Source organism: Quercus robur, chromosome 4 (assembly GCF_932294415.1).
Source record: "Quercus robur chromosome 4, dhQueRobu3.1, whole genome shotgun sequence".
Lineage (NCBI taxonomy): Eukaryota > Viridiplantae > Streptophyta > Magnoliopsida > Fagales > Fagaceae > Quercus > Quercus robur.
Genome location: NC_065537.1, coordinates 81,724,521 through 81,796,609, shown reverse-complemented (window position 1 = coordinate 81,796,609; position 72,089 = coordinate 81,724,521). Strand labels below are relative to the sequence as shown.

The 72,089-nt window shown below is 35.9% G+C and overlaps 2 protein-coding genes and 1 long non-coding RNA gene across 9 annotated transcripts; 2 read left to right on the top strand and 1 right to left on the bottom strand.

Annotated features, from left to right (window-relative positions):
- Positions 1-19,850: 19,850 nt before the first annotated feature.
- Positions 19,851-28,590, top strand: LOC126722749 (3'-5' exonuclease-like). The gene is made up of 3 exons (XM_050425900.1): positions 19,851-20,246; positions 27,954-28,025; positions 28,498-28,590. Exons 1-3 carry the CDS (start codon positions 19,851-19,853, stop codon positions 28,588-28,590), a joined length of 561 nt encoding a protein of 186 aa, XP_050281857.1.
- A 781-nt stretch (positions 28,591-29,371) lies between these two features.
- On the top strand, positions 29,372-33,433 carry LOC126723947 (uncharacterized). 7 transcript variants are annotated; one of them, XR_007654530.1, is made up of 6 exons: positions 29,372-29,718; positions 29,848-30,014; positions 30,114-30,316; positions 30,673-30,743; positions 32,859-32,964; positions 33,186-33,433. It is a non-coding gene; the product is annotated as an uncharacterized LOC126723947 (long non-coding RNA). The 7 variants fall into 7 exon arrangements; XR_007654527.1 differs by lacking the exon at positions 30,673-30,743 and having other exon boundaries at positions 29,372-29,502; positions 29,642-29,718; positions 32,859-33,433; XR_007654526.1 differs by lacking the exon at positions 30,673-30,743.
- A 2,023-nt stretch (positions 33,434-35,456) lies between these two features.
- On the bottom strand, positions 35,457-37,539 carry LOC126722748 (uncharacterized). The gene is made up of 5 exons (XM_050425899.1): positions 37,411-37,539; positions 37,186-37,310; positions 37,003-37,066; positions 36,392-36,910; positions 35,457-36,206 (listed from the first exon to the last, which is right to left on the bottom strand). The coding sequence occupies exons 1-5, from the start codon at positions 37,537-37,539 to the stop codon at positions 35,457-35,459; spliced, it is 1,587 nt and encodes a 528-aa protein (XP_050281856.1).
- Positions 37,540-72,089: the final 34,550 nt, after the last annotated feature.

Genomic DNA, 72,089 nt, shown 5'->3' with positions numbered 1-72,089 from the left:
AAATATATTCTACACTTATATGATTTTGGAGATCATTCACCTAACAATCTTCACCCAAGCATCCTCCTCCTAGAGTCCCATCTCTTTTCTTTAAACCTGCATATGAACAATTTTAAGTGAAATAGTTTAAACCAATGATTTCAAGTAAGCAAAAGTCACTTTTGCCCAAATCTAAGTGCCCTTTTTCTCCTTTTGGAGTGTGGGTGGGTTTTGCATTTTGTAATTGCATGCTCTTACTATGCAAAACCAAAAACAAAAGATCCTATAGTTGCTTATGTTTCAACATCTTACACATCATCAAACACCATCAGCATGAGATGTTGATTCTGTGAAGCAATGTGAAAAAGAGTTGGAAGACATTATCTAGCAAACTGACTAAAGCCATCTTGTTCATATATTCATTGCATGCATGTGTGCAAAATAAAAACTAAGTTTTGTTTTCTTTGCTCACCATGACCAATATATATCAATCCTAATTGAGCAAAATAAAGATAGTAGTTTCAATTTTTGTCTGCAGTGATTTTTCACTTTCATCAACCAAGACCATTCGTTATAATGAAGAGCTACATCATTGTAGAGTTTATATATGGTATAGAATACGAGTAATGGCAATTGACAACTCAGCCACATGCATCTTATTTCATTCATATATACTTTAGTTCATCTTATTCGTTCAAGTCAAAATTTACTTCTCAAAGCAATGGACACTACAATGATGCAATCATTTACTGTAAACTTAATCCAAAAGTTCAAACTCTGAATCTGAGTATCATGAATAACCTAAACCTGAAACAATAGATTATCCATGAAAACTGAACAAATTGTGGATAGAATCCGAAGCATTCAAAAGCATCAATCATTGCTTGGTATAATAGATATAAAGAATCGAAGTTAAAATATTATTTTGGTCTCTAAACTTTTTCAAAAGTTTTTTTTTCATCCCTGAACTTTAAGGAGTTCATTTTTCGTCTCTAAATTATTGAAAAGTTCATTTTTCATCCCTAAATTATTGAAAATGTTTTATTTATGTCCTTAAACTTTACTTTTCATCCCTAAATTATTGAAATCAGTTCCTTTTTCATCCCTATTTTTGTCTCTAAACTATTAAAAAAACTCTTTACAAAGTTTAGAGATGAAAAAAGAAAATTTTAAAGTTTAGGGACGAATTTTTTTTTTTTTTTTTTTTGTCAAAATTTAGGGACCAAAATAGTATTTTACCCAATCAAAATACATGGCTATGTATAGCAGATTGCTTTATAGTTCCTATGCTACAATAAATTCCATGATAATTGTTATGCCAATTCTTTGAAGATAAAAAATCTCACCAAAGTGTACTTATAGGAACTTGTTTGGACTCATCAAACTTCATAAGGTCAGAGATGTGAAACACAATTTGTACATTATAAATAAATTGAAACTAAATAAAACTCATTAACATGCTACCTTTTCATATTGGAAAACCTATCAGCATCAATCACTGCAATTGGCTTTGATGCTCCAACAACCACTATATAGTCCTAGGACATCATTCCAAATTTAGAGGTTAGAGCAAATGGCTAATAATTTACAAAGGGGTATAACAATCTCATAAAATCATAACAATACATTAAAAATATAAATAAAAAAATAAAAAGCCTACCTATTATGACCCACAACCTCAATTCTCCCTTTCTCTTTTTTTCTTTATTTTGCTGGTAATACTGCTCTTTGATGAAATCAACAATAAGAAAAATTAGTCAAAGCAAGTAATGAATTTTTTTTTTTTTAAACCATTCGTAGAAAGTGCAAAGCAAGCAAGAAAGAAAATTAAACCTATAAACAATATGTACAATTTTTTTTTTTTTTTTGATAAGTAAAGGAAAATATATATTAAAGAAGAACACAGCTCCGTACATAACAAATGTACTAGAAAGGCAAAAACATCAAGAAACCAAATTACAATGATCAAACAAAACAGGAAGAGAAAAACAAGAAAAAGATGGTATAACTAAACACCATTCAAGAAGAGTAAAAAAGAAAAAAGACTTAAACTCAAGAATGGACCGTTCATGACCCTCAAAGCTTCTAGCATTTTGTTCCTGCCAGATACACCACATCAAACAGTGCGGCACCATCCTCCATATAACAATATTACCATGACGCCTGAAGTTGCATGACCAACAATCCAACAAATCCACTACCCTTTGCGGCATCACCCAACAAATACCAAACAAGCAAAAGACCATACTCCACATCTCATAAGCCAAAGGACAGTGAAGGAGGAGATGATCTACAGATTCCCCACACCTTTTGCACATAAAGCACCACTTAAGGACAACAAAATGCCTTTTTTGAAGGTTATCAATAGTTAGAATCTTGCCTAAAGCTGCAGTCCAAGAGAAAAAAGCTACCTGGGGGGGGAACCTTCGATTGCCACATCATTTTCCACGGGAAAGACGTGGCCGTAGAGGGGGATAGGGAGTGATAATACCTGCTCACCGCGAAACCCCGACTGCTGGACGGCTTCCAACAAAGTTTATCAGAACCAACACCTCGCACCTTAGTGGAATAGATCAAAACCATACACGAATCCAAAGATTGTGACTCTTGATCATTCACTAACCGACGAAAATGTAAGTCCCAAAAAATACTCCCATTAGCATAGCACATAACCTCAGAGACCGAAGCATCCCTTGTCCTACTAATATTATATAGATCTGGAAACGCCTCCTTAAGAGGACGATCCCTACACCACACATCCTCCCAAAACTTCACACGAGTACCATCACTCACATCATACCGAAGGAACTTAGAAAAATTCAGCCAGCCTCTTCTAATGGACTTCCACAAAAATACACCATATGCACCAGACACGGATTTTGTACACCAACCACCCCACTCGTTCCCATACTTCGCCCCATTGACCCTTCTCCAAAGGGCATCATTCTCCACACCATACCGCCACAACCATTTTGCTAATAAGGCAGAATTAAACCTTCTCAAGCACTGAATGCCTAGCCCTCCATTCTTCACTGGCCTACAAACCTTCGACCAATTAACTAAATGAAGTTTACGTTTGTCACCGATACCATTCCAAAGAAAGTTTCTATGTAATTCCTCCATCCGCTTGGCCACCTTAACTGGAATAGGGAAAAGAGAAAGAAAATAAGTAGGCAGGCTAGAAAGAGTACTCTTAATAAGGGTAACTTTGCCCCCCTTAGATAAATACAGTCTCTTCCATCCAGCTAGCCTTCGCTCCATCTTTTCCAAAATAGGATTCCAAACCGTCTTATCTTTAAAGGAAGCACCCAACGGAAGACCAAGATATTTCAACAGAAGAGCAGACTCTCTACAGCCTAAAATCTCCACTAGCTCATGCAGATTAGGCACATCCCCAACAGGAACCAATTCAGACTTACCTAGATTAATTTTTAGCCCTGACACCTCCTCAAATCTAGAGAGAATCCCACGCAGAGCTGTTAAATGATTGCTATCAGCATCACAGAAAACAAGAGTATTGTTCGCAAACAACAAATGGGACACCGTCAATAAGGAACCAGATGCATTCTCCACTGAGAAGCCCGAAAACTGACCTGCCACAGTAGCTGCGTCCAACATATGGCTCAAAGCCTCCATAACAATATCAAAGAGAAAGGGAGATAATGGATCATCTTGCCTCAGTCCTCTAGAACTCCCAAAAAAGTCAAAAGGACAACCATTGATCAAAATGGAGAATTTAACAGTTGATATACAGCACCTGATCCATCTTCTCCACTTGTCGGAAAAACCACACTGCTGTAACAAAAACAAGAGAAACTCCCAATTCACATGGTCATAAGCTTTCTTAATATCCAGTTTGCACAACACCCCGAAACCCTTGCCTTCAGTCTACTGTCTAAACACTCAGAAGCAATAAGGACAGAGTCCAAAATCTGACGACCTTTCAAAAAGGCGTTCTAAGATTCTGAAATAAGACCGTGCACCACACTTCGCATTCGATTGGCTAACACCTTAGCAATAATCTTGTACAACCCTCCCACTAAACTAATAGGCCGAAAATCTTTGACATCCTCATCATCATTTTTCTTAGGAATGAGAGCAAGGAAAGTAGCATTGAGACTCTTTTCAAACACCGCATGGGCATTAAAATTATGAAACACGTTCATAATATCAGTTTTCATCAAGCTCCAACAAGACTGAAAAAATGCCATAGTAAAACCATCTGGACCTGGCGCTTTATCACCATTGAAATCATGAACCACTCTCAAACTTCATCCTCATCAAAGGGTCTGTCCAGCCAATTGGCATCTTTCTCAGAAATGCTTGGAAAAAACAACCTCATCCAAAAGAGGTATGTGGACCTCAATTTCCAAGTATAACTACCTATAAAATTGAGAAATGCACCCCAAAATGATCCCCGGATCTGTGGATAACTCTCCATCCACCATAAGCCTATTGATGGTATTGCTTCTTCTATGAGAATTAGCAATACGGTGAAAAAATTGTGTTCCTGTCTCTCTTTTTAAGAAAAAGAGCCCTAGATTTTTGCCTCCAGCAAATTTCTTCCAACAAGGTTGTTTTTTCTAGCTCTCTACGAATTCGATCCTTTTCCAAACATTCCTCCGCTGAAAGAACACGATCTTCCTCGATAACTTCCAACACATTGAGATCCTTCCACAAATTCTGCACCCTGAGACCTATATTACCAAACTCCTCTACATTCCATCTCTTCAAATCCAATTTCAACATCTTCAATTTGTTTGCCAAGATAAAACTAGGAGAACCTTGGAAAAGATAGGACTCCCACTAAGAACACACCCTTTCCAAAAAGCCCTCATCCTTTAACCACATGTTCTCAAACCTAAAAGGTTTCTTACCTCCTAGAAGATTCCCACCCTCCAGAAGAATAGGAAAATGATCTGAAAGCAACCTAGATAGACCGTTGACAAACAGATGGAAATTTCTCCTCCCAGTCAGCTGACAGAAGGAATCTATCCAATTTAGAACTTGAAGCAACCTCTCTAGAATTAGAACAACTGAAGTTCCCCTCAACTAGAGGTAGATCAATAAGGCTTAGCTCTAAAATATAAATTGAAAACCTATGCATAGTTGAAGTGAAATTTGCGGAACTAGAACGTTCAGGAGGAAAATGCACTACATTAAAATCACCTCCCACACACCAAGGCACCTCCCACCAACTACAAACGCCAGACAACTCCTCCCATAAGAGACATCTGTCTCTATCACAATTGGGTCCATAAACACCAAAAAAAGCCCAAACAAACTAATCCACCAGATTTTTGAATTTACACGAGACTGAGAAGCGACCCACCGCTTCCTCCAACTTCTCCACAACCCTATTGTCCCACATCAATAACGCCCTACCTGAAGCACCCACAGAGCCTAAATAGAGCGAATCCACATGTTGACCTCCCCACAAACTGCAAATGACACCCTTATTAATTAACTCCATCTTAGTTTCTTGCAGACAAACAATATCTGCTTTCCACTTACGGATCAAATTACTAACCTGAAGCCGCTTCTCCTGCATATTCAACCCTTTCACATTCCAAGAAACAATTCTTAAATTCATTGCTGCACTACAACATCCCAATCCCCAACTAAACTCCTGCTCCTTTTTGACTCATTCTCCTCACCCCAAGAACTCAATAAATTCTTTAATTCACAATGCCCTTTATGCCCAGCCTTAACCATCTTCCTCTGCGAGGCTACATCCAACATCGTCTTTTTTCTTCGAGCTTCTAAAGCTAAGAGCAAACCTGTAACTTGTTCTTCGAACCCCTCCAACGAGGTCCCAACAGATTTCTGGAAAGTTTTAATTTTATTAGTTACCCAAAGTGACAACTTGGAGTTGTCGACATCCACCGTACACTCTCTCCTCAATCGTAGGGATCTCCATAACCACTGAGTTATCCACTGCCAGGGGTGCCACATTAAGTGGTTCACCTAAATGTTCCCAATTCAACAAACCCTCCTTAGAGTCCCAAGCCTTATCCTCTGACCCAAACTCAGAGGCAACAAAACCCACAACACCATCATGCTTAGAAACACAACTAGTAATTTGTCCCTCGTTAACAAGAGAGTCCTTACCTAAATTAACTACACCCTCCGAAACAAGCTGATCTGACACGGAATTAGGAGAATGATATGCTGAGTGTTAAATATTAGCATTGATACACCATGTTGAACATGCTAGTATAGATGCGGAAGCGAAAGCATAAAGTATAAAACACAATAACACACAAGGGTTACGTGGTTCAGCCTAATGGCCTACATCCACGGAGGAAACCCTAAAGGGCTACATCAATAATATATTAGAGTGTAGTACAAATCCTGTGTTACAATGAATCATAATATGTGTATATATAGTAGACTAAACCCTAGACTAATAGACTTCTAGTACAAGTAGGAGACTTGACTTGCACACAAAGTAGAATTAGATTTGGGCCTATGCTAATGGGCTAATATATCTCTAACACCCCCTCTCAAACTCAAGATGGAAGCTTGATGAAATCTTGAGATTTGATAAGGTTGAGAAGATCCCTTGAATAAAGTTTGGCTCTGTGACGGTAATTTGAGGAAGGCAATGGTCTTGCAGTGTTGATGCGACTTCTAACGGTAGCTTGACTATACCGGAGAGTTTTGACGGCAGCAGTAGGAAGCCAAAGAAGATGAACGCAGCGAAAAAAAACACCGAGGAAGACAAAGATTGCTCTTAAATATACCGTAAGGACAGAAAACCATGTCCACAAGAAGGTGGCTCTGATACCATGTAAAATATTAGCATTGATACACCATGTTGAACATGCTAGTATAGATGTGGAAGGGAAAGCATAAAGTATAAAACACAATAATACACAAGGGTTACGTGGTTCAGCCTAATGACCTATATCCACGGAGGAAACCCTAAAGGGCTACATCCACCTTGAGTTTGAGGGGGGCTGTTAACGTATATTATGTTATGGGCTTTAGGCCCAATTAGGTTACTTGTATAGCACACTTGTACTTGTACTACATTCTACTTGTACTGCACACATATGCCTCCTATATAAAGGCAGTGATGTATATTCTTTCATTCATGAAATACAATACAATCTTCCTGTATTTCTAACATGGTATCAGAGCCACTGCTCTGACCTTTTCTTAGCAGTCTTGTCTTCATTAGTGTGACTTCCTTTCTTTTACTAACGCTTCCGCCATCACAACTGCCGCCGCAGCCTCTCGCCGTTGAACCTCCGACGTCATCCAGCCGTCGTCCTTGGCTTCCGAACCTGCAGCCGCCGTCGTTAAGGAGTTTCACACTGCACAGACCACTGCTCTTTGCATCACCGCTGCGAATATTGCTCCGATTTCATTTTTGAAGGTACCACTGAGATCGTCCTGCGTCGTTCTACACATCTGCGGAAGCCTCGCCGCCATCGGAGACCGCACACGCCCCCACGCGCCTCTCAAAGCTGCTGCAACACTGAACACGCGCCACACGCGCAACCACGCGCCGCAGTTTCCTTCCACGTGCCTTCCACGCGTCGCCACGCGCCTCCACGCGCTCTCACGCGCCGGATCCTGGTCTGCTGACGTCATCCCCTCTGCCACGTCAGCCCTAGTGCGTCAGCATCCACTGTTCTGATGACGTCATCGACACGTCATCCTGTGACGTCATCTGCTGGCTGTTGACCGTTGACCTTCCGTTGACCGTTGACCAGCCATTGACCGTTGACTTTTCAGGGTTGACTTTTTCTGTCCAGGTTCTCCTTACCCAGTTTTTCGCGTAGATTTCATTTGTGCAGTCTATTTTTGCATATTTTGCTTCAAAATGAAGAATAAAGACAAGTCTTCTTCCTCTTGCAACAATCGTCGCCGACAATCCAACAAACGTTTTTGCAATTTTTGCAAACGTTTTGGCCATAATATTGAGACTTGCTATCAACGCAACAAATCAGCTTTTTCCATTTTTGCTGCTACTGTTGCTAACACTGAGAGTGTCCAACCTATGGCTCCCGTCTCTGCAAAGTCTCAGTCTTCTGGATCCACTTTCACCATTTCCAAAGATGACCTTATAAATATCATCGCCAATGTCATTCGTACGGTTGGTAATGCATCTTATTCCTCTTCTCTCTCAGCTTTATCTGGTATGTCTCCTACCTCTTGGCTTATGGATTCTGCTTGTTGCAATCACATGACACCTCACTCGTCCTTATTTTCTGACCTTAAACCTGCACCGCACCCTCTTAATATTCGCATAGCAAATGGTTCCACAATGTTTGGTCATAATATAGGTTCCGTTGCGACCTCCAATCTCTCTGTTCCTGGAGTCTTTAATGTTCCTGACCTTTCTTATAATTTATTTTCTGTTGGACAATTAGCTGAGTTGGGTTATTGCATTATCTTTGATTATTCTGGGTGTATTGTGCAGGATCCGAGGACGGGACAGGAGCTTGGAACTGGTCCCAGAGTTGGGCGTATGTTTCCCGTGGACAACCTTCGTCTTTCACTTGTTGCTCTTGTTTTTGTTGCTGCAGCTGCTACAGCTTCTTCAATTCCTTCCCTTGCACTTTGGCATGCTCGACTTGGTCATGCATCTTCCTCTCGGGTACAACAATTAGCTTCTAGAGGTTTGTTAGGTTCTGTGTCTACAAGAAATTTTGATTGTGTTTCGTGCCAATTAGGAAAACAACCAGCTTTGCCTTTCAATACTAGTGAATCAATATCCACTGATATCTTTGACCTTATTCATTCTGATGTTTGGGGCCCTTCTTCTGTCTCTAGTATTGGTGGGTCTCGATATTTTGTTGTCTTTGTTGATGATTACTCTCGCTATAGCTGGATTTTTAATATGAAACATCGTTCTGAATTATTGCAAGTATATTCTAATTTTGCAAAAATGGTTGAAACTCAGTTTTCCAAACGCATCAAAATTTTTCAATCTGATAATGCTCTTGAATATACTCAATATGCTTTCCAAGCTGTTTTGCATTCCTATGGCACTGTTCATCAACTAACTTGTCCAGGTACCTCTCAGCAAAATGGTAGAGCCGAACGGAAACTTCGTCATATTCTTGACACTGTTCGTGCTCTTCTTCTCTCTGACAAAGTTCCTGCTCCTTTTTGGGGCGAAGCTGCTCTTCATGCTGTTCATACTATTAATCGCATTCCGAGTCCGGTTATCCAAAATCAAACTCCATATGAGCGCCTTTTTGGGTCATCTCCAGACTATCACCACCTTCGCTCCTTTGGTTCTGCTTGTTTCGTTCTTCTTCAGCCACATGAGCATAACAAACTTGAGCCTCGGTCAAGGCTTTGTTGTTTTCTTGGCTATGGCGAAACTCAAAAGGGGTATCGGTGTTATGACCCTGTCTCTCATCGTCTTCGTGTTTCCCGCAATGTTGTCTTTTGGGAACATCACCTCTTTGTCGAGCTCTCTCACTTTCCTGCCTCCCTATCTTCCTCCTCTGTTTTAGATCTTTTTCCAGATGAGGCACATATTCCTTCTGTAGCTGCTCCTAATCCTCCTGTAGTTGCTCCTGATTCTCTTGTAGACTTCTCTGTCCAACCACCAGATACCACTGATCCCTTTCCTAGTTCACCCTTTAATGAACAGGTGGAAGATGAACAGGTTGAAGACGAGCTACCCAACCCCAACCCTGAGCTTGGGTCCCCTGCTCCTGCTCCGCCTGAAGATCTTGCACAAGACATTCCACCTCGTCACTCAACTCGAGTAAGATCTATTCCTACACATTTACTTGACTATCATTGTTACACTGCTCTTGCTACATTACATGAGCCTCACACCTATCGTGAGGCTTCCACTGACCCTTTATGGCAGATTGCAATGAAAGAGGAACTTGATGCATTATCTAAAAACCATACTTGGGATTTGGTGACACTCCCTCCCGGGAAATCTGTGGTTGGTTATAAGTGGATCTACAAGATTAAGACTCGCTCTGATGGGTCCATTGAGCGCTACAAAGCTCGTCTTGTTGCAAAAGGTTTTACACAAGAGTATGAGATTGATTATGAAGAGACCTTTGCTCCAGTTGCTCGTATCTCATCTGTCCGTGCCCTCTTAGCTGTTGCTGCTGCCCGTAAATGGGATCTTTTTCAGATGGATGTCAAAAATGCATTCCTTAATGGGGATTTACATGAAGAAGTTTATATGCAACCTCCTCCTGGTCTCTCTGTTGACTCAAACAAGGTTTATTACCTTCGACGTGCACTTTATGGCCTTAAACAAGCTCCACGAGCTTGGTTTGCCAAATTCAGCTCTACCATCTCTCATTTGGGTTACATGGCCAGTCATTATGATTCTGCCTTATTTCTTCGTCGCACTGACAAAGGCACTATTTTACTTCTCCTGTATGTGGATGATATGATCATAACTAGTGATGACCTCAGTGGCATTCAAGAACTCAAGGATTTTCTCAGTCAGCAATTTGAGATGAAAGATCTTGGACATCTCAGCTACTTCTTGGGTCTTGAAATCACTCATTTTACTGATGGACTTTATCTTACTCAAGCTAAGTATGCTTCTGAACTCTTGTCTCGAGCTGGACTCACTGATAGCAAGACTGTTGACACTCCAGTTGAGCTTAATGCGCATCTGACTCCCTCAGGGGGGAAACCATTGTCTAATCCCTCTCTTTACAGACGATTGGTTGGCAGCCTAGTTTATCTCACAGTTACTCGTCCAGACATCTCCTATGCTGTTCATCAGGTGAGCCAGTATCTGTCTGCTCCACGATCAACTCACTATGCTGCTGTTTTGCGCATTCTTCGATACTTGAAGGGCACCCTCTTTCATGGCCTTTTCTACTTAGCTCAGTCTCCTCTTGTACTTCGTGCATTCTCTGATGCTGATTGGGCAGGAGATCCTACTGATCGCAGGTCTACTACAGGTTACTGTTTTCTCCTTGGTTCTTCTTTGATTTCTTGGCGAAGCAAGAAACAAACTTTTGTGGCCCGCTCCAGTACTGAAGCAGAATATCGTGCTCTTGCTGATACCACATCTGAGCTCCTTTGACTACGATGGCTCCTTAAGGATTTGGGTGTGTCCACCTCCTCTGCTACTCCCCTTTATTGTGACAACCAGAGTGTCATTCATATTGCTCATAATGATGTCTTTCATGAACGGACTAAACGCATCGAGATTGATTGTCATTTTATCCGTTATCATCTTATCCATGGTGCTCTTAAGCTTTTCTCCGTCTCCTCCAAAAATCAACTTGCAGATATCTTCACCAAGTCACTTCCTAAAGGACGCACTCGTGATTTGGTTGACAACCTCAAGTTGGTCTCACATCCACCTTGAGTTTGAGGGGGGCTGTTAACGTATATTATGTTATGGGCTTTAGGCCCAATTAGGTTACTTGTATAGCACACTTGTACTTGTAGTACACTCTACTTGTACTGCACACATATGCCTCCTATATAAAGACAGTGATGTATATTCTTTCATTCATGAAATACAATACAATCTTCCTGTATTTCTAACACTGAGAGTGGGATAACTATTTTCCTCCCATCCGGAAATTCAATCATCCAATCATTGGAATTACCCCATGTTCTGCTCAAATCACCAACAAAGTCACTAAGAGTAGGACCAAAATCCTGTGGTGCTTTGGTGAAAATCTTATCAGACTTCTCCGATCCCTCTGCTTGCTGAGTAGGACTTGCCGAATCAGTCTCAAAATTCCCCTCCTTCGTCCCCATTCCTACGTCGTCACTCGTCGGTAAGCTACTACCCACCTTTTGTTTGTAGAGTGGCGACAAAACTGGCTGCTTGCTTGAGAGCATCGGCAGAAGCCCAAAAACTGAGTCACATGCAGAGAAAGTGGGAGCCGCCGAAGACCCCAAGCTAGGAGCCACCTGGAGAGGCACCGAGAGAGGAGAATCACATGTAATGGCAGTGTTCGCACAAGCAGAAATCGAAGACCCGATCCCTGAAACATGGTAATCCGATATGCTAGGCTGAGGTGAAGACTCACACAACTGGGCATCGGTGATACAAGCAGGAGAGGACAGCGTAAACGAAGCCACTCTTGGCTGAGTTTCACCAGATTTAAAGAAGGTGGGTTTAGAGCTAAAGCGTTGTAACTTAGGCTTATGAGACAAAGCATTATGAAGCCCAGCTTGGGCTTTGGGTTTCCAAGCAGCGTGGGGCCTTGGCCCACTTCCTTTTGTTAACACAGTTTTAAAACTGTGCAGCTTAAAGTTACCACTGGGCTTCGCAGCAACCGGGCCCACCTCAGTGACCTTAGAAGAAATCACTTGCCATTGCCCATCATTCCCATGTTCCACGCGCAAGGAAATATCCAAGGTCGGCGAAATATAACCACTGCTACACGCAGCGCCCTTAATGACTGACGTGACAACCGCCCCATCACCATCCTTTACAATCTCGGAATTGCCTCCCCAAGAAAAATCTGGATTCAAATTTTGAAAACTTGACATCAACACCTTCCCTTTGCTTACAACTCCTTCTAGGTTTTGCCGGAAATTCTCCATCTCCCCTACAGGCTTCATGGTGGTCCTCCTATACTGAACACTGAAATTCTGGCTAACCGAAAAGATAATCTTCCTCAAGTGGAAACCAAATCTTTTCCAGCCACTCCCTAAGCTCCCTTCCGGAATGACAATGGAACCCCTCCGGCAGCCTTTGTCTAATTCAGAGAACAATAAAAAAGAGCCATGGGCATTGGAGCCCAACTGTAGGATAAGAATTCTATCTCCCTCCCGAACCGTTCTCGCAAACTGACCCGGCTTTTGCTTAGATGCCAACTCCTCAACGTGAAAAAAAATTCTCTTTGCACTCTCCTTACCCATACAGACAGAACGTGTGGTGTGCCTACCTCTTTCATAGATACATAAAGAGAAAAACGAACCCCCTTCCTCAATAGCAAACTCAAAAGTTTTAGATTCTATAAAAACAAAAGTAGAACCACCCATAACTTACATTTAACTATCCTTCCTGATGGAATTTTATGAGAAAATTCTGCTATTACAAGAGGAAAGTCGTAAAAAGAGCATGAAAAGAGAAAAAAATATGATGGGAGAGGGAAAGAAGAGCTTGCTATTTCAAATTTGTAAGGTCTCTCTTCTAATCCATGTGAGCTAAAATTTATGCACAAAATTTGTTGTATATCATAGCAAATGACATATTAGTCAATTCTTGGAGTCATAAAAGTAAAGTTGTCTACAATCAAATTAATTTTTTATTTAAATAAATATATTTGGGATATTTATGTTATAACCAAATTAATCATTTGGATAGAAAAATTAATTTTTTACAACCATAGTATAGCTACTCAGATTTATCACAATATGAGGAGGGGAAAAAACTTTGAATGGAAAGATTTCACATCAAATTTAAAAGAGATTTCATAGAGCATATGTTATGCAACACCAAAAGAACACCTATAGAATATATTAATTCAAAGCAACCCAAAAAGACGATTCAAGAAAAACATTTATCATTTCATCTCATCAAGTAATTAAGTTCCCAATAGATAGGCCCATGAGTACAAGATATTGGCCAACAGCTTTGATGATCTTGAATTAAACTGAATTTCTGCATTTTGATTCAACAATGAGAAAAATAGTATGAGACCCAAGATAAATAAAAATAAAATAAAATAAATTTTAAATTTAAATTAAAAAAATAATTTCATTGAATAGTAGAGAGAGAAACCACCCCTTTAGAACCAAACACAATCTAGAACATCTGCTAGGTTAATGAATGACTTTAATTACCAACCTTAAAACTATTAAAGGTGGCTTCTGCTTGCTTGCCAATTAAAGATCTGTCAACCAAACCAAAACTTACAATTGGAGAATGTATATGTTTTCTAAAAGAATAGAATCAAAAGAAACCTAAAATCAAGTTCAAAGAATAGGTGCCATCCATAGAAGCCAGTAATTCATTTTAAGTTGGAGAAACATAATCCAAATAAAAAAAATTTGTTGGCAACTTTTGTTATATTGTATGAAAAATGCCATTTTTAAAAAAGGCCAATGAAACATCACTTAAGAATTTTAAAACTATTTGTGCACATGTAACACTATGAAATTTATCCAAGTTTAAAGTAGGGGTTTAAATAGTAGCACAAAAATTATGAATTGATGCATAATTCAAATGTAACAACAAAACTCTAAATAATCACTATCTAACTAAGCTAGTTTGCTTCAAAATAAAGGATACCATTTAACCACATATTAAAATAACTTTAAATATAACAACTTGCTAAGCATGGCCTCCAAATTATTTGCAAATTAAAGATCTATCAACTAACTAATTATCGCCATAGTCTCCATATATATTCACACTTCCATTTCTTGATAAAAAAAAAAAAAAAAAAAAAAAAAAAAAAAAAAAAAAAAAACTACTTTCTATTCTTCCCATATGTTTCGATTTGCATTTCCACAAATTGGGCTTTATGTGATACTAGAAAATAAGTAAAAATTCTTCAAATCCCGCTTTCCGAAATAAAACATTTCATTCATATAGTAAATTTCAACGAAACCCACCAAACAAAAAAGAAAAAAAAAAGTTTTGATCTTTGGAGTTATAAACCTGTTAGGAAGCCTTTAAATCATTGTGTAGGACGACTCAGTCTTCTGGGTTGGAGAAACGAGCAGCCTAGGAGGCGATCATCAAGGCCACTCTCACCTTCAACAACACTGTTGTCAATAGCTCCAATTTAAACAGTTTGGATTCAACCATCATGCTTATGCATCGTTGTTATTAGATTCAAAGAAAGGTGAGAGGTAAGAAGAAGGAAGGGTTGTAGAATGAGAGAAGGTTGCTTTGGCGTTTAAGATAAAGGGACATAAAGAAGAACGTAGAGAGAGATAAAAGAAAGAAGTTGAGGGGGAAGGAATATGAAAGGTACAAATTTGTAACTTCCTAAAGCCGAAATGTTGTGTTTGTTGGTTTTTAAGGGAAAATGCTGGTGAGAATTAGATTTAGAGTTTGAAACTGTAGGTTGTAGCAAAGATGAAGAGAGAAACTGATATAGATAAAGATATAGATATATAAATATAGTGGTGGGAATTAATAAATGGACTTTATGGTGGAGATAGTGGTGGGAATTAATAAATGGGCTTTATGGAAGATAGAGGTGAGATTTATTTTATCATCTTAAAATTGATAAAATCTATTTTAAAATTGTTGAGAAAATACAAAAAAATATTATGGAAATGATATGGCTACTGACGTGGCTCAACGTGAGTATAGCAACATTAAATATTATGCTTTAGCTTTTAGTAATATATAGATATAGATATAGATATAGATTTTTTTAAAATTGATAAAATCTATTTTTACATTGTTGGGAAAATACAAAAAAAATTATGGAAATGACATGACTGTTGACGTGGCTCAACGTGAGTGTGGCAACATTAAATACTTCGTTTCAATTTTTAGTAATATATAGATATAGATTATGTAAGAAAATTGTTGTGATGAGCTTACTAGGTACTGTCCAACTTTTTGGCATGTTCTTTTTAGAAAAGTGGCATGTATGACCCGCTCATTTTCCTGCTCAAGTTGAGAAGAAAAATGTTTGTTTTTGTTCATAAAGAAAGAGAGCAGATTGGTTAACGACTACAACTTTGATAATTTTTTTTCTGATAAGTGACTACAACTTTGATATATAGACTATTATTCAACCTTAACAAGTGTCGTGGCTTAAGTTACAATAATGCAGAGGAACCAGGTCACGTGGTTTTCTTTTGTTGCATGGGCGCCCTAAGGCCCAATATTCACTTTCATTCTTCCTTTTCAGTTCTGGATGTTGAGTTCCTTTGTTATTGGATCTGTATGCGGGAGAGTTCATCAACCAGAGGAATGTTGATTATTAAAAGTCTAAAACAGACGAGTTTAAGAGTGCATGTTTCTTCTAACCATGTTGGAATCTGAATATGCGTCAACTAGCAAAAAGATGTAAAATATGTCTTTCCTGCCATCATCAAGTATTACCTTGTATTTAATTTTTTTCTGAATTTTTGATTGCAAGATGGTTGAAATATTACTGCTTCCTATGTTTTTATTTTTTATTTTAGTAATTTCAAGGTGATTGATTCTTTGACATTTCAATGACTCCTTGTGATGCATTAGCTTTCTGCTAATGTCAATATATTTCAAACGTTTTTGTAGTAAAACAAGTTTGTGATGGTTGCTATTTTTTATGGTTTTCAAATTGTAGCTTATATGTGTAAAAAAAAAAAAAAAAAAAAAAAAAAAAAACCATGGTTTCAAATTGTAACCTTTTCACCTTTGTGCATATCAGAATTCAAAATTCATTCTTTTGAAATTACAGAATGCAAGAACTATCAAGAGAAATATCTTACGTGATTAAAGAAAAAATTTGTCAAGTAGAATAGGGATGTGAGGTCCTTAGAGCATTTGCACCTGCCTTACCATGTGCTATTTTTACCAAAAGAATTTACCTAATCAACTTGAAAACAACCCACATTAGTCTCAACACTGCATTGTGCAGTAATAACAAATACTGTTCATCGCGTATACTAATTTTTTTTTAATTCACTCTCTCTTGGTTTGACTATCTCTCTCTCTCTCTTTGTTCGTTTGACTCTCTCTACCTCCCGATCTAGTGTCGGTGGTCCCGTGGTGGTGAGAGGTGCTTTGATTTGGTGGTCCAAGGTGCTTCGCAGTGGTGGTTATCACACCCCAAACCCAAAAGGGTCCAAGGCATGAAAAAAACATCTTAAAGATACTTGTAGATTTTTCCTTTTTGACAATTTAACCCAAATAAATCATATCAAGTACGAACATCAAGAATTATCATAATAATTTCTTTAAAGATACTCTTAAAGTAAGTTAGGGCTCTAAGCAATAATTACAAAGATCATTGGCCACAAAAGAATAGAGGTTTGAATAAATATAATTACATATCATTAGCTTGTCCCACTAGTGGGAGTAAGAGTCATCATCACTATTAGATACCAAAGAATGAGTCAAACCTATTCTAGGTTGTACATCATCTAAATATCTCTATTACAAAAGTTCAGCCTCTATCAGTAGTTAGTCTAACTACTGCTAGCCACAAAAACCTGTCTCAAAATGATCGTTGTTTACTCTGAAAAAGTTGGTAAAAGAATGGAATGAGACACAGCCCAGTAAGTTGCATAATTAATGGGGGTGGGGGAAATGCAGGTTTCATGATGATGAATAATTTACAAATCATGTTTTAGTTTGGAAAATTTCTAACTGAAAACTACAAGATCATTTTCAATAATAATACAGCAAGAATGATCACGTAATGAAACATAAAGCTTCTCAGAATAAATACCATGAAACTATATACTATAATTTGTGAGCACTAACAGTATATTTCCAAAGCCATAAAATCTAACATAAGGCAAATTATCACAAATATACTACACTACCACATAGACCGGTCAGGGGATCCACCCATTCACAATTGGCATGATATTGTCTTCTCTGGTATGCAATCTCTTGGCCCCATGGGCAGCAGTCTTATCCATACCCTTAAGGTTTTGTCTCTCCCTCCATGGGTAGCAGGGAAAATGTGTCAAATAGGACCTCTTTTGCATGTGATCTTTTGGCCTCATGGGTAGTAGCCTCACCCACATACAATCAAGGAACCTCTTCCCTCCATGGGCAGTAGAGAAGAATGCGTCATCCAAAGTGAAAAGATATTGACCTAGATTTGATTCCGTTGTCACAAAGACTATAGAAACCAAATCGGGTGATCACCGGGAAATCACACATGGCATAGATTTAAAACAACATAAAGCTTATAGGTTCCATGTACTTTCAAATACATAATTTATATCTAGGTAATTTCAATAAAACCTTAAATAACCAAAACTTCCACAAAATTTGTAAGGTTTCCAAATTCATTATTTTTCAACCAAATTTTCTATCAATTCCCAAATAATACAAGACAAGATAAACACCTTTAAAATTTCTAATATACCATAAAATCCATGAATTCCTTATCATGCATTTCCTCATAAAATCAAAGATCTTCATATTTTCCATGTCAAAAATTCATGCATTTCCTCATATGCATTACCAAATATGATGCAGTTTTATATATAATCATATATAATAAGGTCACAGCACTTTATCTTTTAAGAAAACATAGTTCCACAAATAATTTTTCAAAATGTGTTTGACCAAAAAACAAAGTTTATGCAACATGATTATTTTCCGAAAATCTCATTAAAAAGATACTTAACCTTGCAACCTGCAAAAGCCTAATTCTTCAAGCCCCAAAGGAGATTAGCTAGAACCTAAACAATATTAAGCAAACCTATCACTATAAGTATAAAGCTTGAAATTGTATCTAGTTACAAATTAGGAATTGCCAAATAAGCACTTAATTAGGCAAGCCTAGTATTCAATCTCACAAATAATGTATTCCACTTCCAAAATTTCTCAGCAATTTAAATTATAAGGTATAAACTCTAATTTATACACATAAGTCATTCAAGGTGTTCTCCCTAACATTAAAACCTCAACACCTTATGGGTGTGTTTGGTTGGGGTGAAAACAGGGAGGATGAAAAATAGAGTAGAAAATGCTGTTTTTTACTGTTTGGTTGGAGAAGGAAAATAGGAAAGATAGAAAACCCGGGAGAAAGCTTTCCCTTCTGGGCCCACTGTTTTGATCCTCCCAAATTGGGAGGAAAATCTGGAGAGAAAAATGCTGTGAAAGCACTTTTACACAAATATCCTCTCAACTACCTCTCATTCATGACCCTCTGACCCTCTGACCCACCCCTGATGACTTTTGCCCACAAATCATCCTTATCACTTTTGCCTTTTCTCATCCTTACCTTCACAGCACACCAACGTCTAGGTTCTCTTCTCTCTCTCTTTTTTTTTTTTTTTTTTTTTTTTTTTCCTTTCAATGTGATCACGAAGTGAAGTGGAAGAATATATATATATATGGGATAATTACAGCAAACCCACCTGAGGTTTGGCCCGTTTGCACGTTACCTACCCGTGGTTCAAAACTTATCACTTTGCCCACTTGAAGTTAGTTCTGTTAGCCTTCCGTAACCCACTTCTCCATTTGCCGTTAGAAAAACACCCTTTTATTAAAAATAGAACATAACACGGATCAAACACGAACCATCAAATCTTTTCCTCACAAACACAAGAACACAACATTTGTAAATATAGTTCAAAATTTTCAGTTACACACATCCAAAACCAATTAAATCCTCTGAATCCATACCAAAATCCCTCACATTTTTCAAACCCAAACTGTAATAAAAAAAGTTTTAGAACCCAATCATAGATTAAACAGAAAATAGAAACAAACCAAAGAGAGAAAAACAGCACCATTGTTCATCTCCCCTCTAAAAACAATAAATAACAGAGAAAACTCAAACAGACAAGATCAAAGAGGGGGTTTTGTAGCTTGGGTTCAAGAACACACTTGCTCTTGGTATGAACAGTCTTGAGCTAATCAATCCAAATAAAATTTTCATATTCGCACAAATCTTAAAAAATATTTACAAAAATCCTACACTTGAAAGTGTTGTACTCTAATTTCACAAAAAACCTTTCAGTCATTCACAAAAATCATACACAACTTCGTTCTCTCTCAAATCTCAAACCAAAACCAAAGCAAACCCCTCTTCAAAACCCAGACCCACTACACCCACAGCAAAGAAAATAAGATAGCAGAGAGAGAGAGGCGGATCGAAGTCATAGTCGCTGGAGATGGAACCGTCTGAGCCGATGCAGTCGCTGGAGATGTAGTCGCTGGAGATGATGTGAACCAAGACACCCATGACCTCTTCGAAGTCACTCTCGAGTCCAACCATATCTAGAACCTCGTCACCCATACTTCCCAAATGGTCGACTCCTGGCTCTCCGACATCTACCGCATCCACCGCCGCCGTCTCCACCGCCTCATCGTCGGCCTCGACGTCGAGTGGCGACCCAGTTTCAACCACAACATCGAAAACCCAGTTGCCACTCTCCAACTTTGCGTGGGTCGACGCTGCCTCATCTTCCAACTCATCTACGCCACTCACTTCCCCAACTCGCTCATCGAGTTTCTCAGCGACGAGGATTTCACTTTTGTTAGAGTTGGGGTTGAGAGTGATGTGGAGAAACTGTTGGATGATTATGATTTGAAAGTTGGGAATGTGGTTGACCTTTGTGGACTCGCTGTGGACTGGTTGGGGAACAGGGATTTGAAGAACGCTGGGTTGAACGGTTTGGCTCGAGCTGTGCTGGGACTCAAGGTACATAAGCCGAGGCATGTAACTTTGAGTAGCTGGAGGTCCACGGAGGTTGAGAGATGAGAGAGAGAGAGAGATGACACAGTTGTTGTTGCATAGAGACACAAAACCCCATATTTCAAGCTCTTTAGAAAAAATTCAAACCCTAACTATTTGATTCATGTTATGTTGTGTTTTGGTTGTAAAAGTTGTTTTCTAACGGAAAAGCCAAAGGTGGGTAACGGATGGGTAACGAATTGAAGTACAGGTGGGTAAAGTGATAAGTTTTGAACCACGAGTAGGTAAAGCGCAAACGGGCCAAATCTCAGGTGGGTTTGCTGTAATTATCCCTATATATATTGTAATTTTTACATTATAATAAGAAAATAATAATATAAATTTATATATATGTTGTCGTAAATTTTATATTATTTAATGAGTACAAATAAATCTATTTCTTACTTATTATGTAATAAGAGTATAATAGTCAATTTATATAAATTATATTTTCCTTCTTTTCTTTTTTCTCTCCAATCAAACAAAAGAGTTTTCTACCTTTTCACTTTTACACCCCTCCAACTAAACACACAAGAGAGAAAACCAAATATTTTCTATTCTCTCATTTTTCCATCCTCCCACAATTTTCCATTCTTCCACTTTTCCACTCCTTTACCAAACGGACCTTATAAGTGCTTCCCTCAAGAATTATACAATATCATAAACAGATCCATGACACCAAAGTCATAATATGCTCCAAGACAAGCAATTTAGAATTTCAACTAACTCCAAATAAACCCAATAGCAATAGAAAGATTAGATTTACCAAATATTACATATTATAACTCAAAACTCCTAAATTTTCACCATAACAAGCCTTAGATAGCCACCATTGTAAAAACTATAAACCCACTCATCAAATAATTCCACCAATACAAAACTCATACATATAAACACATAAATATCATTTCCAAAGCTCATAAATCACATGAATATTATTATCAAACCTTAGATAAAAGAACCTAAAGTAAAAGTATAAAACCCACCAAAAATTAGGATTTTTTTACCTCAAATAAAAGATGTGAAGATGCAAAGGCTCCTAAGAAGTTTTTTTGGTGATCTTGTTGGAAAATGATGGTGGTGTGGAGTGGTACCGGTGGGCAAGTGTGAGGGAGTGATAGAGAGGAGTGTTTGTTGTGTTGAGAGAAAATGAAAATGAAAAGAAGACTAAGAATGAGTGATGGCCGGCCAAGAGAGAGATATTTGTGAGATGTGTGGTGGGGGATAGTGTGGTAGGTGGGGCACGCGTGGGCCTAAAAAATCTGACTTCCCTTTTTTTTTTTTTTGGGGGGGGGGGGGGGGCGTTACATTGGTGGTGCTTTGGTCTGGCTTCTTTGTTGACGTTGGCCATACTCTCTCCCTTAAAGTCACTAGTACCAACTGTTGGAAAACACATTTTTGCATCTCATACAAAAACACACAGCGGAAATAAACATATCAACTTCATTCATGTGAGATAACATGGAACATCTATATTTTAGAAACAAAAGATAGGGAGGCGTACCTTGATGCAGTAAAATTAAAAAACAAACGAAGATTGAACTTGGGAAGACTTTCAATCTTCACCCTAATTCCACATATGCCTAAGATGTGTGGTCTCTCAGTCAGTTCTATACGTACTTGTTCAAGAGAATAAAAGAGTGTCTCGAGAAATGTGTATATTTCTCTTTAATTCATACGTATATCCCAAGTTCAATCTTCACCCTAATTCCACATATGTCTAAGATGTGTGATCTCTCAGTCAGTTCTATACGTACTTGTTCAAGAGAATAATAGAGTGTCGCGAGAAATGTGTATATTTCTCTTTAATTCATACGTATATCTCTTTAGCTGCACTTGGCAGTTATTTTATTTAATAAAAGTAACTCTTGTTAAATAAACAACTGATTATCTAATTGGGTTAACCTTTTGGGCTGGTCCAATTGGGCTTTAGTGTGTGGCTTGGAGTGGGACCAAAAGGGACAAATAAAGACCTTGCTCCAATGGGCTTTGGGCTTTGCACTCTAGACCTTATTAATAAATTATATACGAAGACTTTATTATCTAAACATTTAACTCCTCCATGAAAATATTTGTAGTAATACAAAGTCATAATATGTAATTGTCACTTTAAAGATTACTACCTGTTGACCCTTGGGTACCTGGTTTAATCATTTAAGTTATTTATATATGTTTATGAAATCCAATTTCATAAAATCTAAACTTTAGTAACTCTTTACTAAAGTGGTTAGGCCTAACACTCTGAATAACCAAACCCATTAAATTTATCTCAAAGAAATATCTTATATCTCTATAAAGAGATTATGAATTCCATCTTAAGAATATGTGTTCCTTCAACACTACGTGTGGTTGTCCAACATACTGAGGTTTTGACCGTTAGATTAGATATCACTCTTGATATATTAAAGCAACCAACATTTCATGATTGGGTTCGCTATTCTCTTAGTACTGAAAGTATATGTAAATAAAAATCGTGAGACTTATTATTCATTTGACAGTCGTTAATAGAATAATAAATCTCATAGCGGTCCAGTTCAATATGTCTTATACACTTAAAATATATTAACATATCAACTAGAAATCTCAAATTCTATGATTGAGACAAATCATTTTAGTTGACATGTTATAGTCTTGGCAAATGAAATGTCCAATGGCGGAGCCATGTGAGGACTGAGGGGGGCCTTGGCCCCCCCAAAATTTTTCCGCTTCCCTCCCCCCCCCCCCTCAAATTTTTTTTTTTTTTAAATATCTTAAATAATTTGAAGATTCTTAAATAATTGTCATTTTGGCCGCCATCCTGATAATATACCTATATAAAGTCTAAAAATAAATACAATTTTCATTTCAATAAAATATAATCCACAAATACATGTAAACAAATTACAATAATTACACATTTAATATCTTTAAAATGAATACAGGTATTTTAACAATCACCTCAACAAATTAGACCAAAAAAACAATTATCTCACCAAATAAAAGAGAAAAAAAATTCTAATTTTCAGCCCAATGTATCTAGGGCTTACTTGTACACAGCAAAAAAAATTGAAAAGTCTGAAACTTTGTCTCTCCCACACGCCGCCACACAGTTGCGGCAGTCTTGTAGTTGCAGAACAGAAAAAATCTTTCAACAGGTGACTCTCTCTCTCTCTCTCTCTCTCTGTCTTCGTTGAGGACTTGGGCTTTGCATTCTTCTTCTTTTTCTTCTTTTAGTTCTTTCTCTTTGCCTTCAGCCTCCTTCAGTTCTCACCACAACCACTGCACTGCCTTTGCCCTCTTCTTCTTTCTTTTTTTAATCTTTTCAGATTTTAGTTCTTTGCTCTTCATCCCTTTCTTTAAAGGTAAAGGTTTTGTCTCTTTGTTCTGCACTTTCCAGAATTGCAATAGTTAAATATATGTACTGTGTTCAATTTTTCTTGGGTAAACGTGATATGTGTTGAATTTAGACCATAAAAAGTGACTAATTTTGTCCCTTTCTCATTACAATTGTCAGTAAGCTCCTGCTGTGGGCCCCTCAATTTGACTCAATTTTGTGAAGCTTCTATGCTTGTGCTTGTGCTTGACCTTGACAGCTTGTGCTTGTGCTGTGTCACTGTGTGCTCCAGGTATTTGTTTGTTTGTTTGTTTTTTTTTTTTTTTTTCCATTGCTTTCTTTTTTAAATTTCTTATAATATATTGTTTATTATTATAATAATCAATATATTATAGACAATATATATATATATATATATATTCATGTATTTAGTTGTTGTTTATTCTATATATATATTCATAATTGTTTAATTTTAATTAAATATACTTTGGTTTATACATACTCAGTTATGAAATATTGTATATTACTATTTTACATTTCATACACACAAAAAAAAAAAAAAAATTATACATGGGCCCCCCCAAATATAAATTCCTGGTTCCGCCACTGGAAATGTCCAATTTCATCATCGACTACGAACTAAGATTTTGAGTTTATAAAGAACTTGTGATTTACATCTTTTGTGACTAAATCATATAAACCACATACTATACATCTCAAAGACTATATGATAATGTCCAAATATTTATGTTGCCATTATTTTAGATAATAAAACAATTTTATTACTTATAACATAATGTCATAAATAACATTATACATAGGATTTTAGGGCACTAATTCTAACACTGGTACCATTGGCTCCTAGATTGGAGATTTGTGGGTTAATTGGTTTGAATTGATTTTTGGAAAGAGGAAAAATTATATTTAAATGGAGTTAAAGTTTAGCATTGAGGTTGATGTAGTGGTTTTTGAATAGTAGATTAAAGTAACAAAAGTGGAGTTTTTGGGGTCAATTTGGCTAAAAGTGCATTGAGTTTGATGCTAATGTTCTTAATATTTGTAACTTTCTCTACTTCATAAAGTTCATAAATGGATGCTCTTAATTTGGTGAGAAAACCATCATTTTGTGTGCTAACAGTATGAGTGGTTGGTACTAACTAAAGAGTAAGTGATTACCAATCTCCTGATTCATATTAGAGTCACTCATTGTTGGTGCAGGCCAAAAAAAGGTGATTTTCCGAAGAGATGGCTCTTAAGACTTCCATGATAAAGGTTTGTCTCCTCAATGCTTTCATCTCAGAAGGAACTGATCTTGCAATATATATGTGTGTGCGTGTATATATTGTTAAATTGCCGATTGTCCTAAAAGTTTAAACTATTAAGAAATGATGAGTTTAATCACTTAACCATAATTCTAACACTCCCCTTCACTTGTGGGCCTAAACTTCCCCTTAGTAAGTGGAGGCCTAACAAGTGGGAATTTAACATTTTAAATGGGAGGTAGAGTGAAGACAGGGATCGAACTCAGGATCTCTTACTCTGATACCATGTTAAATTACCGATTGTTCTAAAAGTTTAAATTATTAGGAAATGGTGAGTTTAATCACTTAACCATAATTCTAACATATATATATATATATATATATTTTGTTGGTTTTTGCAATTCATAGGATGTTCAATGTTGCTGTAAGTTAGATCATGGGTATTTCATAGGTTGCTTTTGTCTTCTTACTCATTCATAAATTCAGTATCAATGCATCTTGGTAAAGCCATCTATAAGTATGTCTTAGTACTAGATTCAATCTTGAAGAGAATAAGGAAGCTCTATGTACAATGATGCCAAATTCTGTATTTCAAGTTTCACTGCAAGGGAGCCTATTTTTTTTTTTTCTTTAATGAAATAATAATTAGATTTCTGCTAATTAAAAATTCCTTTGCAAGTAATTATTCATACTCATTTTATTACTGCATGTGAATATTTTTTAATTCAACAATCCTCGCTTACCTTTTCCCCCTTTTTTTTTGTTTGATAAGAAGAAAAGATTTCATTTCAGGAATTAAATGTTACAGAAACTTCTCTCTACTTATCAGTACACTAATAAAAGGAGGCTCCTCAATCCAAACTAACTCATGAGTGATGTTTCTAGCATAGCAGGCCAGTTGATGAGTTACAAGGTTCCCTTCTCTCCTGGTACGTCTCACTGTAACTGATCTGAATTTCTTCCTTATATTTTTTGTGTCTTGAATAATGTCCAAAACTAGCTTCCTCATAATCCTCTTTCTGTAATTCCTGCGAATTAAGGGTATTTTGGTAATTTGGTTGAGTCTAGAGTCTTCTAGGAGATCCTAAGTATCTTAGGTTTTATTTCTTTTAGGTCCAAATTTGTATTTTATTAGGTTTTAGTTTATTATTACCATTATAAGAAAGAGTCTTTATCTAAATTTTGCTCAATGTATTTGAAGGAGATGAAGTTGATTAATAAAAGCACGAGTGTTTTGAGTTGTTCACGTAGTTACTGTTCACATCCACTATTCACGTCACTATTCCCAGGTTTCAGAAATTTTATTTTCCTTTCTTTTTCATCCCATTTCAACCATAAACTAAATATTCTCTGTTTTGAAGCCTAACCCTTCTTCCTCATGCGGTTCTAAACCGAAAATCCATAAATCTTCTTAAACCTAAACCCACCCAACCACAACCACACTTAGACAAATTCTTTGTCCTAGGTCAATTGCCCCAAAAGTTTAATGCCTCTTTATGATTTGAATTTCAATATCAGCCTTTCACTTTTGAAGAATATTAAAATGTTTAGTTGATATGTGTTTCTCTTTTTACAGGGATGTTGCCTCCAATGTGATGAACATGGATCTTTGTATTATCAACAATCACGTTGATATTTGTGGCTAATATACAACACATTCCTGATCTGATGATTTGCTCAAGTCATCAGTTCATATGATGTGAGTTCTGTTTGCAGTATGTGTATGGGTGGGTGGGGGTTAGGGTAGTCTTTGTTGCTCTGAGGAGGATGTTTTGCGTTTTCTTACCAAAAAATTGTCTTCTATGAGTTCAGGTTGATTTGTATCTGGGTATTAGTGATGAACTTCAAGTATATGTAAAGCATTAGGTGGATCTAAGAGAATATAGATCTGTTACTGATAATTAGACATGGCAAAACGGGTCAGAATTTTCTGACCCGACCTGACCCGAACCCGATTTTTTTGACTTGAAGCAAAAACGGGTTGACCCGTGACCCGACCCGTGTTTTTTGCAGGTCAACCCGACCCGAACCCGAACCATTTTTTTAAAACTTTTTTTTTTTGTAAAAAAAAAAATAGTGAAATTAAGACAATATTGATTTAATTGTTTATTATGAGCTTTAAGGAAATAATTGATACATTTACATAACTGCATGCAAATTAATTGAAAAATAAATGGTTGAGCATTCTGTAATGAGTAAAGAGTTTTAGATATCAAATAGTAAAGTATATGTCAAGATAATATGATTACAGTAAAGTTAAAAACAGATTTAAAATTGTAAATATGTGTGAGACACATTCACAAGTGTGAAAATAGTAAAGCCAAAGTATCAAATTAGCATAAATTATGAATGCTTAGATCTATTTTTTAACAATTTATGTTCAAAATAAACGGCTTTTCAAAATAAATTATGATATTTCCTAGAGTGTGTGCTGCTTAACAATGATATGATCTTCATAAAAGAGACTAGGTATAAATAAGTAAGCAATCAAACTTTAATGTATATCTCAAATCGAAATAGAGTGTCAACCACAATTGATAATAGATTATAAAATTAATTTTTAAAATTGTAACTTTCTTATATGTTTTTATTCTTTATCAAATGAGTTATCCAATAAGTCATTTGTAATTTTTTTTTTTTTGGAATGTTGATATTATGTAAAAATAAAACTTATATATTTGTTTTACTTATCTTTGTGTTGTTTTGTTTTAGATAGCAATGTTAGGATTTGTATAATTTTAAAATTATTGAATAAGTATTAATAAGTTTAACTGAGTTTATTCTTAATATAAGTAGTGAATTCAAAATAATGCATTTTACATCAAGTAATATGTTGCATAACTATCCAAATGGCAAATACATATTGTTTTCTTTATAAAAAAATAAAAAAATAAAAAGTAAAAAATTTCATGTAAAAAATACGGGTCAACCCGACCCGACCCACAACCCGATTGACCCGAACCTGTTTTCAACCCACTTAAAATGACCCGTGACCCGTTTGACCCGTGACCCGATTAACCCGACCCAAACCCGACCCGCCCCGCCCGTTTTACCATGTCAGTGATAATTGAATCATTAAATCATTGTACTTTGAGTCAGTGGAGCAAGATATGTGAATCTGATAATGTCATAATGGACTTTTTAGCTCATAATCCATCTAGCATTACTGAGGTATGACATTTTATCAATGAATTAGAGTTTCTGCTGCCCCTAGTATGTTCTCTCTCTCCCTCTGATTTGTCTGTTTTTGCTAGTTAAGCTAGTGACAGGGGACTTGAATAAGCAATTGTATGAATCATTCACGCCAGATGATGCTGTTATGTTTGGTCCATGATCAATACTTGAATTCGACCAAAATGAAATCATTTCCCATCCCAAGAAATCAATGTTCTTTTGATGGGGTATTCTCTTTATCATCATTTTTTCATGCTGTTTTTGCCAAGCAGGGAAAAAAAATGATGGGTGGGATGTTCTTGTTTAAATTTGTTAGAGGAAATTATTTCTGAAATTATCTCATCTTTGGAGATGAAATTAATCAATGATGTAGATTTGCACCAGCCCAACCTACCACTACTCACAACAGCAACATATATATTCTTCATGACTATAACACAATTGTCTTAGCTTGTTACTGATGTTGCAGGAATTTCCAAGGAATTCATTAGTTGAGGATGATGCAACAAGTGAAACATCCATTGCTTCTCTATCTGTGCCCCATGTTATCAGCAATATATAGCTTTTGGAATCGGTAATCTCTCACTCTGTTATGTCAAGAATATATGTACGCTAATGGTGAACCAAGAGTATAGTAACTTCCTGAATTATGAGCAAAAATAAAACTTCCTGAATTTCTGTATTATTATTATTTTTTTTTATTATCCAAGATGATGATAGTCTGGAAAAAAGGGGTGATCTTATAACAAAGACTAAAAGTTGTTTGTGAATCTGTATTAACCTAAAGCAATGTAGTGAAAATTTGGAAATATTAAGAATGACTATCTTGGCTTATTAGGAAATACGTAAAATTGGAGTCAATATTTTAACTTTTTTTTTTTTTTTTTTTCAATTCAAACTTCAAAGATATACATGCTATGTGAAAAGAAGCCCCTTCTTATAATGCAAGCTATGGTTTCCTTTCTTTCTTGGAGCTTCCTTGTGAAAATGAAGGTTGTTTAATTATCTAAAGATCTCTTTTACATATATATATATTTTTTTTATAAGTAACGTAAAAATAGCTATATCTATATATATATATATATATATATATATATAAAATAGCAGAAACTGAGAGAAAGTGAATTCCTATAATTAAGAAGATGTTGACAAATAGGATAAGTGACTATCTAAAATGCTACCACATTTAAGTTAAAAAGCGATAAATTACATTGTTTGATAACGCTACCACACCGTATAAATCCACTCATTATAAATAACAAAAAATAGCCGATTAAAATTTGATAGATACTCGGTGTATATATATAAAAAATACTAACCGGTTAAAATACGATGGATATGGAGATAGAAATAGAGAGGCGATGAGATTGGAGAAAGAAATAGAGAAAAAGGCAGAGTTAGAGACATATCAGGCCAGTACCGCCGTCGGGCTTTGACCACCAAAATTCTTGCTTCCCTAAACCGGCGATGCACTGTTACTGAGTTTTCTTTTTTTTGCTTTCTTTGTATTTTGATTTGTTTATTTATTTATTTATATAAATTTTTATAAGTAAAAACCTAAATCTAGCGATTGATTTATGTTTACTGCAATTTGGGTCGCTCTCCAAACTTAGACCGCCGGAACTGCAAGCACACAGAAAGAAACCTTTATGCCATACATCCGCCACCCAGATTGTCGAAATCGGCTTTGGTATTTTTTCTTTCCATTTTTTAGATTTGGGTATGAAATGTTACTTTAATTGTGTTTTTTTTTTTTTTGTTGTTGTTGTTGAATGGGTTTAGATTTGATTCGTTTTTTGTTTTGGGTTTTCTATCAAAGGATAGAGAGCCCAATCAAGGATAAAGAGAAAAGGATAGAAACAGAGACCAACTCCCCTCCTTCTATACAATCAGACCATCGTAACCACAGGCACACAAAGATCCACCCAAATCTTCTGCCATCATCGTAAGCCTCCACTCACTATCCGACTGTCGGAATCGCTATTGGTAAAGTTCCGTTTTAAATTTAAAAAATTAGGGTTTTTGGTTTTTATTTAGAGAATCAATTGGGTGTTAATTATGATTTAGATTGGTATTTTGGGTCAGATTTGGTTTTGATTAAGGAATATGAAGATAGAGGATCCAAGTCGAGTTCGTAGGCGCCAAGAGAGAGAAGAAATATTTAAGGCCAACCATTGTCCGTTCTCTCGCCAAACTTGGGCCACCGGAATCGCAGGCAAGAAAAAACTATGGACCATCAACACTGTTAGGCCATATATCTACCACCTAGATCGTCGGAATTGGAACCGGTACAATTTTTTTCCCTTTTTTTAGATTTTGGCATTTGGGTATGAAACATTACTATTGATTGAGTTTTTTTGTTGATATGTTTATATTTTATTCGTTTATTTTATTTTATTTTATTTTATTTTATTTTATTTTCGGGTTTTTGGGTTCTCTATCAAAATGTTTGTTATCTCAATTTTAGATATTTGCTTTTTTGTTTTGTTTTTTAGATTACAAAAATCACTAAAAATATTGATTTCAGTTTGGGTGCTTCTGTTTCTAATCTTTACGAAGCCATTGAGATTAAATAAGTATAGGATTGAAATCATTGGGTATTTCCATTTCTAATGTTTATTTCCCTTTTTCAATCTTACTTTAGGTCTTTCTACACAGAGAGTTCGTAAGGCACAGATAGAGTCCCTAAGGCGCAGAGAGACAGGCCGTATACCTGTAAAGTTATTGTTTTTGGATTTTTCCCTTCCGTTTTCAAATATGGGGATTGAATATGATTTAGGTTTGAATTTCTTGGTTGGGTTGGTTTAGATTTAGCTATTTCAATTAGATTTGGTTTGAGTTAGGCTTCCATTAGCATGCCGCTGATAGGTAATTTGGCCAGTTTTTAATTTTAAACATTTTAAATTATTGTTGTGTTAGTTCTGGCTTGAGTTAGATTGGTTTGGTTTTGAGTGATCAATATATACATTTTAGTAATATGCTCACAAATTGTTTGATAAAATTCTGCTGTTGTTTTTTATTCTAAAATTTATTTTTATTGTTTATAATTTAAGTTTTATGATGTGCATAATTCTCCCAAATTTATTGTTAATATTTCTTTTCATCTACTTTTGGTTTTTGAGTTGCTATGGTTGAATCATTGGCCTTTGGTTCAATGGCATTAAAAAGGGGTTTTTAGCAAATTTTTAATTTTGTAGTTTCGGTATTTGATGTCCTCCACCATAAGAATTCTTAGTTTATGCTCTATTTGTATTAATATGAGACCTTTTTCTTTTTTTTTTTCTTTTTTTTTTCTTCATTTGTTTGTGTTTGGATTTAATTAAAGTTTCTAGGTTATATCAAGCTTTGGTTTTATGTTTAGTCTATAGGTTATCTCAAGCTTGGTTTAATCAAAGAATCATGTTATTGTATTTTAATTCGATCATAATCTTCTTTAAGAGTAGCATCTACATTTTTGAGGGGTTTTGTTTGATTCTTTGTTTGTTTGCGGACCCTAGCTTCTTTTCCAATGTCCTCCTTTAGTAATCAGATTATTGTCTGCAAATTTCAGCAATAGCAAAGTGAAAGGTAGAGTTGTGTTTTTCCTTCTATATATATTTTTGAAGCATATTTCCTAAGACTTCACTGTCATCCAAGATGATATATTGATTGTAGGAACCATTTTTCACAATTAATTTAATGGTATAAACTGATTACTGCACTAATAGTGAATACTACTGTGAAATTTGAGGGTGCTTAGACCATGGAAAGGACTAAGAAGATTACTTATTGATAAAAATAAATAAATAAAGGACTAACAGGGTTGAGTCTAGTAGGTGGGTTCATGCTCTGCCCCTATCTCCTCTCTGCAGCATCTGCTGTTTTTGTTTGTGCTCTTCCTCAACCTCTCTGCAACATATGAGGAAGGTCCACATCATCTCACTGTTTCTTCTATTCGAATTAGCATCTTCAGTCTTCAATATATGTATGTTTTAATTTAAAATCTGATGCTTATGCTACTCGAATTATAATCTGTCTTCTTCAATATAGCTATATTAAATTTTTTTTCCCAGCTTAATTGTCTAGGGTTCTTCTTTTACCCTTTTTAAAAAATAGATTGGTTGATTCTCTTTCTTTGAATGCATTGGTTTGGTTTTTTCTTATGGTAACATTAGGGACTTATCCTTTGATTTATTGTAGTTAAAAGTAAAATTTCACCTTGGATTGTTTAAAATCTTTATGTATAAGACGAAAACAAACTTTCCAGTTCAAGTTTGTGCCAAAAAGTGTTACGGTTTGATGTTAATTTTGCTTTAAGTATTTATTTTATATGTCCTTGGCTAATGGAAGCCAAATCCTTAGCCATCATCATATGGGAAATAGCCAACAGATTGTTAAAAATTAACCAACAAAATGTTAACCCACTGCTTAAATATTAACTAACATCTCCTATTTATGTATAAGAACTGTGTTTTGAAGCATATTTGAATGCCAAATGTTTATTGAAATGTGTGATAGAAAATCTAATAGGCTATCAGAGGTTTAACATAATATGTAACTCATATCTATGAGAAATACCTAATTCGAGGCAACTGACCTCCAAGAATGAGAAATAAGATTTAGAGAGAATAGAGAAGATTAGGAGAGAAATTGTTGCTTTTTTCATTCAATGGTCCTTACAATCACCACTCTAGCAAACCACTAATATCCAGTTTTCTTGAGTATGCAAAACTATTCCAAGTAAAGCCATATATGTTGCATTCTAACAATCTATCTAACTAACTGACAGCAACTAAAAGATGTTAACAACTTTTATGGTAAAAGACTAACAATTCCCTAACTCTAATGCAGCGGCTTAGGACAGGTGTATGTTAGGCAACATCAACAATAACAGCTACAGCAGCAAGTCAACTTCAGCAGCAACATCACAGGTGTTGCTTCAGCAGCAACATTACAGGTGTTGCTTGATGACTCTTAACATATTCAATTTTTGTTAAGTAATAAAATAGTTTACTATATTTTAATATACAAGTTACAAGGAAAGTTTTGATGCACGGATTAAATATGATCTGTCATGATTTATTATTGCATAACATTCTCCTTGAGTTTGGCAATGATTTGATTTGATGCAATGATTTTCCATGTTCGGGTTTTTACGAGAATGAGACTGATTTTCAGGATTTATGATGGCTGAACCAACGCTCATGATTGGTGGCAATAATGCTCAACTTAAGTTGCTGCATAACTCATGTTGGTGCTGCTGCTAGAGGCTTAAGTAGCTGCATAATTGCTGGTGGTGGTGTTGCTTAAAGTCAAATTCTTTTTTTAGAAACTATATGCTTAAATATACTACATTATTTAGGTTTGAATGTATGGAGTGGAATTATGATAACTAAGTTTATGTAGGATGCAAAGTTCATAACTAATTAGACTATTCCAACGTTTACTAGGTATAAAAGGAATTGCATCTTCTTCAATGATCAAAATGAAATTCATGTTTTCAACTTGGAAGATAGAAGCTTTGGAGATTTATAGAATATCCATCCATCCTGGCTTCTCTCAAATTTGCTGTAGGCCTATGTAAGATAGTACACTTACAATAACTTTCTTTTTGGGGACTTGAATTTGAAGCAAAGAAATACAAAGAGAAAGTATAATGCAACTGTTAGAGAGAAAAGGGGAAGAGATATATTGTTTTCTACCAGAGATGATTGCTAGAGATTAATAAGTGTTAGAGATATTGAAATTGAATGTTACAGTACTGAAGTGGATGTTGAGCAGAGATGGTGGCCAGATATTATGCAAGAACTGTACGGAGATAGAGAGAGAGCTACCACCAGTAAATTTTTTTTGTTCCTTTTGTTCTCATATCTAGGTATGAAATATGAATTAGTCTTGAGAACATTGGTTGTATTGATTTTTATTTTGATATTTGGGTTACATTTAGTTTTGATTTTAAACATAAATACTGCACGTTGCAACGTTTAAGGGCTTTATATTTTATCCATTTACTGTACTGACCACACGGTTTGAAACTAAAATACGTTTGAGGCCTTAAAATTTGTCCACATGTTTTTCTCTTCTTATATTGTTTTTGTTTTTTGAATATCTGCCATGCTTTTTTTTTTTCAATTGATTTGGTTATGAACTAATAAATATGAGTTAGTTTTGGCTATTTTGGTTGGTTGGGTTAGTTTTGTATTGTTCCTTCCTTGCGAGGATGGCTTTAGGCTTGGCATTTTGTATAGTGATGTAGATTGAATCAGATCTGATACAACTGATTCTGTTACAATGAGAGAATACCATGCATATCGATTGTTTCAACAATTTAATATAGATGCACTTACGCAAAAAAAAATTTCCGTGGTGTTGGTGGTGAATATGAGTTTAGCATGGCATAACTTAAGTTCATTATTGTTGTGGGTCGTTGTCATATTTCCAAATGCCACTGTATGAAATGTTGATACTTTTTTGTAATAATGTTAAGATATGTTCACGTCTTACATGCTTTTGGTTATGGTGGTAAAAACTAAAAACTAAAAAGTTAGGCAATTAGATGTAGATATGAAGCACAGGCCAGCCCAGCCCAGCCATACGACGTACTGCCCAATAAAATTTAATTTTCATTGAAAAAAATCACGTTGTATTAACCATATGATTGATTTCAGTTGGAAAATCGAAAGTACATCATATAAGAACATGTTTGATCTCACCAGACTGCTTAATGGGGTGCGACCTGGTGGAACCTATACTAAGCAAAATATAAAATCATGTCATGGGTGCGGAAAATACAAATCATAAACAAAAAGTGTTGATAGGCCTCACTTGCCATAAAGTTTTAGTCTCATACATTCTAAATTAGTCTTACTCAGATGTTCACAATCATAGCCTTCATTTTGGATCTCAAGTATACTCATGTATTTGTTTTCATTTATTCATAGTATCTTGGCAGGACAAATTTTTTCTCCTCAATTCCTAATTTTGATATGCACCTATGTATATCGATTGCAGTGGTGTTGTTGGTGAATATGAGTTTAAAAATGTTTCCGTGCATTGCGCGGGTTAAACACTAGTTATTAATAATAGAAAAAGTGCCAACTCGAGTACATTAGGGATGTACTATGGGGGCAGAAATCAGGAAACAAAAGTACAACGGTTAAGAAAAATAGGAAATGAAGAACAAGAAAAATGAGAAAAGACCACACTCCATTCAAAGAGAGTGTGCAAGAAAGAAGACTTAATCTCTACCAAAGAACGTTCACAACCCTCAAAGCTTCTAGCATTCCTTTCACGCCAAATGCACCAAATCAAGCAATGAGACGGTAATCTCCAAACATCAATGTGACGATGTCGCGCAAACTTTCCTTGCCAAGCCTCAAACAACTCAAGAACCGTATGAGGCATAACCCATTGAATACCAAACAAGTAGAAAACCAAGGACCACAACTCTCAAGCTATGGAGCAATGAAGTAGAAGATGATCCACCGACTCCCCACAACTCTTACACATATAGCACCAGTCAAGCACTATCACACATCTTTTACGAAGGTTGTCTGTCATTAAGATCTTACCTAAGGATGCAGACCAAGAAAAGAAAGCCACCCTTGGAGGAACCTTCGAGTGCCATGTCATTCTCCATGAGAAGGAAACAAGATTAGGAGGATAGAAGGAGCTACAATATCCTTCAACCTCAAAACCTCTATTCCTTGTAGGCTTCCAACAAACCTTATTTGGGCCAAACCCCCGCACTGTTGAAGAATAGACCAACCCCATAAACCGATCAAAGGTTCCTTCTTCCCAATCTTGTGGTGGACGACGAAATTGCACATTCCAGTGAGACCTTCCAATAGACCAACCCATAATTTCAGCCACCGAGGAATCCTTTGACCTACTAATACAATAAAGCTCTGAAAAGGCCTCTTGGAGAGTACAATCCCTGCACCACACATGCTTCCAAAATTTCCCTTTAGTAACCCCCACATCATATACAAGGAGTTTAGAGAAATTCAACCAGCCACTTCTAATGTATCTCCATAGGCTGACCCCATAAGGATTTGTCACCTTTTTCATACACCAACCACCCCAAATATTCCCATATTTTGCCTCTATAACCCTCCTCCATAAAACATCAGTCTCCATGCCATACCTCCACAACCATTTTCCTCTCAAGGCAGAATTAAAGCTTCCCAACCTCCCAACCTGCAAAGGCTTACAGACCTTTGCCCAATTAACTAAATGTATTTTAGGTTCACCACCAATCCCATTTCACAGAAAATCTCTTTGTAATTTCTCCATACGCTTTGCCACCTTACCCGGTAAAGGAAGAAGGGAAAGAAAGTATGTAGGTAAGGATGAGAGTGAGCTTTTAATGAGTGTCACCTTACCCCCTTTAGACAATACATTCTCTTCCAACTTGCTAATCTCCTCTCCATTCTCTCTAGGATAGGATTCCAAACAGATAAATCCTTAAACTTTGCACCTAATGGAAGGCCCAAATATTTCAAGGGTAGAGAAGATTGCCCACACCCCAACAGACCAACCAAAGTCTCCAAATTATACACCCTACCAACAGGTACCAACTCAGATTTCCCCAAATTAATACGAAGCCCTGATACCTCAAATCTAGTAAGAATTGCCCTCAAATTAGCAATCTGAGAAGGATTAGCATCACAAAAAATCAGTGTGTCATCTGCAAATAAAATGTGAGACACCATCATCGATGGACCGGCCGTACTACCCACAGAAAAGCCTGAGAATTGCCCAGTAGAGGCAGCCACATCCAACATACGACTTAATGCCTCTATCACAATATCAAACAACAATGGAGATAATGGATCCCCTTGCCGAAGCCCCTTAGAACTTCCGAAGAAATCAGATGGGCTACCATTGATCAGAATGGAAAACTTTACAGTTGAAATGCAATATCTTATCCATTTTCTCTATTTTTCTGAGAAACCACAACACTGAAGCATGTACATTAAAAATCCCAACTCACATGATCATACGCTTTCTCCACATCCAATTTACACAACACACCTGGAACTTCTGACTTCAATCTACTATCAATACATTCAGAAGCAACCAATACGGAATCCAAAACCTATCTGCCCTTCACAAAAGCATTTTGTGAATCCGAAATAAGCCCATGCGCCACCCTATGAAGCCGATTAGCCAACACCTTAGAAATAATCTTATAAATTCCCCAAATAAGCTAATAGGCCGAAAGTCCTTGACCTCCACAGCATCCACTTTCTTGGGAATAAGGGCAAGGAGCGAAGCATTAAGACTCTTCTCAAACACTACCTGATTATGAAAATTGTGCAATATAGCCATAATTTTTTGTTTTCAAAACACACTAGCAAGACTGGAAGAATGCCATGGAAAAGCCATTCGGGCCAGGTGCCTTATCACCATTAAAATCATTGATCACCCCCAACACCTCTTCCTCTTCAAAAGGCCGATCTAACCAACTTGCATCTTCCACTGAGATACTAGAAAAGTCCACATCATGTAAGATAGGTCTATGAGCCATATCCTCAAAATAAAGCTGCCTATAGAATTGAGAGATATAGTATGCTATAGTTGTTGGGTCTCAGGTTTTGTGAGAGTTCTTTTGTATCACTTTTTGTGATATTCCTTTCTTAGTGAAACTTTCACCTAAATGCTGCCTGTGGACCTGGGCTTAAGGTCGAACCACGTAAATTTTTGTGTTTCTATGTATTTCTCATAGACCCACTATTTTTTGCTTTAGTCATAACAAATAAGTATCTTGACTTCTGATATCTCGGCAGGTATAGCACTAAGACAAATGGAACTTCAAAATTTTGGAATTCTTGCAATAAGAAGGTATTTAACGCTCCGTTTGTTTCGATGTAAAATATTTTCCAATTTTACGGCATTTGTTTTGCAGTAAAATATTTTCGGTTAATCATATCAACCTAAGCAAACTTATGTAAAATATTTTACACTTATCAAATTTTGGTAAAACATTTTACATTTATTCACTCTCTCACACCCCGATACTTATCACTCCTAAAATCACTTTCTCGCTTAAACTTTCCCTCATATTTCTTTCCAAAAAATCCCAGCCACCCTCTCAGATTTTTCTCCCAAAAACCCAGCCACCTCCGGTCCCCTCTCCCACTAATCTTCGACTCCAAGGTCCAAAACACCCCCGGCTAGCTCCAGCTTCCACCGGTGCCGCCCATCGCCGGCGAAACCAGGTACTTTTCTGCCTTTTTAGATTAGATTTCTCCTTTTCTTTTTGTTTTTCTTCATCTCTAACCTTTCTCTGGTTTTTCTTAGGTTCGATTTCTACCCCTTGCTAGAAAAACACCTCAAAGTTTCAGGTTTTATTTTTGATGAATCATAATATTTACACATATTTGATTTCTTATCATTTTTCATATGGGTTTTTTTGGTGTTGATTTGGTTGTGTGAGATATATTTATTTATTTTGATGATTTTGATTTTTGACATTAGTTGTTTGATATGAGTTAGGGTTTATGATTTTCAGATCTGGGGTTTTTTTTTGGGAGGTTTTATTTATGTGTGGCATTATGATATTTTGTGATGAAATTATTGTATACTAGTTTATGATATATGTTTGAGATCCAAGATTCCTTGTTAGAATTTGAAGTAGTAGATCTGATATGAATTTAATGTTTGATTCTCTTTGAGGCCATGTTTGCACTTTGGTCCTTGGATTAAAGGCTGTTGTAATTCATTTAATCCTTTTGCCTGGTCCATCTTGATTACTATATAATTATTCTCTTTCTATTATTTTTGTTCTTCTATGAGTATATAAAAAAATGCTATTTATATGAGACCAAACAGCATGGTGATCTGTTGTCGAAATCAACATTTCTGTCATGTACATGCTGTTTATTCTTGTTTAATATTAACATCGTGTAGGGCATCATCGATGGCCTTACCTCACCAACAAAGGATTTGGCAACAGATCACCACAAATGCAGTGTTCATGTGGCCCACGTAATCAATTTTCTGCCCTGTTTTGTTCTTCTATGAGTATATAAAAAAATGCTGTTTGTTTATGAATAAGGATTTTCACTATATTTAAAATCATACTTTGCTTAGGTAATGAAAGAGTAGGTTTACTGGACAAGTTTTGTTGAGGACCCCTTGAGGACTCTAGTCCAAATTTTCAGCATATATAGGAAATAGAGGTGTGAAAGTCTTCATTATGAAGAGGATGCCGACAAGGTTTTCCTATGTTTTATTTTATGTTATGTAAATGATTGTAACATGTTATCTGACTAAAAGAGTACAAATGCATCTTCTTCATTGTGATAGCCTCTGCTTTTCGGTTGTGTTGTTGGCTTTTTCTATTTTGTTTTAGTTGTGTGTGGCTAAAGAAAAGTTGGAAAACCGCATTATCTTGGTTTTGTTATGTAGATGGATAACCAAAAAATCCGAGCAGCAGTTCTTGCCATAGTTGCATCTGTCCTTGCTGTGGGAGCTATAATATTAGAAGATATTAGGTCTAGGAGATTTATAATTCGGCAACCTCATGTGAACTGGGATTATGAAAGAGAGGGTTTTATAAGTGATATTCTTCATTGAGGTGATGCGCATTGCAGATCTATGATAAGAATGAGACTTGTAGCTTTCTATGAATTATGTAGAATTCTTGTTGAGAGAAACTTGGTACGTGAGACTATCTACATGCTTGTTACAGAGCAGGTGTTGATGTTTTTGCATACTATTGGCCATAATGTTAGGTTTCGAGTCGTTGCTGCCAGGTTCCATAGATTGATTGAGACAGCTCATTGATAATTTAAAATTGTCAATAAAGCAGTTTTGGAGTTATATACGCATGTTGTTAGATTACCTGACAACTCTACACCCTTAGAGGTAAGGAATAGTAGAAGGTTTTATCCTTATTTTAAGGTAAACTTTTCAAATTTTGTTTGTTGTTTTTTTATTTGTTAGGAGATTTTTAAAATGAACATTACTTAATTTTGGTCATCATTAGGATTGTGTGGGAGCAATTGATGAAACTCATGTTCATGCATTTGTTCCAATTGAAATCCAAGGAAGGTTTTGTGGTCGAAAGGTGGGGACAACACATAATGTGTTAGCTGTAGTTATGTTTGACTTGAGATTCACCTATATGTTAGCTGGTTGGGAAGGAAGTACTCATGATTCTCGTATTTTAAATGATGCACTTAGTAGACCAAGGGGACTTAAAATACCAGAAGGTATTATATAGATTACTAGTCTTTATGTTTGGTTTTATGTTGGAATTTAAAAAAAAAAAAATTGATTTATAATTTGTAGGTAAATATTACCTTGGTGATGCTGGTTATGGAAATAGACCTGGAGTCTTTGTCTCCTTATCGAAGTGTTTGATATCATTTGAAAGAGTTTAGTGATCATCCACTTGAAAATGCAAAAGAATTATTCAACCTTCATAATTCTTTTGCGAACTACCACTAAGCGAGGGTTTGGAGTTATAAAAAAACATTTTCGTGTCTTGGATGTAGAACCATTTTGGTCTTTTAATAAATGTGGATGTAGTTTTAGCTCGTGGTGTTATTCACAATCACATCATGGGGGTTGATCTTAATGACCCAATTATGCAGGGGGAATGTGCAGAATAGCACAGTGAAGAGGGAGAATATTGTAAGTTAAGATGCGGTAGGACGAATGTTGGAAACTAGCATCTCGAGTTCTGTAGACTCGATTTCAATCTATAGATCTCGACTCTTAGAGACTTGAGTTCCAAAAAGCAAAACCGGATTTTGTACTTGGAGATCTGAAGAAAAACAGAGGAAGAACGATTTGAGGCACGATCTGAAGAAACGAAGAGACGATTTGAAGAGGAAGATCTGATTTGAAGAAGCACGATTTGGTCTTCAGATCTATTGTCAAAGAACGAAGAACCAATCTGAAGAAACGAAGAGATGATTTGAAGAGGAAGATCTTATTTGAAGAGGCACGATCTGGTCTTTAGATCTGCCATCGAAGAACGAAGAAGAAGAACTGGTCTTCAGATCTGCCGTCGAAGAACGAAGAACGAAGAACCGATCTGAAACTCCAAAGAATGCAAGGAAGAAGAAGTGAAATTCGAGTATAAAAAACTCGATTTCCACAAATCGAGACTTAAAAACTCGATTTTTATCTTAGAACTCGAGTTTTAGACACTCGAGATGCTAGTTTTCAACATTCTTTTGAACCGTGACAACTAACTAATTTTTTTAATGTTTAATGTTATTTGAAAATAAAATTCCAATTATGCAAGATGAAACATGTGAGATAGAGTCTGGTGATCGAGTCCTACCTAGCCGACGTGAAGCTATAGTGGAAAGTAGAGAATGGAATAATAAGAGGGATGAGATATGTCAAGCAATGTGGGCTGACTACATAATTAGGAGACATGCATAATTTATTCAGTTATGTTGTTTGGAGTTATTTGTTGATGGTATATTACAACTTTCTATAATTATGTGTTGTCAACTTTATTTGGCTTTGTATTTGGTTGCTAACAGAGCATAAGTAGATATCCTATACAGTTTTTAAAATGCAATAATTGATTATTTTTATGGGCAGACAGTTAAAATTGTTATTTGGTTCCTCAAGTTCAAGTCAACATGGCTTTGCATTGTTTTTTGATGATTAATTTTTTGTTCTATAGTTTCAAGTTTTATTTTTGTAATAATGTTTTATATTGTTATTATCATAATGGTTGTGATTCATTAGATTGTCTTTTGGCTATAGCAATGTCCAAGAACAAGGCGAAAGAAGTTCTAAAAAACAAGGAGAAAGAACCAGGATCTCAACTTAGGTGGACACAACCAATGTATGACATGCTATTTAAAATCTTGGTTGTTGAGGTTGAACAAGGCAACAAGCCTTCGAACAAATTTAAGCCTCAATCCCTTGACAAAGTGGTAGAAGAAATTGGTGCGAAGTTTAATATAGAGTGTCATGCATCACATGTGCATAATCGTCTTCATATTGTTAGATAAGAGTGGAAACTCATCCAGGAGATTCGAAAAAAAAAAGTGAATTTGGTTGGGATGATAATTTGAAAATGATCACATATGACCAGCAAACTTATGATGCTGAAGTGCTGGTATGAAATTTATATTAACTAGTCGCAGACCCGCACGTTGCGCATGATAAATTTTTTTTATAGTCGTGTTATTATTTTTAATATTTTTGAATGTATTACTACTTAAGCCGCACTATATATGTATGACCAATATATTGTAGGATTTATGATGATAGGAGGTATTGGTCTTGGAATTAGATGTGGAAAGGATACAACTATAATTTATTCATTTCAATTTGGCAAGCTCTTAACCATAACCCTTACTTAGTTGCCATACTTGGCCTTATAGTCACTCCAGAGCTGATCAACCGTCTTCCTAAGTTAGTAAAATTTAATTAACTTAAAAATAGATAGAAAGGATTTTATAAATTTCAAGTTAGAGTCATGCTAGGTGAAAACTTTAGAGAATTGTAATTAAGTCCTTGCAAGTCTTTTTAAATAAATATTAATAATAATAAAAAGATCCATTCCTTTGAAGATAGAGATTAGTATTATAAATAGGATGAGGAAATTTTATTGTATTATGTTTTTTGGAAGCATAATTTCTATCAAACTCGGTTGGCTAATTTGTACATTTCCAAGTCAATTGAGCACATTTTGCATGTTACAATAGTTTAGGACGTGCCCATTAAGAAAAAATATCACAAAAGATCCAAAGAATTTTCCAAACAACTCAATAAATAATTTGGGATACATCTCAAGGCTAAAAATGACTAAGACAGACAGTTTACTGCTTGAGACACTGTTTGAGGGACTTTGATGGAGACATATGGCTACTTAGGGCTGATAGACAACAAAATAAAAAACTTTAATCCAATTTCCGTGGGTACCAATCTACACTAACACAGAACGTTTGATAGAAGTGGAGACAAACAACAAAGTGAAAACTCTAATCCCACAATCACAAAGGTGATGCAAACGTTTTGACTCCAAACATTTATGGCCATTTAAGCGTACTATTTTCGCGAATATATCTCTGAAGTGGACTCCATTAAAGTCAAGTTTAAGGTAAGTACTCAATTTCTTTCTAAGACAATATACTAATATAGGGAAAGTAACCTATCATAGAAACCACACTCACATAGTTCTCCAAAATGCAATTATGATCAGCAACTTGATGTATTAAACCGTGCTTTGTGACAAAACCTGTACTTAGCAGGTTGTTCCATGCAGGTAATAAAAAAAAAAAATACAATAGGAAAAAAAAACCTGAAGACTCCCATATGTATTGGGATGCCTTGTGAGGATATTTTGTGTTCTAAATGTTTCTTAGATTTGTTTCAATCAATTACCTGCCTAAAAAAGAAAAATTAATAAGTTAAAAAATATGCAGATAGTAGAAGTGTTTAGAATGGGGGCATGAAGGTATCAATTCTACGTATAATAATTCAAAGATGCAATTGAGGAATTGTAGGGTGAAGGATTGGTCTTGGGGGGAGGGGGGCGGGGGGGTGGGGGGGTGTGTGTTTCTTGACTTGATTCTGTGAAGCGCTGAAGTCTGTCTTGGTGACTTGAATTCAAAGGAAGAATATCCCACATGCCTATTGTGCATTCAACATCTTTCCTAGCTAATTATTAACTAAAAGCAGTAAAAGAAGGAATTAAAACTTTATTACTTGGAGTTACTTTCTACCTAGTTATTTATTTATTTTAAAAAGGGAATAGCATAAGTATATTTCTTCTGACTATTGAATTATAAAAAAGAACTCATCATCATATCATTTTGCATCTTGGACAAGTTCTTAGAATATCTTTAATCTCTCCTTAATTAGCTCATTATCTGGGACAAAAATTTTGTACACTCTTTTCTTATATGTAGGAAAATTCAATACAAATTAGTAATTAGCTCATTTTTTTAATTAAAAAAAAAAAAAGCGTATACGAAATGACAATATAGGGGCAGTCAAGTTCCAATTCCTTACTTCAAGTTCCACGGTTACTCAGATATGCAGAGCTAGTTGTTTTCTTCCTCTTATACTTTAAATAGTCTTCCAAATTTGTGCATAACACTATAAATCTCAATTAAGATGAAAACAAAAGCAACAAAATAAGATTGGAAACAAATCAAAATGATCCTCTCCATTATCCAAATCATTGTCCGTATACTTTTTTTTTTTTTTGGTATTAAACCCAGCTTTGCCTTCATGGTTTCTATTTTAAGCTCTACTTTCTTTGTTGCAGGGATTTGTTTATAAAAAATTTGTATCTCTCACGGAAAGTTTAGTGTTTTTTGAATCAAAACCATGGCTTATTCATTGAGAAGCAGGAAAAATAAGAAAATATGTGTTCAAGTAGTTCATCAGACAGTGACTCAGGTTATTCTGATCCTGACTACACAAGGATTAGACCTCGAAGACAAGCACAACAAAACAACACTAATAAGTGCAATTAGAAACTGTCTATAGACGTTAAAATGGTAGAAGTGGGGGGCTGCATTTTTAAGTGTGAGGCCAAGTGGGGGTTGTCCTACTAAGAAGAGGGTAGGTGAAGAAGGAAAGAAAAGTTTTGAAGTTAGTTCAGCTTAAAAATAGTAAAGAGGTTTTCTTTCATTTAGCCATGGACCTTTGATTGTGTTATTTGTATAATAGATTAAGTTCCTTAGCTGGAAAGCAAAATATATTTCCCACTCAGATATTTTGTAACATATTGTAAATGTGAAGCACTTGATTCTCCACCAAATCTGATATTTGTATGACTATGCACAATATGCAACTACAAGACCACTTTTGGAAGCACAGCAGACACTAAAAAAAAGGACCCATTGCTTCATTACTCAAACCATGAAAAAAAAATTTCTAACACATTATGATAATTGAACTTTTCATTGCACTTTCCATTGAAGAGGTATCGTGATCATCTCTATTAGCAGTACTCTTGGGAACCCACTAAACTCTTATGCTTTTGTCAAGGCTTCCACTATAGAGCAAGAACCCACCACCAATATTACTTGGTGATGCCTACAAGCATTTGACTGGACCTTTACGGCCACTTATGATTCCAACTTGACTAAGCTTACCACAAGCCTCTCTTTTCCATATACCAATACTCTTATCAGGAGAGCCACTGCACAAAAACTCCCCTGTTTGACACATACACAGGACAGCCATTTGATGAGCTTTTGTTTCATTAACTATTTTCAACTCTCAAAATTCATGCTCTCCTCCCACCCCATCACAAACCCATCTGACCCTCCTCCATAAACCCATTTTCCATCCTCCTTATGACCCTCCAAAATTCCTTTTAAAGCATGTGAATTCTTCCCCTCCCTGCCCCAAGCTTTAATCTTCCTATCAGCTGAAGCAGAATACACATCCCGTTACTTGCCACCAACCCATTAATTGCATCATCATGTGCCTTAAGTGATTCCAAGCACTTCAAATCTGATAGCCTCCACACCTTGAAGGTCTTATCCCATGACCCTGAAATTTATGTGTCAAATTTATAATTCATGTGCAATTGGAGAACCATCCAAATTAGTGGAAACATTTCACAAGGGATTTCATTAAAAAGAAAACACAAACTCTCTACTAATTTAGTGGCCACCATTCCATACAGGAATGAGCTTTACAATAAGGGGAACCATTCAGAAAGTGGTAAAGAAAAAGATAGAGACATAGTAACAAATTCAACAAGCCAACAAAAATGATTTAGAAAGTAAATGTGATGTAACAACCATCCACACCACAACATGAAATAGGCAGAAACAAACGCAGAAAGGGGAAAAAAAAACCATCAAGCAAAAGAATAGAGCATAAAAGGAATTGGGATATAGGAATACCTCAACTGAACCACCCAGCTTACATCAATATTTATATAGATGTGAGGAGAGGAAGGAAGATAGAGAGGTTGCCGTTAGAAGCGAAAATAGAAGCTGAAACCGTAGAACAGGAAGATGAAACCGTGAGTGAAACAGTAGAACAGAAGCTGAAACCGTGATATGGTCTGGATGAAACAAAATGTGAAACGATAGAACAGAAGCTGTAACAGTTGAGGAAAGGGAAGGAACTAAACCTGAAAAGGAATAGCATAAGTTGTAACCGTGAAAAACATTCAGTTTGACAAAAGGAGTTAGCTGAAAAGGCTTTGGGAGTGGGCTGGAATTTAAAGTAGAGATAGGGCTCCATGTAACAGAAGGAAAGGGAATAGCATCAGATGTAACCGTGAAAAGCAATTAGGTTTGACAAAGAGAGTTAGTTGAAAAGGCTTTGGGTGTGGGCTTGGGCTTTATAGTGGATTAAAATGTATAAGAAGTGGACTTTAAAGTAGAGATAGGGCTGGAAATTGAAATAAAAATTGGCAAAAATTATTTTCAAATTGAATTAAAAATTCAGAAAAGAGGATGAGAATGACATGGTTGCTGACGTGGCTCAATGTGAGCATAGCAATATTAAATGCTACGCTTCAGCTTTTAGTAATATATAGATGAGCTTCATTTTTTTTTGAGGATAAATAATGATTTATACATTTATTATATTAAATCATCCAATTTATTGATATTGTCATATTTCTTTGAACAGGCTCATCCCGCTCATGCACCATATTTAAATAAAAAAATTGACAAGTATGATGAGATGACTATTGTTGTTGGTAAGGACATGGCAACTAGTGGCTTTTCAAAGCAATGGAGTGAACGTTCTCCATTGGATGAAAATGAGACCCCACAAAATGACATCCAATATCCAAAATTTGAAGGTGACTTTGATACATTGTCAAAAAGATGCCCATGGAGCTTCCAATGGAACTTCATCTAAGGGAAGGAGCCATAGAAAGAGAACTTATGCAGTTATGAATGAAGATAGTCCTTTTAGTGAGATATCTGAACAAATCAAATAGATTTCAGTAGCTGTTATAGCTTTTAGTTATGGCCTAGTTAATACAAATGAGCTTCATAAAGTAGTGATGAATGTTGATGGCTTCGAAGAAGATATTGTTAGGTTCTAAAGTTTAGGATTGTATGTATTTAGAACTCTAATGTGTATTGTTGGCAAACCATGATCAAAATAATGTGTTTAGAAGTATTTAAGTCTAACTCAAAGTTGTGATTTTATGTAAAGTTGGAATCGAGTTAAAGCAGGAAGCATTGTGCCTTTCGGCTTGGCTCGATCGATCGAAAGACAGGCTCGATCGATTGAAGCTCGGGCAAAATGCTTTTCTGCAGATTCGTCCAACTCAGCCCTAGTTGTTTTAAAACATTTTTAGGGTTTCTTATTTGTCCTAAGTATAAAAGGCAAACCCTAGCCATGTTTTAGTGTTGCTCATATTTGCGGTTTGTGTAAATCTCTTGTGAGATCTAGAGGAGCTTTCCTTTACACAAACTTAGGGTTTTTAAGGAGAAGATTTATCTATACCTTGATGATCAATTCAGTTGCTGCCATTGAAGTTTAAAGAAAGCATAAGCGGGTGTGCTTGTAGCTGGTGGTGAATCCAAGAAAGAAGGAGTCCGTGGATTCGGAGCTTGCACGTAGTCGTGTCAGTAAGTTCTACTGGTTGGTAGCAATAAGAAGTCGAGCGTGGGGGCTTGTAAGTCTTATTGTATGAATTTCGATTCTTTCAAGATAGTGGATTCAAGTTTACCTTGAGGATAGCTAGGTCAAATCCTCCCCCAAGTTTTTAACGGTTTGGTTTCCTGGGTGATCATATCATTGTCTTATTTATTTTTCGCTGCTTTGCATGATTTGATCTTTTATATTGTGATAACCTAGACTTGTAATTTGGACTAAGTAATCACTTGACTAATTACCTAGGTTTAATCAATTGTTTAAGTGGTATAAAATCTATCAAGTGGTATCAGAGCAGGTTGCTCTTTTGTTGTTGATCCTTTGATCACTGAGCTGATCCTTGACCCCTGTTGTCATGGAACATGGACGCTCTCTAGTTATTCCTCCTCACTTTGATGGGAATAATTATGCTTACTGGAAAGTAAGGATGAAAATATTCCTAAAATCCATTGATGAGAGGGTATGGAACTCCGTTGAATACAGATGGGAGAAGCCCACTACTCTTGTTAGTGAGTGGGAAACTTCTCAAAAAGAAGCAGTTTCATTTAATAGCAAGGCTATAAATGCTATTTTTAACGCTGTTTCTATGGAGGAATTTAAGAGAATCTCGAATGTTGAGATCGCTCATACTGCTTGGAATATCCTCCAGACTGTGCATGAAGGCACAAAGGCTGTCAAAATAAATAAATTGTAGCAATTGACTTCTAAGTTTGAAAGCATTAGGATGTCTGATGATGAATCTTTTGATGAATTCTATGCTAAATTGAATGATATTGTTAATTCTGCTTTTAACTTTGGTGAAATCTATGATCAACCTAAAATTGTTAGGAAGATTCTTAGATCTTTGACTGAAGACTTTAGACCCAAGGTGACTGCCATTACTGAAAGTAAGGATGTGGACTTCATCCCTGTTGATGAACTTGTGGGATCTCTTCAATCCTATGAGTTGGATCTACCCAAAACTACCAAATCCAAATCAATGGCTCTTAAGTCAGTTGATGATGTTGAAGGTGGTGGATTTGATGATGAGCTCTCTGCTACAGAGTTGCCTACGTTGCCAAGAACTTTAGAAACTTTCTCAGGAATAGCAATAGAAAGGCAAGAGGCACAAACACTGCTGAACCTAGAAATTTTAGGAAGCATGATCCCACTAAGGTTAACAACAATGATAAACCTAGAGAAAGGGTAGGTCAATCTTCCAATAATTCCTTGGGCTCTTAGTGTTTTGGATGTCAAGGGTATGGACACATGAAATCTGAATGTCCAACCTATTTGAAGTCTAAGGGTAAGGCTATGGCTGTAACCCTCAGTGATGGTGAAGTTTCTGATCATGAGTCTGATTGTGGTGAGGATGGAAACTTCATAGCTTTCACCGCTACTGCTGTAGTTGATGAGAGCATATCTGTTGAAGAGAACCCTTCTGATAGGGAACTCTCTGAAGATGCAGATCTTCAAGAGGCCTATAATAAACTTTGCAAAGTCGCTGCAAAGGATGCTATGAATGTTGAACTTGACCTGAAGAAAATTGAATCTCTTGAGCTTGAAAAGAAAAATTTGCTTGTTAAACTGTTTGATGCTAATGATCTTTGGAACTTGATTTATTTGTTGCTAGATCTGCTAGTTCTAAACTTGATCAAATGTTGAGTGTTCAAAAGTTTTCTTCTGATAAAACTAAATTAGGTTATGTTGATAGTATCTCTGTGTCCGCTCCCCATTCCACAAAGTTTGTTCCTTCATCTTCTTCTTCTGAACCTTCAGTGAGTAAGATAGTGAGTGAAACTGTCAAACCCCCGGTGTGTGAGGTTGTTAAATCCTTAGAAGGTTCATCATCTAGAAAGATTAGGGTTGATCTGAAAGAGTCTAAGCCTAAGAAGCTTACCCTATCTAAGGACAAGACACATGATAAGCCTGCATGGGTTTGTCACTTTTGTGGAAAGTCTGGACATATCCGTCCAAATTGTTACAAGCTGCAAGCTGCTAAGAGAGCAAACAAACCAAAAGTACCTGTGCCTCAAGCACTAGATCCTATGGTACTTATTGGTGATTTGGTAAAGGCTTTAAACCTTTATTCCAATCCTGGAGTTGGTAATCATTTTCAAGTGAATAAGAACTCCAATGCTCGTGGTGCATCTAAAAGGTTTTGGATGCAAAAGACTCGACCTAACTGAGTCTTTCTGACATGGTCCTTGTGCTTCATTTGCTCTATCCTTTGTGACCATTGTTCTTTGGTTTTGTTTTGTCTTTTTTGTCTCTAGGATTTGCATAGCATAACATTCATGCATTTCATTCTAGGTGTTTTTATTTTTATTAAAATAAAAAAAAAAAGGGAAAAAGGAAGCACATTTTTGTTTTGCACTATTCTTCTTGGTTTTTGAGAACAAGGTTGGTCAATTTATTTTCACATAACATGTCTTTTGTACCTTGTTTAGCTTTGATGAGCTTATTTATTACACTTTACTAGTTGAAGGTTTGTAGTGCATGTTGTGTGGGAAAGATGTTTATGATTTTTGATCACTTTGTCTTGATCTTGAAGTCACATGTCTTTGACTATCGGACTTGAACCTTTAGAGAAAGGCATAAATAACCATCTCACCACCGTTCACTAGCCAATCATGTACACTTAAGTGCATATCATAAGATTTTGTGCTCGAGAAAGTGTAGCACATGCACAAAAAAAACATAAGGTGAAGCCTCGGGTTAAATTGCTTAATTCTTAAAATCAAAATTGGTGTATACTATTAGGCTTGATGCCAAACTCACATAACTTAAAATTTGAATGTATATTATGAGGCATAAATACAAGAAACTTACATGATTGCAAGCTTATGATCTAGGAGATGTAGGAGTTATATGATGTAACTCTTTAGATGATAGTCTCTTTTAAATTCTTTGTGATGAATTTTGTAGATTTTGTGATTAATTACTATTCACATATCACCTCACATGCATCTCAAGTTTTTGCTAGTTGCACACACTACACGAGTTACTCTTTACTAAACATTGTACATGTTATTGTGTATGGTTATGGTCTGACCAACCAAGTTTTTGCAAATACTTTGAATTATGTGCAAACTTAATTTGTTGCTTGAAAATTTGTGGAGAATGCAAAAATTTTGTTTTTGGGAATTTTGGGGTTAAAATCCTTGATTTGAAAATCATATCATCTCATACTCATGCATTTTTGTTCTTAAATTTCAATGCTTTGAGTTAAATCAGCTTGTTTTTCAAAAATTGTGTTTTTCATCAAAATATGATGAGCCTCTGCCTAATTTGATCGGTCCATTCTATTTTTCAACCTATCGAAATTTTTAAAATTTGAGATAGGGAGTCTCTGTCTGTTTCGACCAATCGAGGCTGATTTTCGACCGATCAAAACTCGTGAATCAGGTTTTTAAAAAGGCAGAATTGGACCTTTTCAAAGCTACTTTTCAAATAGTTTTCTTCTTTTCTCTCTCTCCGCATTGGCTCTAGGCCTTTCTTTTTCAAGTTTATTTCTTTATTTCATACATTTTTCATGCATTATCATGGGCATTTTCGGCACTTTCAACATATTGGGGTTTTTGATGATACGAACCTATTTTTGTGAAATTGATCAATGGGTTTTTGTGCTATGATGCTATAATGATGTTCCCTATAGTTTAATTTGATCAATTTTGTGGTTTTTGAAAAATTGGAAATTTTAGGGTTTTGAATTTGATCTGAATTGGGGATTTTGTCAAATTGGCTTAAATTGATGAAATTGGCTTATCCAATTGACGTATTTGGTCATTATTTTTGTTATTATATCATGTGTAATGATCAATTCGTCAATATTTTTCAAATTGATCAAGTGGTTTTCCAATTTTTGGGGTTTTTGTGTTAAAAATCCTAATGTTCAAGCCAATTTTGTAATTTGAACCTTTTGGACTTAATTCGCTACATTAGAACATGCATCATGACATTTAAAATTGTTCATGCATCATATAGATTTTTATTCTATATTCTGTTTTTGTGCTAACTTGCAGTCTGCCCTTGGTTTTGGTTTTGTGTTTTTGTTCTTTCGCTCTGTGTTTTTATCCTTATCTTAGCACCATGCCTAGGAAAACTCATAGGACTACTTCCACTTCCTCTGAGTCTCCCACTAGGATTGAGCTGTTTAAGAATGATAAGTGTAAGGAAGCCTATGACACTTTGAATTGTAAGTGTAAGATCTGGTCTGAGCGAGCTGTTGTGTTAGATGAGCTTGATCCGGCCATTAGGGCCAATTTTGAATCTAGAGGTTGGTTGCCTCTTTTAGAGATAGATCATCCACCCCCGACCGCCCTGATTAGAGAGTTCTTCTCAAACCTCTCTTGCCACGTCTATGATTCCAACACCCTAGTTAGGAGTTGGATACGAGGTGTCGAGTTCACCATTACCCCTCGGGTAGTGGCTGAGGCTCTTGGGGTGCCAGTTGTTCAGGATGCTGACTATCCTTGAAAGTTCAAATATGTGTATAAAACACCCTTGAACGTTTAGATCCCCAAATACAAAATAACCAATTCAAGCTTTATGACAAACAACAAATGTGCGGAAAATGAATATAAACTATAAACGGAATTGGAAATCAATCTAAGCCAATTATCAATCACATCCACAGCAGAAAATAAAAGGCAAAGATAAAAGGGAAGAGAGATATAAACACAAGGACAACACACGATGTGTTATCAAAGAGGAAACCGAAGCCCTCGGCGTAAAACCTCTCCACCGCCCTCCAAGCAGTCAATAATCCACTAGAAAATGTAGTTGGGATACATGAACAGCAATAGACCGTCCAAGCCTAATCTACCCGATGTACCTAAGCCCTCCAAGCTTCTTGCTCCAACGAGGTTGCGTCAAACCTTTTTCTTTTCTAGCTTATCGGATTCCGCTACTTGACCATAGCATCCGCCATCCTTGGCACCTTCCAATGCTTCCCAAAACTCCAAAAATACTCAACACTCTAAATGGGTCTGGGTAGTGTTTGGATAGAAATCTCCTCTCAATAGGTATGACAATGAGAGAGGGAATGAGAAGAGACTACAATGATTTCTCTCTAAGAATGAGTAGCTCTCTCTAATTGGGTGGGTGTTTTGAAGAAACCTCTCCTAGGGTTTTTCTTTCTAAATAGCCACACATATCTTGTGGGAATGAGGGGTATTTATACTAGTGTGATAATGGAATACGAAGAGTCAGTTTTTCCAAAAACAGGGCTGGCTGGCAACTTGACCTCGCGACTTAACTGAGTTGCGAGTTCAAGTCGCGAGCTAGCTAAATGGCCCGTCTGGATTTTTGTCCTGTAGTGCTCCAGCTGGCATGACTGTTCAACTCCCCTGCATGCTCTGCACGTGTGCAACTTTTGGCGGCTTGCAAGCCACAAGCTTCCCGCGAGATCAAGCCGCGAGTCTCTGCTTCACTGCACAGTCTTGAGCATTTCTTCACACTCTCTCACACACTACCCTTACATGATTCCCACCAAAATACAAGGTTTCTAAGTGCTATATTACAAGCAAATTTGTCATGGAATAAAGCCAACACATGGTTGATTAAAGTCGACCTTACAATCCCTATGATGAGCCACCCTCATTGGACGTTGTCATGTCTTACATCACTGGGTCATCTATCCAGTGGGGTACTGATCCTCGGATCACGTCTGCTGAGTTTACCAAGACGGCCTATCTCTTCTTTAGGATAGCATGTCATTCCTTGTGGCCTATCTCTCACTTCCACACCATCCCTCTAAAGCGATGTGTGTTTTTGTACGCCTTTGTTTCTGGAGCATCTATCAGTTTTCCTCACTTGTTCTTTCGTTCTTTGAACGAGGTTCATAGGAGTTCTGCTGTAGGGCATGCACTGATTCATCCTATTCTCATTCATAGGATTTTGCTCTTCTTAGGTCTAGATGGTTTTCTGTCTGGTGAGCTTGTTCATGTGATTGCTCCCATAGGTGCCACCTTTCTTCGTCAGAGGGCTACTCAGTTGAGAGTTGCTCTTTCTTGTCCTAGAGGTGCGTCATCTAGTGGTGTTCTCCCTCCTTCCTTTTCTACAGGTACAGCTACTACTGAGACTTCAGGTGCTGCTGCTGATGCTGATGCTGATGTTCCTCCACCAACTACTTCGGATGATTCAGACATTCGTCGCACGTTGGATCAAGTCTTGACCGTTCAGGCTGCTCAAGGATAGATTTTGGTGGACGTACTTGATGAGATCCGTCCCTTGCATGCGAAGTTGGCGCAGTTTAGACCACCTCCCTTTTGATGATGGATATCTTCTTTGCCCTTTGGCATTCCGTCACAAAAAGGGGGAGTACTTTGTAGAGCTTTTGTTTTCAGGGGGAGTTAATTTGTTTTTGGTTAGAGCTTGTGGAGTTTTAGATTGTATCTAGGTGCTTCACTATGTACTTAGCATTTTTAGCTCTTACCTTGTTTTTGTGGGATATTCTTGTTAGGGGGAGTTTTATGTTTTGTTGGTACTTTATTTGTTTCTTGTTTCAAACTACTTATTGATTTATATTTATGAGTTATTCATTGATATATGTGTTTATTTGTGTGTTGTTTGAAATCAAGAAGTTATTTTGTTTACTTGTATTGTTTCCACACATGCGGTTATGCATTTTGTTTACTGTTTCAGGAAATATACAGGTTGATTCAATTAAGCTGTTGTCTACACTTGCAACTGATGGATAGTAGTTATGATTGAATTTAGTTTATGAGCATTATTTTGTAAAGGGCTTTTTATTTTGTAAACTTTGAGTTTCTAGTTGTGTTTTGTCATGGATTGCTAAAGGGAGAGTTTGTTAGGTTCTAAAGTTTAGGATTGTATGTATTTAGAACTCTAATGTGTATTGTTGGCAAACCATGATCAAAACAATGTGTTTAGAAGTATTTAAGTCTAGCTCAAAGTTGTGATTTTATGTAAAGTTGGAATTGAGTTAAAGCAAGAAGCATTGTGCTTTTCGGCCTGGCTCGATCGATCGAAAGACAGGCTCGATCGATCGAAACTCGGGCAGAATGCTTTTCTGCAGATTCGTCTAACTCAGCCCTAGTTGTTTTAAAACTTTTTAGGGTTTCTTATTTGTCTTAAGTATAAAAGGCAAACCCTAGCCACGTTTTAGTGTTGCTCATATTTGCGGTTTGTGTAAATCTCTTGTGAGATCTAGAGAAGCTTTCCTTTGCACAAACTTAGGGTTTTCAAGGAGAAGATTTATCTACGCCTTGATGATCAATTCAGTTGCTGCCATTGAAGCTTAAAGAAAACACAAGCGGGTGTGCTTGTAGCTGGTGGTGAATCCAAGAAAGAAGGAGTCCGTGGATTCGGAGCTTGCACGTGGTTGTGTCAGTAAGTTCTACTGGTTGGTAGCAATAAGAAGTCGAGCGTGGGGGCTTGTAAGTCTTATTGTATGAATTTCGATTCTTTCAAGATAGTGGATTCAAGTTTACCTTGAGGATAGCTAGGTCAAACCCTCCCCAGGTTTTTAACGGTTTGGTTTCCTGGGTGATCATATCATTGTCTTACTTATTTTCTGCTGCTTTGCATAATTTGATCTTTTATATTGTGATAACCTAGACTTGTAATTTGGACTAAGTAATCACATGACTAATTACCTAGGTTTAATCAATTGGTTAAGGGGTCTAAAAACTATCAGATATGATTGATGAAGCTTTTGATCATTTGGTTAATTATGAAAGGGCAGGAAGGGCCTTTATGGCTAAAGATGATAGGATGAGAAAGCTTTGGTTGGAGAAATTTTTCAACAAAACCTTCTAACTGGAAGTTGCTGGATATGTTGTGTGAAATATTTTAGTGGTACCATGGTGTTCTTTAGGTTATTAATAATTATGGAACAATTCCATATTTTGGAAGGTTAGGTGTTAATGTTAGCTATATTGTTGTAGTCTTTAGATTTTGTTATTGTAACTGTGCTTATGGATGGTTATGCAACACTGGTTGACATGTTTTGGAGTTATTATGGAATAATGTTATATTTTGGATTCATTTGTATTATGATAATGTTATATTTTGTCCAAAAATATTTTGCAGATCTGCTGTATTGGTTGAGAAATATTTTGCAGGTTCTTTCATTTAGAAATAGGCCATTAAGGACAAGATACTCTCCTTGGATTACCTGAACTATCAGGTAGAAATATTGACTGCTGATTCTAAGCTTTCATTTAACAATGGGGTGATTGTTCTAGTTACTGGTATTTTAACTGGAAAGGAAAACACTAGAAGGAAATTCAGTTAAGTTTTCTTTTTAGCCCCTCAAGAGAATGGCTACTTCATCTTGAATGATGTTTTTAGGTGTATATTTGAATCTAAGGAGGTTGATATTGTGGCAAATAATCATATTGAAGAAAGTGCTCCAAAAGCTCCTTTAGTGACTGATCCTAGTAAGTGTCATGTTTCCATTTGTTTGCTCTCTTTCTTTGGTCTCTTTCTCTCTGGTTGCCTCTTTTTGTTTGGGCAAGGGTGTCTTATTTTTGAATTTATAAAAGATTTATTATTTTCTTTGATTACAGAACCTACTGTTTCTGTGTCAAATCAAACAACCTTATTGGCCAATGGGAAGATGCCCCTTACTGAAAAAAGGGTTGCTGATCTTTCAAAGAAAGTTGAGGATCTTCCTAAAAAGTCTGAGGATCTTTCAAAAAAGTTTGAGGATGTTCCAAGGAAAAAATTTGCATTAGTGGTAAGAAAATCTATACTTGTGTAGTTCTCTAGATATTGTTATCACTGAACATACTTTATTGCCTTTTGTTGTGCTTGTTCCAGGTGCAATTATTGAAGGACAACAGTGCTCCATTCCAATCGAGGGTTCCACCTATTAAACCTACTGCACCATCCCGTGCATCTGTAGCACCAGGGATGGCCATACCCATTGGGTAATGGATATCCAACCCTACCCGATCCAAATGTTCCGGGTAATACCCGATTCTTCATGGGTAAAAGGTAATTGGGTAGGGTTTGGATATTACCCGAATTTTGCGGGTAGGGTATGGATATTACCCAAACCCGACCCGTACTCAAAAAACCTAAATTTCTTTCTCTTAAAGCTCTCCGCCTCTCCTCAAACACACAAACACAATTAGATCAAACCCATTCCCCCCCTCCCCCCCCAAAAAAAAAACCTTGAACAACCTAGATCAACAGCCATGAGAGAGAACACGATTAGAGAGAGAGAGAGAAGGCGATTAGTCTTCAAAATCGTGAGAGGGAACATGATCGGAGCTTTCTGTGACGTACCTGAGTTGAGAGAGAAGGTGATTGGAGTGGGTCATAGTTGATCAAACTCAACTCAGCTTTATCCTTTGTGCGAGCTTGCTGCGAAGCCGTTGTTGATGGCGGTTACAGTTTTGGTATCTGGTTCTTAAGACACAAAGCCATGGTGTTGAGAGAGAGACAAACATACATATCACAAAGCTCTCCGCCTTGTATCGCATTTCACAGAAAGCAATTGGTGAAATCACAAGGCTTCCGGGAGAGAAAAAGTGTTGAGAAATGAAGCTAGGGATAGAGAGAACATCTGGTTTACTTGGCTAGTCTTGCTGAGCAAGTTGAGTGAGATACAGTGGTATCTTTTTTTTTTTTTTTTTATTTCTATGGATTTTTTTTTTTTTTTGTATTTCAGCAAAATTTTGATAATATATATATATATATATTCATTTTTTAAAAAATTTTGATTTTTAATTTTTTTTGCTTTATTGATTGGTAGGTTTATGATATTCAATGCATTTTTTTTTAATGAGTTTTGGGAAGGGTATGGATATCCATGGATAATACATTCGAGTAAAGATCAAGTATGGATATTAATAGGTATTGGTATCTGGGTACCCATGGGCAAACATTTCGAGTAGGGTATGGGTATACCTGATCCATACCCTACCCATGGCCATCGCCTACAGCGCCTAGTAGCAACAATACCAGGGAAAAGATTGATGATCATGCAGGTGTTTATTTTATCTCATGATCTTATTTATTGATATCTAGATATCGTTATCACCGAACATACTTTGTTGCCTTTTGTTGTGCTTGTTCCAGGTGCAATTATTGAAGGACAATAGTGCTCCATCCCAATTGAGGGTTCCACCTATTAAACTTGTTGCACCATCCCGTGCATCTGCAGCACCTGAAGCTACAACTCCTAGTAGCGACAGGTTCAGGGAAAAGATTGATGATCATGCAGGTGTTTATTTCTTCTCGTGATCTTATTTATTGATACCTGGAATGGTGTTCAATTTGAGATGTTATACAAGCTTCCTTTTTCATACCCAGCTTATTTCTTCTAATATCTATGATTGTACATGTCCAGCTAAGACTCATGCCATATTTGTTATACAAAGCTTGTTCATGTTTTTTCATATGGTTGGAATTTGTTAGGTTCTAAATGTTTAGAACAATTGGCAAATTGTGAACACAAACTTGTCTAGATATAAATCTTAGAGTCTATAGATATTATTAGACAATGCTCAAGGTGATTCAAGTCAAGATTCAAGAACATACAAGCTGCAGGAAGAAGATTTCATAATTTGTTTGGTTCGATCGATCGAAAGACAGGCTCGACCGATCGAAAGTCGTATCTGCAGAATTTTAGTTAAGCCCAAACAGCAGTTCAAGCCCATTTAGGATTAGGGTTTCTAATCTACTCCTCCCAGTATATAAAGGAAATCCTAAGCACGTTTTTATGTGGCTTTTCAGAGAGAAAAGAGTGTGCCTCTTCTTTATTTAGGGTTTTATTCCTAAAAAGCTCTCTTATGTCTTCTACCGGTGCTATTCCTTGAAGAATCTCAAGATTCAGTATTGTAGAAGTTGCTGCCTTCTCTTGTCATCAAAGGTGCTGATGATCTAAACCTTCAAGGGTGGTCTTGAAGTCACAAACAGGAGAGTTTGTGTTGCTAAACCTTCAAGGGTGGTCTTGGAGTCACAAACAGGAGAGTTTGTGTTGCTAAACCTTTGAGTGGGATCTCAAAGTCACAAACGGGGGTGTTTGTGTTTTGCAAAGGCCAAAGAAAGAAGGAATCCGTGGATTCGGAGTTTGCACGTGGTCGTGTCAGTAAGTTCTACTGGTTGGTAGCAATAAGAAGTCGAGCGGGGGGGCTTGTAAGTCTTATTGTATGAACTTCGATTCTTTCTAGTGGATTTGCTCTTTACCTTGAGAATAGTTAGGTTAAATCCTCCCCAGGTTTTTTACCGGTTTGGTTTTCCTAGGTGATCATACCATTGTCTTATTTTTTTCAGTTGCTATGCATGATATGATTGTTTGATTGTGATAACCTAGACTTGGAATTTGGACTAAGTAACAACTTGGCTAATTAACTAGGTTAAATCAATTGTTTAAGGGGTCTAAAAACTGACAAGTGGTATCAGAGCGGGTTGCTCTTTTGTTTTAGATATTTTGATCTAAGAGCTGATCCTTGACCCCTGTTGCCATTGATAATTTGAAGTGTTTTTCTGATCATGTGTCTACTCATGCTTCTGTTGATTTTATTGATGCCTGTGAAACTCTTCGTAAGGAATTATTAAAATCTATGAAAATTGCTAAGAAATTCAAGGAAAAGTTAAAATTGGCTAATCTTGAAAAAGAGGAATTGATTGTTAGAATAGATGAATCTAATAAAAAGAATGAATTTTTGAGAAATCAAATTTCCTCTCAAGATGAGAAGATGAAAAGCTTGGAACAAGAGTTAGTTGAATCTAAAACTAAAATTGAAAATTTGACTTGTACCAAGTCTGCTATTGATAACAGAAGTGTTTCTGTTTCTCTTAAGCCTAAAACTGAGAAAGTTTATATCCCTCATTTCAAGAGGAATAATAAAGAAAATGCTTATTTTGCTAGGTTAGACAAAGGTAAAAGTTCTGATGTTGACGCTGAAGTTTCTAAACCTGCTGTTAGAGAGCATAATAAATCTATTTTTGTGCCTACTTGTCACCTTTGTGGTGTTGTTGGTCATATTAGACCAAATTGTTCTTTGTTGAGGCAAAAACCAAAATCTGAGACTAGACTTGTTGTTAGGAATACTGATGTTCCTAAATTTGTTCCTGTTTGTCACTTTTGTGGTGTCTCCGGTCACATTCGTCCTAATTGTCATAAATTGAAATTTAGGCATTCTATGTTTCAATCTAGGATTTGTGATGATATTTCTCTTGCCATAAGTCCATATAAATTGTTTCATATTTTTTTGAAAAATTTGAGCTTGTTGGCTTGTGAAAGGAATTTGCAGGATTTTAGTCTTTCTCAGAAGATTGGTGTAATCCCTCAAAAACACTCTGCTTCTCATGGAGTTTCACCTACAAAGCCGAAGACTCGTGCTATATGGGTGAGAAAAGATTCTCCAAGGTGAGTGTTGCTGACTTGTCCCTGATTTAATTCTTTCAATTGATTGTGGACATGTCTTGTTTCTGTTTTTGGTTATTTTATTTTTTTTGTTGTTTTTTTTATTAAAAAAAAATCCAAAAACATTGAAAATTTTCAAAAAGACAAAAATAATTTTTTTGTGTCTAGTTTTATTTTTTCTTGAGGATTACATGAGTTATGATATCTCTCTCTTGATTTAGAACATGCTTGACATTATGGAGAAACTTGGATAGTATGTGTTATATAAGTGCTAAGCTATTTTTGATTTTATGTGAGTATGTACTAGTTTGTACATGTACTCAAGGGTTAATTAAGAAATTGATATTTCTTGTCTGTGTACCCTCTATAGCTTAGTTAAGCACTGTCATGCATTGCATTTGCATTGTTCATTTAGCATAATGTGTGCTTTTTGTTTTTGGTCATAAATTTTTTTAAACCAAAAAGATTTTTGTGTTTTGTATTTCACATCTTGGATTTATAATCAAGGATTGACCATATTATCTTTACATAACAAGTTTATGTATCTTGTTTAGCTTTGATGAGCTTATTTATTGCACTTGACTAGTTGAAATTTTGTAGTGCATGTTGTGTGGGAAAGATGTTTATGGTGTTTATCACTCTGTCTTAATCTTGAAGTCACATGTTATTTGACTATCGGATTTGATCCTTTTGAGAAAGGCATAAATAACCATCTCACCACTGTTCACTAGCCAATCATGAATACCTTAGTGCATATCATAAAATTTTGTACTCGAGAAAGTGTAGCACATGCACAAAAAGAACATAAGGTGTAGCCTCGGTTTAATTGCTTAATGCTTAAAATTGGTGTGTACTATTAGGCTTGATGCCAAAATCACATAATTAAAATTGGTGTGTATATTATGAGGCAAATCAAGAAACTTACATGATTGCAAGTTTATGTTCTAGGAGATGTGGGAGTTATATGATGTAACTCTTTAGGTGATAGTCTCTTTTAAATTCTATGTGATGAATTTTGTAGACTTTGTGATTGATTGCTATTTACAAATCACCTCACATGTATCTCAAGTTTTTACTAGTTGCACACACTATACAAGTTACTATTTGCTAAACTTGGTACATTATATTGTGTGTGATCTTGTTGTGGCCATCCAAGATTAAAGTTCCTGGATTTTGATGCAAAATGTCTTTAATGATTGAGACTTGAGGTCAAATTGTTTGAAAAACTTGTTTTTGGAAGATCTAGGTTGAATTCAAATTTTTTTTGAAAAACTTTTAATCTCATACTCATGCATTTCATTCATGAAATATTGTGCTTTGAGGAGTTTCTGCATTAAATTGCTCTGTTTTTTCAAAAATTTGATTTTTCCATGCATCATTTATGTTTAGGATTCACATGCATTGCATTGTTTTTATATCCATCTTGCAGTTTTGCAGTCATATCTCTCATTGTTTTCACATATAACATGTATACACTTTGCTACATTGGGTACTCAACTTGATCAAAATATTGATTGATTAATTTTTGAGTTATGTACTTTCTAGTATATGCTATTTTTATTTGTGAACTGTAGAAAATATGTTTCTTAAGAGATATGATGGATAATCAATGTGCAAATATTTTCTCTACTCATGCAACTGTTTATGGGTCACATAGTGCCATGTTTGCATTTTATTGAAAGAGAGAATATTTTTTCTTCATGTGTATCCTCAACTTAGTTTTTTTTTTAAACTTGGTTTGTGTCTTTTTCTTTATCCCCAACCCTTTATTTTTCCCCAAAACTTGTTTTGTTTTTCCTATTTTTATAGGGGGGAATTTTTTTAACCTTTGTGGTTCTTAGGGGGAGTTGTTGCTCTTCATAGGGGGAGTTGTCTCTATTTTCTCTTACTCTGTTGCGTATGTTTTCTGTCTACCTTCTGATTAGGTAGTCTTTGTCAATACGTGACAAAAAGGGGGAGACATAGATGACCTGTTTGTTTTGTTTAGGGGGAGAATATAAAAACTTTTTGATGTATCTAACTTAGGGGGGGAGTTAGAATTTACTTTTGTTTTTTATATTCTTTTTCATATTATTGTTTATATGTCTTTCTTTCCACACATGCGGTGATGTGTTTGTTGAGTGTTTCAGGAAAGACAGGTGCATTCTGATCAAGACCTTCTACCTCTTCTTGCAACTTCTAGGTTAGGAGTCTTAGATTGGGATTTGTGATGTAATTGGGCATTTTATTGTATTGGGTTGTTCTTGTATTTGAGCATTTCATTTTGTATGAAAGTTTTGTCACGAATTGCCAAAAGGGGAGTTTGTTAGGTTCTAAATGTTTAGAACAATTGGCAAATCGTGAACACAAACTTGTTTAGATATAAATCTTAGAGTCTATAGGTATTATTAGACAATGCTCAAGGTGATTCAAGTCAAGATTCAAGAACATACAAGCTACAGGAAGAAGATTTCATAATCTGTTTGGTTTGATCGATCGAAAGACAGGCTCGACCGATCGAAAGTCGTATCTGCAGAATTTTAGTTAAGCCCAAACAGCAGTTCAAGCCCATTTAGGATTAGGGTTTCTAATCTACTCATCCCAGTATATAAAGGAAACCCTAAACACGTTTTTATGTGGCTTTTCAGAGAGAAAAGAGTGTGCCTCTTTTGTATTTAGGGTTTTATTCCTAAAAAGCTCTCTTATGTCTTCTATCGGTGCTATTCCTTGAAGAATCTCAAGATTCGGTATTGTAGAAGTTGCTGCCTTCTCTTGTCACAAAGGTGCTGATGATCTAAACCTTCAAGGGTGGTCTTAATGTCACAAACAGGAGAGTTTGTGTTGCTAAACTTTCAAGGGTGGTCTTGGAGTCATAAACAGGAGAGTTTGTGTTGCTAAACCTTTGAGTGGGATCTCAAAGTCATAAACGGGGGTGTTTGTGTTTTGCAAAGGCCAAAGAAAGAAGGAGTCCGTGGATTCGGAGCTTACACGTGGTCGTGTCAGTAAGTTCTACTGGTTGGTAGCAATAAGAAGTCGAGCGGGGGGGCTTGTAAGTCTTATTGTATGAACTTCGATTCTTTCTAGTGGATTTGCTTTTTACCTTGAGGATAGCTAGGTTAAATCCTCCCCAGGTTTTTTACCGGTTTGGTTTTCCTGGGTGATCATATCATTGTCTTATTTTTTTCCGCTGCTATGCATGATATGATTGTTTGATTGTGATAACCTAGACTTGGAATTTGGACTAAGTAACAACTTGGCTAATTAACTAGGTTAAATCAATTGTTTAAGGGGTCTAAAAATTGACAGAATTGATGGTTTCTTGTAGCTAACAATGACAGTGGGAGGTTTTTAGGACGAGCTATTTTTCGAAATGATAACTTTAGGAGCCATAGAAACTTCGGCGGTGGGAATTTTAGCGGAGGCCATGGCTGTGAGAGAAATGACTTTGAGAGGTGAGGTGATTTCTCAAATCGAACCCATGGTAATGCTGGATGGAATGAAGAAACTAGCCATAGAGTCTACCAAAATGGTGGAGGAAAAGCCACACGCCAAGCCAGTCAAGGTAGCATGAGCTAGGTTGTGACTACTCCTTTTGCTCCAATTTTGTTGAGAATGGTACCTTTGTCTTTTGATTACATAGGAAGTTTAGTCAAACAACGACATTCTAGGGTTTTTTTTTTTTTTTTTTGCCTGGCTCTGGCTCTGGCTTAAGAGTTTTTAACTTTTTGGTAGTTTTATTTTTTATTTTAGTTTCTTAGTTAAATTGGAAAATTTGTAACTACGTTATTTTTGGAATAATTTTTTTGAAAGGTTAATTAGCGATATGCTTAATGATGTGCATTGATAATAGCCAAATTTTGCATATTTATATCATTGTTAGAAAGCATTATCGTATTTATTTTGAGTTAATTCATGCATTTTATATTTGGTTTTAGAATAATGCTGAATAATCAATTTTGTGCTTAATTGAATTTTATTGCTTGAATTTGTCTTTTGTAGGAGAATAGAATTAAATAAGTGGATTTATGCAAAGAAAAAAGCTAATGAACTTTACTTTTACAGGGGCGATAATGAAGTTAAAGAAGGCCAAACAAAGAAAAAAGCTAATGAACTTTACTTTTACAAGGGCAATAATGAAGTGAAAGAAGGCCAACCCAATTAAATTTAAGTGCAATTGGAGCAAAGAATCAAAGGAAATTTGTACTAAATTCAAGTCCAATTCAGATTAGAATTCCAACCTGTACATCAGTTAGTATTTTTGTCATAACTTTCGGCTCAAACATCCAATCGAGATGATTCAAGTTGGGCTAGAAAGTTAACTTAAAGGGCTACAACTTGTAGTTTACCAAAAGTTCAAATTCTAATGTTAAATGTGCCAAAATTGTCGGTTAAGTGAAGCCTAAAAATTGGGATTTTCTCCAAACGGGAATTCAATTTGTAATAGGATTCCTTGACCTATTTAAAGGTTTTTTAGGGAAAAATTCAGAGAAAGCTTGTGCTAGGGCTGGGATGCAAAATAGAAAATTGGAACAAGAGGCAGTGCCGCATGTGGCTTCTCTGTAGCTTTTTTCCATGACAGCATTGTGACTATTTCTTTCTCTATTTTATTTGTCTAGTTTAATGTTTAATATTTTATTCTTGTATTTTATTTCAATTACCATGAGTAGCTAAATTTATAATTAGGGTTGAGGATCAAACTTTGTTAATATTTATGTGATTTAATTTTTCCCATAATAATTGGTGATTTAAATTGTTCTTCCTTCATATCAATTGACTAAGATGAGATTCTAGATATGAGTTCAATTATGTTTTTATCATGATTTATGATTTGTTTTAATTAATTGAATGCTTGGTTTATTATTTCTTGATTTTAAAATTAGATATCTCGTGATTTGTTCTACTATGGATACAATTGATGATTTGATTTTATACCTAGGAAGTGAAGACGAACATGCTTTAGATATTTAAATAAAAGTTTTAATGATGATATTTTCCATGATAGCAAGATTGATTACTAGATTATCATGCAATAGTTGGGAAAAATTTATGATCATAAATATATGCTAATATGATTACAAGGCGGATTTTAAAACCTTAATTCCTTTCTCTAGATTGTTTACATCTCTTTATTATTTATATCATATCTCTGCTTAGTTTAATTATTTGCTTAGTATATTTAATTTCAAAACAACCAATTTTTATTAAACTAGATTATGATTAATTTGGTTAAGGTTTAATTAATTTTCTTACGGTCATTCAAGTCCCTATGGTTTCGACCTTGTCCTTGTCAAACTATACTTCAGTACGGTTTGTACACTTATGAGTACTTTAAAATTTGACAACACTTAATATAATTGTGTGCTTGTCTCCTTGTTTTGATCAATGGCTTATTGCACAAAATTCTGTGCACTAGCTAATTACACACTTTCTCTACACAACTTTCTATAATAAAAGAAGTTTACAAGATGATTTACAAGCTTCAGCTAAAGCTCAAAGAAATGGTACTATAAGTAGATTAACCTTTTTAACCATTGGTGATGCCTCAGTACAATTTATCATAGTATCCCTTAAACGATCATGATCAATGTTATTCATTATTTTGAACCTGTATAAGTAGATTCAACCTTTTTAGCCAATGGTGATGTCTCAGTACAATTTTAAAATTTTACTGGTTTTTTTTTCATTTTTTATTTTATTTTATGTTGTGCCAAACACTAGAAAATATTTTACACAACATTTTCATATACACTGCCAAACACTGTAAAATGAAAATAGTTTCCTGCAAATATTTTACATGTAAAATATTTTATCTTTGCATATATTTTACATTGAAACAAGTGGACTGTAATATTACAAAATGATCATGTTCAAGATCTTTTTCTTAGTGACATTACAAAATTATATATGTTCAGAATCTTTTTCCTAATGAGAATGTCACCAACAACAATTTCCTACCCTTGATTTTCGTCATTTTCATTATGAACTTAACTTTTTTTATTTTGTTAGATAAGGATAATATATATATTGAGGGGGAAAAACGATATAGACAGGAATACAAATTTTGAAAAAGGAAAGGCCTCCATTGGATGAAAGACCCAAGCAGGAAGAGCAGAAACCGATAGAGGACCTTCAGATTTACAAAAATCAGTTAATCTAGCTACATTATGAGCCAAGAAATTCACTTTTCTAGGAATAAAAATACAATCTCAGTATTCAAAAGAGGTGCGTTGATCCTTAATGCTTTTGAGGATCCCTTGAATAGATCAGTGAGCTTCTCTGGGATCAAGCTTTAGGGCGTCTATTAGATTAAGAATATCCCCCTAAAAAGATAAGATATTTAGTGTGCATTTGGATGTTGATGAAAAGTGAAAATTATTTCATTATTCAGCTTATTTTTGCTATTATTCATTAGCCTCATTGCACTTTTTGGCACTATTCATGGGCCTCACTGTATTATTTCAACTAACTTTTACCTTTATCTACAGTACTTTCAGCAATAATTTTTCAGTTTCAGCAAAATAAGTGGTATCCAAACACACCTTTAAATCCTTTAGAATTTGCTGCGGTAACAGCCAAGTAGGCCATCATACCCACTCATTTGGAACTTGGATTTCGGACCAAGTATAAACAAGTTGTCCATTCTCATATTGCACGGTGCAGCAGCTGATACCAATTCAGATATCATAATTAACAGCTACATAAAAGTTAATATTGTGCCAACCCAACCTCTAACTAATAGGTGCTTTCATCAACAGAAAAAAAATGGGAGTATTTTGGTGAATCTATCTATAAGTACGTCCTAGTACGTGAATTAATAAGGTTAAAGTGCAAATTATATTTCTAAAGTTTGGGGGTATTTGGATTTTATACCCCGAATTTGGATTTAACCTTATGAAGTTATATTCTATTTGCATCAATAGTCCTTCTATCTATATTTTCCACTAAGTGCCACGTAAGCATGTCATACATGTTTAATTTTGTTAGGTTCTAAATATTTAGGATTGAATGTTTAGATTCCTATTTTGTTTATGTTGGTAAACCGAGAACAAAAACATGTCTAGATTAGGTGTTAGACATTGCTCAAGATTGTATAGATCAATATTCAAGAACATTCAAGCTATAGGAAAACTGTGAAGCTTGACTAATCGAAGAATAGACTCGACCAATTGAAAATTGTAGAAAATTATATTTTGCAGATTTTGAATCAGGCCCAAGCTTGCGAAAACATTTAGGGTTTCAGTCCTACGTATAAAAGGAAAACCCTAATTACGTTTTGGAAGCCCTTAGAAGACTTGTGAGTTACTCCTGTGAGATCTGTGAAGTTCTGTAAAGTGTCTACTGAAACGAGATCTACAATCAAGTGCTGGTGGAATCTAGTTGCTACTACAAGATCAACAATTGATGATTTGAAACTTTTTTGTGGGATCTCAAAGTCATAAGTATGGGAGCTTATGTTCAGCAAATCCAAGAGAGAAGAGTCTGTGGAGTTGGAGCTGCATGTGGTCATGTTAGTAAGTTCTACTGGAGGTAGCTTAAATTTTTGGGTTAAGTCTTGTGTAAACTTCAATTCTTTCTAGTGGATTTGTTTACCTTGAGGATAGCTAAGTCAAATCCTCTCCAGGTTTTTACCTTGAAACGGTTGCTTTCATTGGTTTTCTTGGGTGATCATATTCGTGTGTTATTTACTTTTCCATTTTGCCTGATATGATCTTTTACAGTTCAACCTAGATTTGAATAATAAACTTAATAATCAATTTGGTTAATTAATTAGTTTAAAAAATCTGTTTTAAGGGGTCTAAAAAAACAAACAAATAAATTTGTCCAATAAAAAGATCTCACATGGCATGATGAAAATGATGTGGCATAATAAAAAATGATGTGACAATATTTTATTGGACGAACTAAATATAATAACTCGATTTTATTATCATTATTAATTATTACTTGTCGCAAACTCATGTAATGCACGAGAAAGATATTGAATGCAAGATTTTTATTTTTATAAGTATTGTATATTTTTCAATTGAATATGTCCAGATACACAAACTTTGATATTTAATGATGGTTATATAAATTAATCTGGTTCTCCATGTTCCAAGCCAGGCATACATGATTCTATACCCATTTAATATCACAAAACAAATGTGATTTCCCTTTAACCTGAAACTTCTGTAGCAAATTTCAGATTGTAATTGCAGCAATCATAGCCTATAAATCCATTAAAACCTTATCCTTCACTCAATACTCTAACCAACAACATTAAAATCTATCTATTTCCTTCTCTATACCTGAATACCTGAAGCTACAATAGGATATTGGCCTAAAACACTTGTTGCAAAATGTCTAAAAAGTTTTAAAATTTTAAGAACAAAATCACCGTAATAGCATATAAAGTTACATATAGAAGTATTATAGACATACATTTGGCTTACACATCTTCTTTTAAGTGATTAAATATACCTAAATCGTGAACTAGAGGTTTATGTTAAAGCATATCCACATCAAACAATTTTGAGGGGTTTAGAACTAGATTGGATAATCTTAGTTAAGTTTACTATGAATGAAATATTTTTGACTATAAACTTCTATTTGATATAGTGGATTATTCTCTTGGGATCGTTCCTATTAGGACATATGTGTTTCACATGTTAGGAACATATGTCACTATTTTATGTAATTAACTAATCCTTTGACAAAACACACTTTACTTGTAATTGAGTAGATCTAGGATGTATTTAATACTTCAAGGAACAAGAGTTCAAGTCTAGTATTGAAGTCCAAGAAACAAGTGAAGAAGTGCTGATTTTTTAAAACTCGACAGCTACTCGACACCTAGGCTATCTATCGAGCTCTTTAGCTTATTTTTATCGCAATCTCGATACCTCTTGATAGCTAGGTCGATTGATCAAGCAACTTTTTGTCCCTTCGATAGCTCTCAATAGCTCGCAACAGATAGGCTCAATAGCTTCTTGACACCTCTCGATAGCTTGCAAAAGGTCTCGACAAATAGCTATCTATCGAGATATCTATCGAGAATTACAAAAATCAGTTTTTCAGATTTGATTTTCGGCCCATGCTTATGTATTAATGTAGGGTTTCTTTTCTCATAACCCTAGATATATATAAGATTTATTTTAAAGGCCATCACATAAGAGAATACAAGGAGAACACATGCAAAAAGTAACTGATGCCTTATTCTCTCTGAAAGAAGCTACTGCGTCTTTGTGCCTTAGGGTTTTGTAACCAAGTGCTTCTTGATCTTCATTGTTGATGAAGTGAAGAACTTAGCAGCCAACAATCTTCTTCAAGTTGGTGTATTAGTCACGTACTAGGAACTGTTTATCTTTGGTTAGCCACTACTAGGATCCGTGCATCAAAAAAGGTGGTGTTCATATATTGAAAAGTTCAGAGGTTCTGAAGTGGTAGAAGGTTTTTGCTGTAAGTTTATCATCGAAGATTGTAGAGTATAGGGGCAAAGGTTTTGTACTAGATTTGAAACTTCTCTTTACTATAGTGGATTGCTTTTTGGGAAGGTTTCCCCTCAGGTTTTTTATTGTGAAATTAGTTTGTTTCATTGGTTTTCCTAGGTTATCATATCTTGTTTTATTTATTTTATTCCACCGCATGAGTTTGACATGATATTGATGTTTGTTTGTTTTAATAAGTTTTATTCATAATAAATCTAATTAACAACTTAGGTTTAAAACTTGTTAATTCTATCAACTGGGGTCTAAATTTCCCAACAAGTGGTATCGGAGCGGGTACACTCTGATTGGATTAATTTCCTGAGTGTGATCCTTGACCCCTGTTGTCATGGATCGTGGACAATCTCTTTTGATTCCTCTTTTATTTGATGGAACTAATTATGCATACTGGAAAGTTCGTATGAAAATTTTTCTGTCGGCTCTAGGTGAACAGGTATGGCAAGATGTTGAAGTTGGTTGGATTAAGCCAAAGGAAGCGCCAGAGGATTGGTATGAAGCAACAATCAATGCGGCAAATTTTAATAGTAGGGCCTTGAATGCTTTGTTTTATGGGGTGATCAATGAGGAATTCAAGAGAATATCATCCATAGAAGTTGCCAAGGAAGCATGGACCATTCTTGAGACCACCTATGAAGGTACCATAGTAGTAAAAACTGTGAAGCTTCAAAGACTCACAAGTAGTTTTGAAGAAATAAGAATGGAGGAGGATGAGACCTTTAATGAGTTCTATGCTAAACTCAAGGACATTGTGAATTCTGCCTTCAACCTTAGAGAATCTATAGCAGAATCCAAAATTGTGAGGAAAATCCTTAGGTCCTTACCTGAAAGATTCCATGCCAAGATCACTGCTATTGAAGAAGCAAAGGACATTGATCAAATTCCTTTGACTAAGCTTGTAGGGAACCTTCAAACCTATCAGATGGGATTAGGCTTAATGGGAAAAGGTGGAAAGAGTAGAAACTTGGATCTTAAGGGTATAGAGGATGAGATTGAGGACTCTGAAGATGAAGATGAAAGGGAAGATGAAGATGAAGATGATGATGATGATGATGATGAGGATCTAACCTTCATAACTGATGAGATTATCAAGCTTCTTCAATTTAGGAAAAAGAATAAGGACAAACCTCCTAGAAAATCTAAATCCTTAAGGAAGGGCAAGAATGAGAAACCCCTCATCCAATGCCATGAGTGCAAAGGTTTGGTCATATAAAGATAGAGTGCCCAAACTACCTTATGAAGGAAAAGACCAAGGAGTCAAAAGATAAAGGGTTGGTTGCTACTTGGAGTGATACTGAGATGACTCTTCTGATGAGTATGTGGATGAATGTAGTCATGTTATGGCCTTTGCTACCTCAACCGATAAGGTGATTATGGAAAGTGCTAGTGACAGTGAGGATTCTTTTGATGAGGAAGTACCCAAGAAGTTGCCTCTTCAGGAAGCCTATGATAAGCTATGCACTGAATTCATGAAATCTGAAAAGACTTCTCATCTTTGTAGACAAGAGCTTAATGAGGTTAAAACTGAAAAAGTTGATTTGTTTGTTAAACTAGATGAGACTACAAGGTTAGTTAAGACTCTTGTTGGGGAGAACACCTCATTAGAAGAAGGTCAATAATCTTGAGGTTGAGCTCAGTTAAGCTAGACCTCAAATAGAAAGGATGTCTAGTGCAAAGCTTGATGAGGTCTTAAGTGCTTAAAAGCCTAGTTTTGATAAGACTGGCTTAGGATATGCTGTTTCCTTCGACCTCTCCTCTCCCACGGCTTTTGGATCAAGGACTGTTATTGTGCCACAATCTGAGAAAGGTAATAAAGGTTTGAAATCCAAAACTGATTTGGCTAATTCTAAATCCTTTGTTAGACCTCATGTTTGTCACCATTGTGGTGTTTCTAGACACATTCGTCCTAATTGCGCTGTATCCTTAAAAGCAATTGTCCAAAAGGTCACAGGTTTCCTCTCAAGGACCTACACCTTTGTTTGGAGAGTTATTAAAAGTTTTGAGCTTTTTAACTCAATTTCAGGAGAATTTTAATTCTTCTATGTCCTTTAGTAGACATACTAGGACACGTGCCTTTTCATCTTCACGGCCAAAGACTCATGCTGTGTGGGTGAGAAAGGAGCCTAAGACTTAATTGTCTTTTCTGTTTGTCCTCTACTTTAATTCTTTCTATCTAAAGTAGGACTCTCTTTGCTTGATTTCTTATCATGCTTTCTAGTATCATGCTTTCATGCATATGCATCTTTCTTTAATGCTTTCATGTTGTTTGTCTGTTTTTGTTTGGTTGTTTAGTTTTTATTTTGTTTTGTTTTCAAAATGAAAAAAAAAAAAAGAAGAATAAAAATACAAAAACAGTATGTGTTTGTGTACATTGGTACTTGTATACCTTGGATGGCCATTGAAATAAAGTTTTCTAAACTTTGTATCTCTTGTAGCTTAGATGAGCATCTCTATGCATAACTAAGCAAGTGAGCTTTGTAGCTCGTGTTTGTGATGAGCAAGCTCTTTTTGATGGGAAAGACTAGAAATAATTGCGTCTTCAGCATTTATGAAACTTTGGGCTGAATGTATCAACCTAGCCATAGTTTGTGGTTCCTTATCATACAACTTGTGGATGAAAAATTCTGAGTTAACTCCATTATAGAAAGCTGCCAAGAGAATCTTATCGTTCATCTCATTCACCAACATGGCCTCTTTGTTAAAGCAACTAATGAAAGA

Coding starts and splice junctions, on each gene's coding strand:
- LOC126722749 (XM_050425900.1), top strand. CDS start 19,851: ATGGTCGACTCCTGGCTCTCCGACATCTACCGCATCCACCGCCGCCGT. Junction 20,247..27,953: donor GAGCTGTGCTGGGACTCAAG/GTACATAAGCCG, acceptor ACTTTGAGTCAG/TGGAGCAAGATATGTGAATC. Junction 28,026..28,497: donor ATCCATCTAGCATTACTGAG/GTATGACATTTT, acceptor CTGATGTTGCAG/GAATTTCCAAGGAATTCATT.
- LOC126722748 (XM_050425899.1), bottom strand. CDS start 37,539: ATGGCTCATAGACCTATCTTACATGATGTGGACTTTTCTAGTATCTCA. Junction 37,067..37,185: donor TTTATAAGATTATTTCTAAG/GTGTTGGCTAAT, acceptor ATGTATTGATAG/TAGATTGAAGTCAGAAGTTC. Junction 36,911..37,002: donor TGGAGAAAGCGTATGATCAT/GTGAGTTGGGAT, acceptor TCAACTGTAAAG/TTTTCCATTCTGATCAATGG.